The sequence below is a fragment of the Danio rerio genome, chromosome 5 (genome assembly GCF_049306965.1).
Source record: "Danio rerio strain Tuebingen ecotype United States chromosome 5, GRCz12tu, whole genome shotgun sequence".
Lineage (NCBI taxonomy): Eukaryota > Metazoa > Chordata > Actinopteri > Cypriniformes > Danionidae > Danio > Danio rerio.
This window is the reverse complement of record NC_133180.1, coordinates 18,479,000-18,547,500: the sequence shown is the minus strand read 5'-3', so window position 1 is coordinate 18,547,500 and position 68,501 is coordinate 18,479,000. Positions and strand designations below refer to the sequence as shown.

At 35.5% G+C, this 68,501-nt stretch overlaps 3 protein-coding genes across 59 annotated transcripts in view; 1 reads left to right on the top strand and 2 right to left on the bottom strand.

The window, feature by feature from the left end:
- Window positions 1-405, top strand: part of si:dkey-112e17.1 — a 54,468-nt gene extending 54,063 nt beyond the window's left edge. Inside the window, exon 7 of the mRNA XM_068221410.1 lies at window positions 1-405. This exon is cut by the window's left edge and continues 995 nt beyond it. The gene's annotated coding sequence lies outside the window, so the exon portion shown is untranslated.
- Window positions 406-8,157: 7,752 nt separating this feature from the next.
- chfr (checkpoint with forkhead and ring finger domains, E3 ubiquitin protein ligase) lies at window positions 8,158-41,102 on the bottom strand. Of its 8 annotated transcripts, none has more exons than XM_017356138.3 (19): window positions 40,977-41,055; window positions 39,199-39,331; window positions 35,337-35,436; window positions 32,737-32,846; window positions 32,581-32,640; window positions 23,590-23,757; window positions 22,801-22,959; window positions 19,862-20,018; window positions 19,575-19,729; window positions 17,703-17,865; window positions 17,158-17,300; window positions 16,612-16,731; window positions 16,449-16,532; window positions 13,161-13,231; window positions 12,312-12,399; window positions 11,754-11,861; window positions 11,138-11,210; window positions 8,803-8,880; window positions 8,158-8,271 (listed from the first exon to the last, which is right to left on the bottom strand). In XM_017356138.3, exons 2-18 carry the CDS (start codon window positions 39,308-39,310, stop codon window positions 8,838-8,840), a joined length of 1,914 nt encoding a protein of 637 aa, XP_017211627.1. In that variant the 5' UTR covers window positions 39,311-39,331; window positions 40,977-41,055; the 3' UTR covers window positions 8,158-8,271; window positions 8,803-8,837. The 8 variants fall into 8 exon arrangements, with proteins under 8 accessions (XP_017211627.1, XP_017211628.1, XP_073806792.1 ...); XM_017356139.3 differs by having other exon boundaries at window positions 16,612-16,728; XM_073950691.1 differs by having other exon boundaries at window positions 22,801-22,893.
- A 26,622-nt stretch (window positions 41,103-67,724) lies between these two features.
- Window positions 67,725-68,501, bottom strand: part of fbrsl1 (fibrosin-like 1) — a 584,485-nt gene continuing 583,708 nt past the window's right edge. For all 50 annotated transcript variants that reach the window (XM_073952014.1, XM_073952015.1, XM_073951998.1 and 47 more), the window contains one exon: window positions 67,725-68,501. This exon is cut by the window's right edge and continues 1,662 nt beyond it. The gene's annotated coding sequence lies outside the window, so the exon portion shown is untranslated.

The following is a 68,501-nucleotide window of genomic DNA, read 5'->3' as shown; positions in this document are numbered from 1 at the left end:
ACTTCCACACGTGTTTTGTTTCGTTTTTCACCATGGGTCCAATACATATGGTTTTATCAGAAAAAAAAAATAAAAAAAAAATTGTAACTACTTTTATTTCTCATGGTACTTCAGTTCATTTAGACTCTGTTCTACAAATAATTTCAATAAAGTTACTGTTATCACTTCCTCTGTGCCGTCTGTGGCGATCATTTATGCTGCTAAATATGCACTGATGCGATACCTGAAATGGTGTATACCATCATATTTTTATAACGCGTTCAATTCCATACATGCTGCAACTGTTTTCGTTATACTGTCGACTGTACTGATTTTGATGGATTTTAAAAGGGAACTGATCACTGTACAGACATTTCAAATGCAGTAACTAACATTTCATGTATAAATAAACCATTGTATAGTAAAGGTGTGTGTGTGTGAGTTTGTACAAGCGCACAAATGACCGAGTCAAATATAATGTAGTCTTTTATTAGTGCAGTAAATTAGACAATGATTTATTCCAAACATGAAGCACAGCAAGCTTTTTTTCCCCACCAGTACAACATTAACAGTGCTTTACTCTTAGCCTGATGAACACTAAATGTCTTTCTTCCCCATTTGTAGCCGCAGATTAAACTTGATGAGGTAGAATTAAACACCCCCTTAAAAAAAAAATCTCAAGCAAGTAAATATTTGCTGTAAATTCCATTTCAGCAAATGCAAAGCAGCCTCCAAAGCTTCTCACTCGAGTCCATTCCCAAATAAATCCCTCAACCCTTCCTGCAGATTTGAGTTGCTCATATGAGACCCGCTTTATAGAGCTTATATCATAATAACGCCATTCAGCTAACCTAAAATCACCTTGCAGATGTATTCTAGAGCTTAAAAGGAGACTCTTGTTGGATATTTTATAGCAAAAGGCATTAAAAACAAACGTGCATATAAGTAAATTATAATAATTAATAAATCTGATAAAAATACTTTATAAAATATGTGGAATAATAGTTTCTAAGCATCAAATCTACTGTGGCATAACTTTACATTTCTTTGCTTTTTTGAGCAAAAAACTAAACATAAGCACAATTTACAGAAGGCAGTAAAACACCATACAGTGTGTTTATTTTGTAACCAAAAACAATCAAAAAAAACATCTCGTCACCCCATGTCCAACAACACACCGCGACAAGATTCCAGCAACAAGCAATTTGGCTGTCTGCCAGACACCACTTCCAACCAAAAGGTAAAGGCTTTTAATCTAATAACTACATATGAATCCTCTTTAACATTATTAATAGGCTACTGCGTGGCTGATGTTGTGAGTTTGCGCTGTATCACAGTTATGACTTTCATTTTCAAACCCTCTGCTAGTTATTTTCAAGATCTGAGGTAAACTTCAACTAGAGGTAAATCTTTTGCTTTTAATAGTAGGGTCTGACAGGAAATGTCACATGAAATGATATTAAGGCCCAATCCTAATTCCACCCCTTAGCCCTTCCCTTTATCCCTACTCCTTGTTTGGGCGGTCCCTTGAAGGGGTAGCGATTCTCTTTAGCTTAAAGGCGTAGGGCTAAGGGAAAGGGGCTAGATACCCATTTGAACGGAGATTTTTCAGGACCACACTCGAAACCAAGGGGTAAGAAAATTTCCCAGAATACACCATCTCCAACGGCGAGATCACTGCACCCGGAAGTAATCCACAAATTAATATTCTTTTGTCATTATTATAAATTTTTACATCAATCAAGCATGTTTTTTTTTATTTATTCATAACCGCCTAAAACTCACATAGAGAGCACTTAACACTGAATAAAGCGCATAATCTTTACATGAGGTGATCTTTGTCATAGTTGTAGGCCTATTTGCTGTTGTTCTGTCCAGACAGATATTTCGCACGCTGCAGATGGCTAGGACAAAAATGATTTTTAACATGGAAGGATAGCTTTTATCGGGTGTGGTGGAGATGCGTCACGTGTTGTTAAGACAAGATGTCAGGCACAGGTCAAAGTAATTCATTTGTTGACATTAAAATACTGCAGTTTCAAAATACTGATTATTTAAATCTTTACGTTTTGCCACTATCCTTCAAAACAAGTTTAATCCATTTGTCAGCAAAATGCTTCAATCATTTATATTTAGAATGATCACTTTAGATATTTTGTCGAGTACAGGTCATAATGAATATGTTGTTTAGTTTTGCATAACCTGCTACACTAAGGTATGATGGAACGTAACCTTATTTATCCCTTTAACTGCCAGCTCTACCAAATGGTTGATTATATTTTGACTGTTTTAAACAATGACTTTTAAAGAATGACTGTTATAAAGAATGATTTACACACACAGCATTGTTGGTTTACAAGAAAAAAAAAATCCAACAAACATAATCCTGTTGCACTACTACACTTGAATATGGTTTTATTGTAAAAAAAAACAAAGAAACAAGAAATCATGATAAATGAGAACCTGAAATATTGTATGGCATACTTCAAAAATATAGATGATTTAGTTTTTTAAAATAAATGTTATGCTATATATCTTCTGATTTTCACAGTATATGTATTAATGATGGTACTTTTACCATAAACCGACGTATCAACTGTTTGGTAGAAGTTGTTATTTTAGAAATTATGAGATGTGAGATATGAGAAAAAAAAACATCGATTGTGTTAAATAGTGACATTAGGACTTAAGAAATCCAACTTAAAAAAATTTAAAATTGCTTTTTTACTATGTAAAGTTTTTTTTCTTCTTTCAGTTAAAGGGTTATTGCAGTTTTTCAATTTTTTCCACAAATATTTGTAAAAATTAGTAAACCCCCTTTCGTCCCACATACTGTGATTTAAGAGTAATTTTATAAAAAAAGGAGCATTTTGCATACCAGTTAATAAAATAATATCAATACATAATCGGTCAGAAGATTTAGAAGTGTTGTTAAAATAAGTCTACACTCCTGACTATTTTTACTTTAATACTATTGCTTTCTATTTACATATATTTTAAAATGTTATTTAGTCCTGTAATTTCAAAATTGAGTTTTAGCACCATTACTCCAGTCACGGTATTATTCAGATATCATCCTAATATTCTGATTTGCTCTTCAAAAAAACCACCATCATCATCATCATTTTTTTTAAAGTATTATTTTTCTGAATGTTTCCTCATATAAAATATCTTAATATTCTACACAACATTTGATTGAAATTAATACATTTATTTAAGAGTGCTTTAAAATGATCAAAAGTGGCAATAAAGACATGTATAATATTTAATTATTAATTCCATTAATTAAGTAAAAAAGCTGACAAAATAATTTTTAAGAAACAAGTTTGGTTGATTTGTAGTTTTCTAGGTTAATTTCTGAGGTTAATTTTGTTTCTTTTGAGGGGTTAGGTTGGAAAGTGGGTGCCATTTTGATTTGAACTGCTACTTTTCTGCTGTTTATGCCAGTAAAGGGAGTTATGGTAATGCATTTAGTTTTTTTTCAGATTTGGAACAGGTTATCTTCAAGCTCCATTTTGTTTGTTATTTTGGTCTTTGACTTACAATATTAATTAGAGTTATTAAACCCCCTTTGATTTTTTTCTTTTTCAAATATTTGCCAAATCTTCACAGTATGTCTGATGATAGCTTTTCTTCTGGAGAAAGTCTTATTTGTTTTATTTTGGCAAGAATTAAAGCAGTTTTTAATTTTTTTTTAGATCTTTTTAGATAGTCTACAGAACAAACCATCATTATACAATGACTTGCCTAATTACCTTAACCTGCCAATGAACAAATAAATGCAGGTTTGGTGAATAGAAGAGTCTTTTCAGAAAAATTCATCTAATTTTTGACCGGTAATCTATAAAAATAAAAAAAATAAATAAAGAAAATCATATTCAAAGCATCTATGAAAGCATCTACCAATTGCATAATGGAATATTGTGTTGCTAGCAATGAGCTAACCTTCACTGCAAAACACAAAATAATAATACAGGATGATGCAGTTGTCCTGCTACAAATATGCTCCAGCAGAAGTGTGCGCGTATGTGTGTGTGAGCTTGAGGAACTGAGCAGGATTGACCTGAGAGTTGTAGGAAGTTAATCTGAGCCTGTGAAGAATGCTGAGTGTGAGCAACAACACCCAAAACATGCAAAAAACAACAAATCAAACGGCCTTTACACTGCTTTCCTGACATTATTCGATGACCAATCTGAGGCTAAATGCTCCCTGCAAACAAAGAGTGCAGAAACCATGTGATGAATGTACTAACCTTACAGAAAAGTTATAAAAATATTTTTTTTTATTAAGAATTACTTGATTGAGAGTAATAACGTATCCATAACGAGGGAAAGAGAGAGAGAGTCAAGTCTTTTTTTTTTTTTAAATGAAAAGTTACATATGCATTAACAAAAGGTATATAAGCAGAGATTTGCAAATAAGAGTAACAACATATCCATTAAGTCTAGGCAGGAAACAGGTTAGTTTAAAAAAAAAAAAATATATCCAGAATCCTCAAGAAAGATCTTCATTTGAAGTATACCGGGGCATTTATTCTATGATAGCACAAGTACACACTACTGAAACGTCTATTTGATGTGTGCATTTACATCTGGAAGAGGTTTTCTTTCTTGATTTTGTTGTTTTTAGAGCATTTGCCAATCCACAATAAAGTTGTGTAATCTGTATAATATTCTGACAGGTCTTTGGGCATTTAGCTAAGATCTTTGATTCAAACTCTCTTTAAAATACGTCTTGCAGATGTTCGTGTGCAGCTTCTTATAAATCAACTACAGCACCCATATGAAAAGTGCTTGTGTGTGTTGCTTCATGAAAACTTCTAAAGTGTTTTTGACCAAAATAGCATCTAATCCACTTCATCGGCTTGAGCACACAAGCACTGCATGAAAAAGTCATATAGTCAAATAGTTATATGAAACAATTACTTGAGTAAGAGTACAAGGCCAGTTAAAAAAACAAAAACAAAAAAACACACTAATATTCCATTTTGAAAAAGAAATTCATGTAATTAATTGAGCGTAGTTGGTTACTCTAACCCCATTTTTTTTAGCCAACATTTTTTCATGAGCAAAAAAAAGAAAAAGAAAAAAAATCTGGTAATAGTTGGAAGCATTCACATACATACGCTGTGTCTAAAAACAACAACAACAACAAGCATCAATACGTGATACAAAAATAAGACTGCTTTATCGTAGTACAGGAATAAGAATGACTAAAGTTTGTAGAGGAATAACAGCGCAATGTGTGTATTAGAACAATCCTTTTATTTACTTTCCTTGGCGATAACGTAATGATGACATTTATTTTTAGCTCTGTTAGGCTTAAATAAAAACGGTGTTTTCAAATAAAGATAAGTGTTTGATCAAAGGTTTTACGAGAACTGAAAGGCTACAGTGCTTCACCACTTCTTTATGAATTTCCAACTAAAAACTGGACAACAGGTGGATTGGATTACTTTTTGGCGAAAATTGATAGCACTGGATCAGTATAGCAATCTTTCCACTGCACACGACAAGCGACAGATCGGAAGTCATTCTGGAAGCTGCGTGGAGTTTCGATCATCTCCGTATGCGAAAAATTCAGATTCGATTTGAGCTTAAAACTCCTGCAGCTACACCGTATGCGACCGGTTGACCGGATGTGATGTATTCCAGTGTTGTACAAGCAGGTCCGTGCGCACAAAATGAGAAATAGGATTTTTTTTTTCAGTATTTTTGGAATCAGAAAAGGTCTATATTAAAAAAAAACATTTCTATTCATAAATGAGTAATAAACAAATATACATTCTCTCCACAATTTTTAGCAGTCTATGAGTTTCTAGTATTCGTTCATTAAACCATGGTGAACGCACAGAGAATAAAGGCGCTTGCTTTTGCACTCCTTCATTCTCTCCTATGGTGGACGACAAAACTGAAAATTCTGTGCGACTGCCACAAGAGGGCAGTCATGTCAAATGTGTTGTGCAGTGGAAAGGCAGCTTATGTCGAGTGGCGGGGAGTAGCCATCCACGCACTGCACATGCTGTTGAAAATATCACCACTGTCATAGCATGGTACGGAACCAAGACCAAAAAACAAAACAATAAAACCAATAAAAAACACTACATACCCATTGCACTAATTGTCAGACTCCTCTGCAATGTCAGACAATGACTCTGATATGTAAACATTGCTTTTTTTCGGTGCGTGCTAATTTAGTTTACAAGTAATAAATTTAAAGCGTTCTGTTGATATTTGGGTTATTGTTGTTTTACAAGGTGGTATAAATCAGGTGAGGTGGAAAATGTATACATCTCATATAAATTTCATCTATTTGCCATCTGATTACAAGATAGATTAATGTTGGAGGTATTGTGACGAAATTCTGTCAGAATAATTTTGCTTGGATTTTTTTAGAGACATGGTGTACATGTCAATTTATTTATGATTTATTGCATTATACATTTTGAAGACCTAAGAATGAACAGATAGAATCACTATGTTTAGACTTTTAATGTAACTGTGGTTAGACTTTTAATGTGCAATACAAGGCATAAATAATTTAGTATTTTATTGAATGAATGTATGAATTATAACGGCCCATTCACATTTGGCTTCAGCATCAACGCTTGACTGAAGTTGGGGCTAATGTGATCATCATAGCAGCGTCAGCCAATGAAATTCAGTCAGCAATAGGCCACTGTCTAGCAGGAGTATTTGCATACAGCGATCTGATCGGCTGACGCTTCCGTCGGCGCTTAAGAAGTTGAGCTAGTACCAACTTCTGCAGCGTGCAACTCCTCTGAAGCGCCCCGGCAGATCCACAATGCCGTTCCGCAACGCCTGACGTCACCCATTCAAAGTGAATGGGAAGCGTTGACGCTGACATTAGCATTAACTAGCTCACATTAGCTATATTTCCATCCACCTATTTTTATGCACATTTTGGATATGCGCATAAAAACCGGTTGATGGAAACCCCAAGATGCGCATCAATTTTGAAAACGCACATAAAAAAACACATGCGCATAACTGAGGATAAACTTTTTATTCAATAAGAAAAGATGCGCATAAACTACGATGGAAACACTTTTACCGAACAAATTGAAGTATGCACAAAAAGAGATTTTGTTATAAGAGATCATTTAGAGATGAAAATGTGTATGAATGGACAAACCAGCAGGCTGAGCACACTGTAAAACATCTCAAATGTTGTTTTGGCCATTCTAAAACGCCTTAAACACCTTCTGAAGCGCAAATCATTTATTAAATGAAGAAAAGACGATTTTGTTCTCTTTGACTGGTTGGATGGAAACATAGCTAATGTTAGTCTTAACTTAATCGACTGAAAAACATTTGCTTTTGGCAATATTTAATTTAATTGAAAATATCTGATGATATCAAGTGATGGCTTGGGTGAAATATGCTTAGCCACGCCCCTCTAACCATTAGTTTGCTGCTAGTAAAAGACAAGGAGCGCAAAAATAAACCCCGCCCCCTACTTAATATTCCATTTTAGTGGAAAATACATTAACATACTGAACTAAAAGTCCAAAGCAATGTCTGGTTCACAAAGACTTCTTCAATACAGAAACTTTTAATTAAACAAAAAAGAAATATATATATATATTTGAAAAACATTTGCAAAGTCTATGATAAGTCTACTATTCTATAAGTCTATGGCTAAAACCAATGTGGTTTACGGAGTTTAACAACAATCAAGCCAAGTGTTAAAAATCCAAATGAAATCCAACTTCTTGAGGCTGACAAGAAAAAAAAAAAAAAACGGTAACACTATTTTGATGGTCCATTTGAATATTGTAGACTGTCTGCTTAATATCTGTTGATACTGCTCCTTCAACAGACATTTAACTGACTATAATAAACTTTGCAAGTACATGTCAACTTACACTAACCCTAACCCCAACATAAGAGTCTATATTCTAATGAGAATTTGTTGACCTGCAGATGCAATGTAACTTAAATTCAACAAATGGACCAAAAAAACTATACTTACTAGTCCAGAAAAACAGCTTTAGTCTAGTCAACAACCTTCTGTATCATCTATCTATAATCCCACCAAACTAAACTAAACCGTCTTAACTATGCAAGAAAAGACAGCGAAAATTATCATACACTGTTTAGCAAAAACTCAGCCCTCGAGCCAACAGCAAAAACGCCATTAATCAGAACCATACATGCGAAAGCATCGAAATCTTTATTAAACATCAGATTTGACTTGATTATCCCCTGCAGTGCGATAAAACCCTCAGTCTCCTCTTACAAAAGCATCTCTCACACTGTACGTCTGCCCTGCGAATCAGAACACATTCATACATTACTGGCCTAAAAAGCACATGTTTCAGCTACCGTTGCTAGTGTGAGAGTTTAGTGCACTTGATCGTAAATCACCTCTACAACAAGATCCCTTTTTTCTTTTATATATCATACATCAATTTTTGATGTTCTCAGTAGCATGGAATAACGATACCGTTACATTGAAAAGGAAGAACTAAGTGACATTTGCACAGAAAATGCATCCTTTTAGGCACTAAAGGTTAGTTATTGTGTATTTTGTATACATATATATTTTTAAAAGTGATTGCCAGCATTATTTTGTTTTACAATTACAAGCAGAGATGCAAAGCAAATGGACAAAGCAGTGAAATGAAGGGAAAATATGTCCATATAAGTGTAGATGCAGACCAAATGTTTCCGCTGATGGATGACTGCTTTATGATCATCTGATTGACTTTGCATGTGTAATGGGAGGTTTACCACCAGTCGTAGTTACTTATAAGCAACCGGATAATGAAGCTACTGAGATGAACAACCATCCCAAACCAGTGCTGTTTAAACAATGAGCCACTCCGTCAGCCTCAGTTCTTAAAACGGGTCTGCTCACATATGTGGTTGAACTTCCTGGAAGACAAAAAGTAAACAAACAAAATGTCGGATTAAGAGTGAATGTTATTAATGATTATGATCAGGTTTTTTTTTTTTTTGCAAATTTTTAGAAGACTTAATGTCCTAAAAAAAGGTATTTTTTTCTTATACTGAAGACAGACATTGGCATTGTTCATTTGCTGGCCTCTACTGGCGCATTTAAGTATTGCAGCAATTCAGAAGATGGACGAGAGAATATACATATACACACACATAAACATTCACACACATACATACATACATTATATATATATATATATATATATATATATATATATATATATATATATATATATATATATATATATATATATAAATATATATAATACACACACAAACACATATATATATATATATATATATATATATATATATATATATATATATATATATATATATATATATACATACATATATATATATATATATATATATATATATATATATATATATATATAYACACATACATATATATATATATATATATATATATATATATATATATATATATATATATATATATATATCTCCTCCACATACAGATAGATCGACAGACAGACAGACAGACAGACAGACAGACAGACAGACAGACAGACAGACAGATAGATAGATAAAGCAGGGGCCAGTTGGTATTTCTGTGTTGAGTTTGCATGTTCTCCCTGTGTTGGCGTGGGTTTCCTCCAGGTGCTCTGGTTTCCCCCACAGTTTAAAGACATGCACTATAGGTAAATTGAGTAAACTAAATTGTCTGTAGCGCATGTGTGTGAATGAGTGTGTATGGGTGTTTGCCAGTTGGGTTGCAGCTGGAAGGGCATCTGCTGTGTAAAACATATGCCGGCAAAGTTGGCAGTTCATTCCGCTGTGGCGACCCCTTTAGAATAAAGGGACTAAGCCGAAGGAAAATGAATGAATGAATAAATACAAGCAGATATTTGCAAACTGCTCAACAGATACGCTGATTTACACCTCGTTTGTAATTGATCATGGTCAAATCCTTTACCATTTTATACAAAAACATACTCTTCATTAATGCAAGGTTTTATTATATCTTTAAATATTAAAAAAGCATCAGACAGACAGACAGACAAAAAAAAGGGTTTTTATTATTGTTTTATTTATTCATTGATAAACTGTGGTTTCATTAGTGTTCATTTGTAATAGTAATAATAGTCATTTTTCACTAAACTATAACTGTGATTTCTGATCATATTTGATGTCGTTTAAAAAATTGTATTATTGCACTTTCATGATAAGCCCAGATTGGAATAAAAAAAGAAAAAAGTAAAAAGTTAACCCAAACTTGTGATTTATTTTACTCATCTACTTTCCTAATGCATTATCAGAGTCACTGGCTACATTTACACGGACATCAGTAATCATTTTGTGCGCTTTAATCTGAATAAGACAATAATATGATCAAGGCATTTACATGAGTTGCTTTTTTAATCTTCTTTTCATGTTTTCCATGTTAAAACACATAATTCGATTAACAGCTTTACGTCACCACGCGATCCACATTTCCTTGGGAGTTTCTTGTAATTTCAGCTGTTTCATTCTTGATTTGTCGACTTTAACTGCAGTTTGGTACTTTCACTTTCATTCGGGAACATTTCATGCATGCCCCCTTTGACAAATGAGATATTGGAAGAGACTATGAAATGCTGGAAGAGTGTAGTTTTAATGGAATTTGATATCGCACACTATATGGGAGAAAGAACTCCACATTTTGTGGTGTATGATTCTTTACTGACACGGTAGGTGCAGAGAATAGTGTCAAACAGCTGTGTGTGTAAAGACTATCCTGTCGCAAAAAAAGATGAAAAGTCCTACACGATGGTAATTCACTTCAATAATGCAACTAAAATCGGCACACTCCACGTCTAATTCCATTTCTGCTTAGTTCAATTATGACCTTAACCAGATTAAATTAATAAAAACATAATAATTTAATTAAAAAAAAATAAATAACTGTTTACATGGTGGACTCCTAATCAGAGTATTGTTTTCATCGCATTATAATAAGATTATTGGTGTGCATGTAAACATACTCACTGATGAAAATCTAAATGTAAATTCATAATAGATATTGTATTAAATTCACAGTAATACTGCACATTGGTTTGCAATAATATAGGAAACTAACATAAGTGAGTGTTTAGCATTGAAATTGCTCTTTGCTGTTGCTGTTGTTACAGCTTTTATTATTGAAATGGCATACTTCTTGTACACTTACAGTGCATGATGTGCTTTCACTTGAGTTCGACAGTTGCGTCCCCAGTAACAGTTCGGTCTGTTGGTCACAGCATCTGTGGGGGGATAAAAACACAACAATTTTCCCTCATTTCCCATTATGTTAGTAGTTCCTTAGATGTAGCTTAATGTCTACAGCAGAGGGATATCAATTATAAACACTTTAAGATTGAATCAAGAAGATATTATAACATAAAAACTATTAATATAATTACTGGTAATACTAGTTGTATCATTATAATAAAATATGATATTGAACTGTAAAGTTGTAAACTGTCTATTAGTTAATGTAGTTATTAACTTGAACAACAATTAGTAATAAATTCTGTTATTTATTCCTCTTTGTTAACATTATTCAAGTTAAATACTGTTAGCTCACTTTGCGTTAACTACTGTTAACATGCACAACATTTGGATTTTAATAATGCATTAGTAAATGTTAAACTATGATTAATAAGTGCTGCACAAGATTATTCATACTTAATGTTAGAGGATATATTAATTAACGGACCCTTGTTCAAAAGTGTCCAATAATATTTTTAAATGACATTATAATAATACAAATACAAAGTTGTTGATTTTAGGCCCCCGGGTCTCACCTGGAAGCTCTGATGGAGGAATACGCTCTCTGTATTTGTATGCGAGCTCTCGAAAAGTGCGAAGTCCACAGCAGTAGCACAGAAAAGAGTTGGCAGTGATTCTATAATCTGAAATACATGCAAACACAAACAACTGTGGATTACTTTTCCCGGAGATGCAGTCTCTTTCAGTCAAACCGTATTAGATGCTCAATTTTCTTGAACATAGGAATGAGTGAAATGACAAACCAATCTGTAATCTGATATAATATATACATACAGAGTTAAAGTCAGAATTATTAGCCTTCCTGTACATTTTTCCACAATTTCTGTGCAATGAAGAGAAGATTAACACATTTCTAAACATAATAATTTTAATAACTCATCTCTAATAACTAATTTATTTTATCTTTGCCATGATGACAGTAAATAATATTTGACTAGATATTTTTCAAGATGCTCACATTCAGCTTAAAGTGCACCTTAAATATATATTATGAGACGATTTTAATCCTTATATCACTGGGCCTTCCCTGAGCCTGTGTCTGATCCTGAACATCTGAAAGGATGTTTATTTACCAGAGAGATGGTAGAGCCCCTGCTGTAGAGCCTGCAGCGAGTCCTGCAGCAAATGCCTCCAGCTCATCCCTCGACAGCTCAGATAATTCTGACACACACAAACACGAGGAGACAGATCAACACAGAGAGCTTTAGGAATCAAATCATAACAAACACTGGAATTTAAAACTTGTGTTGAGGAGAATGTCCTCCCTCTGGAAATTACTAACAGTTCAGATAAAAGAAAAAAAAGGTAAAAATGTTGAAAAGTCCTTGTAAAGGCTTGGTGGGACAACAAAAAAGGGAGCTTATTTAAAATAAATTCTATTTAAAGGGATAGTTAGCCCAAAAGATGAAAAATCTGTTGTTTACTCACCCTTTAATCGTTTTAAACATTTATGCATTTCATTTTTCTGATAAACGCAACATAAGAAATTATTAAGAAAGCATGAAACCTGTAACCACTGACATCCATAGTAGGAAAAATAAACACTATGGAAGTCAATGGTTACAGGTTTTGTGCTTTCTTCTAAACATCTTTTTTGTGTTCAACGGAAAAAAGCTACGCATAAAAGTTTGAAACAAGTGTCATTTTGGGGTGAACTATGACTTTAAATAAGAAAATTACAATCAGACATCCAAAATACACTCATAAAAACTCTGTATAGTTATTTTATTCATAACCAATTTTCACACCGTTATATAGTAATAAATTCCACATATTCTGTTGCATTAATAAAAGTGATTTTACACAATGCATTATTTTTAACTGTAGCTTGAGATAAACACAGTTCATTATTATTTCACGTCTTAGTTAATTCTTGTCCTGTTTAAATAATGTGATCCCAAGTTTGAGGACACTGTACAAACCTGAAGGACCTCCGACTCGTATTGATTGCCATTAAAAACTCCATCCAGACATTTATCATTGAGGTTTAGTTCTGTAAAGAGGAAAATATATATCCATATTATAATACTGCATAATACCACTGGAAATTAGAAACATAACAATATAGAAATGCTGTCCCATTCCAGCTGATATTAACATGTTTTTTTTATCTGATCAACTGATTTGATGGAGACTCTTCTTTTTGCTCTACATCACTTTCTTTATTGAATGAATGACCATTTCTTGAACCCATGTCGCAGGGCTTACAAGTAACTGAATAAAGAACTAAATGAAAAGGATCAGGGTTTAATTATGATTTTGACAGGAATTTATTTGTTTGCAAGCAATGTGGTGAAATATTAACACCCTGCTTCAGTCACTTTCTCTCCACATGTACTATTACGGTCTCCGGCATCATCTGGTTATTATGGAGCCGTTTTGACAGGAGCAGTGATGTTTACGACGCGTCCAAGCATTTATATCTCAAGATTTATTTTATTTGTCTTACAAATGCTACAAACAAAACATGGACAAAAAAACTGTTTCCTGCCAGCTGATCACCCATCACCTGTGTGCCCTTACGTAAGCAGGTGAACTGAAGTGACATGTAGGTGGAGCCAATTCATATCACTAAACTGCTTAATCCGTGACACAGAATAATACTGCATAATATTATTCATTTTAACCAATTATGCAACAAATAAACAAATAAAATATAAATATACATAAATATCACAAATGACTCCAACATGTACTAAAGAGGTCAAAATGTGGAGAGTTCTTTCATACCAAGAAAACACTACGAAAGCAATCAGATCAAATGCGTTTTCAACTGCCTCTAGAAGTGGTTGGAAGCGGACAAGCTCAAAACAAATCAGAGCCGGCTTAAGCTTGTTTTTAGAATTATCCACTTGTGATTGGATTGACAAAAACATGTTTTAATTTCAGGTGTGAACATGGCCCATTATAGTTAAATATTAAACATATACCACATTATACACATACAAATCAGTGCCATATGCCAAATTTTGGCACCGTTGGTAAATGGGAGGGGGAAAATAAATGTGAATTTTTGTTTCGTTTTAATGTTTAATGTAAAAAATAAATATGGTAAGACTTTACAATAAGGTTGTATTAGTTGATGTTAGCTTTTGCATTTACTAACATGAACAAACAATGCATTTATTGCAGTATTTGTTCATGTTAGTTAACATTAGTTAATGAAAATACAGTTGTTCATGGATAGCTCATGTTAACTCACGGTGCATAAACTAATGTAAACAAACATAATGTGGATGTCAATGATGATGCATTAGTAAATGTTGAACTATCATTAACAAATGCTGTACAAGTATTGTTTATTATAATTAGTATAAAGGGTTTTTACGGGTTTCATCAAGTCAAATTTAAGACTTTAAGACCATTTTAAGACCACTATGAATGAAATTTCAGACTTAGACAAGGCTAAACGCTAAGGATTTTTTCTAATGGCCCAGTTAAAACTAAATTTTTTATTTTGTTTTTTTTTTTAAACAAATTAGTTCGTAAGAAAGATAATTAAATCATATTGGCAAATGGAGTTAATAAATTAACTTTTGTTAAAACTTTTATTTAGATGGAATGTTGGCGATTGGATGGGTGTTAGCCAGATTGGGTAGCTTTACATGGACACAGGAAAATTAAGAGCCATTTAAAATTATTTAAGACCTACAACACAATATTTCAATATTGCCTAAAATTTTGTTTTTGAAATTTAAGACATTCAGACTCTTTAAGTCCCTGCGGATACCCTGGTATTGTTCATGTTAGTAAATACATTGACAAACATTAACTAAAGAAACCTTATTATAAAGTGGGACCATAAATATATACATATTTTTGTATAGTACATATACATATTAATATACATATTTTTTTGTATAGTGCTTTTCACTATAATTATCATTCCAAAGCAGATTTACAAAAGCTGCACAATCAAAATCAATAATAATATACTTTTTATATATAATATACTAATATAATATACTAGGAACAGGAAATTGTTCAACCATGCATGTGCTCCTGTTTCATAGGGCTATATAAACATGCCACAACACACAGGCCATAGAATCATCAGAATGAGTAAAACCAAAAAACACAGCAGTGATTTGCAGCAAAGCTTTGTTGAGCTTCACAAAATGTGAAAATTTCACTAATCTAGAGATGTTCTAAATCAGTGGAAGAGGATGTGTGTCTATGTTTCCCATTACACTGTTAGAAAAATGGCTTAAGTGGCCAGAAAATCTCCAATAATCACAACTGCTTTTAAAACAGTCATGTCCCTGTCAGAGCTCCAATTCTTACATCTAACATTATCTTTTGGATATTCTTCAGCGATTAAATCATTAGTGAAGGTGAAATAGAGTATAACTGCCAGCTTTTAGATTGGATGTCGGTTTCTTTTACTTGGATTGATTTTTGCTGGTAGGGAAAATCTATTTGTTCACATTTGCTATTCATACTTTGACTTCATTTAAAATGACATACATTGTAATTTATATTTTAATTGCATTTCATCTGCAAATTAGAATAGAAACTGTATAAAAAGCAACAAATGCACTGACAGTTATACAGCAGGTACTACCATGTACTGTTTGGGCCAATGATTCTACCATTTGGCTGTGTTATCTCTGAAGGAATTCTGTAGAAGCACATCTCAGGTGTGTCTTCTCATTGGTTAGTAAACGCTAAACCTTATTGCACAACAATTAGCAAATTATTATTATTTTTGAATAAAAAAAAAGAAGAAATTAATTAGTATGCTGCTTTTTTCAAACCCTCCTGAATGAAGCAGTTACATGCTACAGTTATAATGCTCATTCTCGAGCACGATGAACATCGAAGGTGCCTGCTTTGAATGAGAGCTCACTTTCACTTTTACTTTCAAATTCCTATAAAGCACATGTTTTTGCATTTTGATTTTAAAGATGATCTGCCTGTGATGTCAAGTTTGCAGTTATAAATAAAATTCAGAATGTGTGTGTGAATTTGGAGCAGATCGACGTCTTGGGGGGCTTTCACACAAGCACTTTTGGTCCGCACCCATGTTTGTTTGACGACACAGTACAGTACGTTTAGCGTCTGAAAACTATCAATAAATATGCCTATATTCTCATCCAGAAAAACTCGGGTTTTGTTTTTATTCTTTTGCAAAAAGCTTTCTGTGCTCATATTTTTCAAGGGTGCCAATGTTAGTGAAGGCCACTGCATTTAAACAGTCAGAAACTTACCGCTGAAACGTGCTAAACAGCCATGACAGCCGATCCGCGGGCAGCCCCAGTACACGTGACAGAACGGTTTCTGGCACACCAAACCTGCTCAAAGAAACAAGAAATGGTGATACAGCTGCAGGAGGCCTGAGATCAGTGATGGACAAGCGTCAGGGTCACTCACAGTGCTGCGGGGACACCTGAGGGGGAAGGTGCTCGAAGCGGCGGTCCGGCATGGGCTGCAGACAGCAGGTGCAGATCAGGTGACTGGCCTGAGGAGGACATCTGAACTCCTGAGGAGCTGCTGGAGGAACACAGAGGAGGCAAAGACATGTGGAAAAATGTGCTTGTGTCTGCGTCACTCTGACATCTGGTGTCCAAAGTTATTATTTCTTTCAGATTTTATCAAATGGATATATTCAGGGGGGGAAATAAGTAATATTATTTAATATATGCAATATTAACAATGAATTAATATTTTTCTTCACTGGTAATACTGGCAAAATATTTAAAGAAAACATTATACATCCTTTTTTTTTTAAATTGTTATAGTTTGATGATTTAAATAATTAAGTCACAGTTTTTATTTGATTTGTTGTGTGTTTACTGCGCTCTAAGTTTACCCAACTGTGAAGACTTCTGCTATTGATAAACCCGGAAATGTGAAAAAAGTCCATTATGGAATCCACTGTGTGTTGGTTTGTGAGTGCATGCTGTGAGCATGATTTACCTGTGGTGGAATCAGAGGATGTAGAGGGACCGTCTCCAGCAGTTTTAGCCAGACTCTCTGATTGTGCCGACTCGCAGATCCACAGGGCCGAGCTGAGTTCCTTTCGATAACCCGGACACTGACGACACATCATGTAGGGTTGGCTGTGAATGAACATGTAGGTCAGGATAAGTTTCAAGAATCATTTAAATACTTAAATAGATATATACCAAGATAAAGCCAAGAAAATCAGGAGGGTGGATCTACAGTATTTTAGATTTAATTAGCTATTCAATATGTGAAACAAAATAACGTGTTTTACAGAAAAATAAGTCACACACTGAGACTTATGATGGAGATATTGAAGAAGCTTTGGAAGTCTAAAATTGTAAAATTGTATTTGATTAGATTTCATTTTTATTTTTATTTACAGTTCTGTTCTGTTCAGTTTATTTACATTCTGAAAAATTAAGTCACTTTAAAAAAAAAAAAAACAGTTCAAGTCAAAGTAAAATAATACGCCACCGACAGAATATGACAAAAGTATATGACTAAAAGTTGCTGACCTCATGTCAGAAATGTCGCTGTCATTGTCTGAGAGTTCAAACAGATAGTCTGAACTGGCCTCCTCGTCTGAGAACGATCGCTCGACCTTCGGCTGCAGCATGTCCTGTGTGATCTTGTTTCTGGCATCCATACTGCGCAAATCATCTTCAGTCCGACACTTCTCTGAAACACACCAAAAGAAGAGCCACAACAGATCAAAATGCCTTCTAAAGTCTGTGGTCAGTAAGTACTTTGGCAACAGTTTAGATGAGGGAACACATGTACCCTCACCTACAGTAGTCAAGATTTGAAGTGGATCATCACCTTTCATCAAAGTTGTCCTAAAACTATTCAACAACACCCATTCTTGTGCTAGGACAATTAAAAAAAAAAAAAAAAACATTTCTGATTCACTTCGAACGTTGACTACTGTAGTTGATTACTAGCATCCATATCACTTCCGTACTTTGCTTATTACTATTTTTAAACTATATATTCTCATGCATAAATTAGATTCTTATACATAAACACACCTATATAGAGCACTGAAAAAAGGATTCATTGGATTTACTACATTAAGGTAAGCGGTTGCAAACAATTTATATGAACTGAATTTAAACAAACAAATTAAATTTGTTCAACTTGATTTGTTTATTTAAATTCAGCCCATATAAATTGTTTGCGACCGCTTACTTTAAAAAAATTAATTAATTGGATTTACTAAATTTAAGTGTACAACAATTAGATTACTCACAATATACAAGCAATAACTAAGAGCTTATAAAGTTCCTTCATCTAAACTATTACTAATTTTTTTATTAATAAAAGCTAGAAAATTAATTAAATATTTAGTTAATTAAATTATACTATGCAAAAATATTATGCACATTTTTCAAAAGTGAGAAATGGATGGTGGGAGGAAACCGGAGAACCTGGGGAAACCCATGTGGACATGGGGAGAATATACAAACTTCGCACAGAAACACCCACCAGCCTGGCGAGGACCAGGGCAGTGTTTTTGCTGTGGGGCTAACAGTGCTAAGCACTGGGCCGCCGTGCCACCAAATCTATGAAAAAACAAGGACAATGGGGAGGAAGAGGGGGTTTCTTCCAGACGAATATAAATGTGGACTGAAGACTGTGGTTATTTATAGTAACGTAGGAATCATATGAGTGGGAGATCATGATTAGCTAATGCAAGACTGGCTGTGGTAAATCATAAGCATGTGATCCTCTCGAAATTAGTTTATGAATAAACTTCCCTTGTATTATATATTTTAAACCTTAAAAGAAATCTAAATTTTACACAAAAAAAAAGAAAAATCATAAGTCCAAGGCCCTCAAAAAGTAGGTGAGAAAGCCTTTATCGACTATGCTGTTGTTAAAAAACAAAACAAAAATAGCTCTATTGTGCATCGCACCTACGCATTTTCAGCAAAACTTGCTTTCAACAGGGTGACAATATTCAGATGCGTCTGGAGTTCATTCGAACACACATTCATTTGGACACATTCAAAAACCAGAACAATACAAAAAGTTATATATTAAGTCAACTGAACAGTCATTATCAATTATTATCAATCATTTCGGCGCATGCACCCAATCGAACTTGTGGAGTATAAGCCAGCCATAATGTGACGTAACATGAACAGCCCGAATAATCAATAACGCATCACTGACAACAAACTTAATAATCGATGATTATCAATTTGATCAATTAGTTGTTGCAGTCCAATAGTTTACTGAGAAAAACTGTCATAGTTAATGTGTTTTTAATAATGATAATTATATCTTAAAATAAAGTGTTACCCATAAAATAAATAAATATTATAGTAAAATAATAATATTAAAGTAGTAGTAGCGGTAGTGAGAATGAAGTTGTGTTACAGTACCCGGGTGCTGGAGAAGGTAAGCCTCCACCAGGTTGTTGAGGATGTGGTTTTTGCGGATCCTCTCCACAGGACATCGACAGGTGGGACAGAAAGAGGAACGCTCCATCCAGCCAGAATAACAGGCCGCACAAAACGTATGCATGCAAGGCTGAACACTGTGCACAAACACACACATTAACCAGCTCAAGATCAGACACCATTTTAACATTTTTTTACATAAAGCAAACAGAGATTAATGTTCAGTCAACGTGTCAATTCAGGCCTTGCTTGGTGCACGCTGAACTGACCTGATGCAGTCATATAGCAGGTCCTGACAGATGATGCATGTGAGGGATTCCTCCATCTTGTCTGTTGTGGCTCCTTCAGTTTTTTCTTTTCCACTTGCTCCTCTGAGGGGAATGTCAGCAGAAGCATCACTGTGAGCAGATCCAAACCCTGGATCATCTGCAGACAGTCAGACAGACACAGTTACAGAAACGCTGCTTAAGAAAATTTCTGAAGTGCATGCTCAAACCAGATATACACTACTACCATAAAAGAAAACTGAATACATTTGTTCAGCAAGGACGTATTAAATGTATTAAAAGGAACGGGTAAACATAATAAATACTACCTAAACATATTGATAACCCAAAAAAATTCAACATTGTATTATAAAAATCTTGACATAAGAAAAAAGCAACAGTTCAACACTGATAATATATATTTAAATGCTTCTCGAGCACCAAAAATTCCTCATGAGAGTGGAGTAATGATGCTGAAAAATTAGTTTTGCCACGACAAAATTACATTTCATTTTACATTCATATTTAGTCATTTTAAACTGAAATGATTAGGGATGCACAGAATATTCGACCACTAAAATATTTTGGCCAAAAATGGCATTTTTGGTTTTGAACAAAGATTTTTAGCACCAAAACAGTATGTTGTGATGACACAAACAGAAAAAAAACTCGTCTCTGTGCACTAAAAAGGTGCATGCAACCTCATTGTCTGATATGTTCAGTGAAATCCTGCAAAAATGTGCCTTAAATAATAATAGGGAGGCTATTCTGATCTGACTTATGCCTAGTTCAGACTGCATGATTTGAGCCCCGATTTTGACTCGCCGACAGGTTTTGAGAAATCGCAGACAAATGTCTGAAATCTCAGGCAAATCGGTGCTCGTGCATGTGAGTGACAATCACACAGTATGAACTATCAAAGATGCGATCTCAGAGAATCACAGATGAGTCGCCGATGCCTGTGAGATATTTGGCGTGCTAAATATTTGGAGCTGTCGGCGATTCAAATTATGTCATGTGAAATGAGTTTTGACTGAAAATAACATCGACGATCGCCTACAGCCAATGAGAGAGCAGCATTCACTTGTGCGTGTGTGTACCTGCTGGCCAGCAGAGGTTGGGGGAGAAGTCAAAAGTGTTCATTTTCAGTTTATTTGGACCCAAGAAATGGAGGAAACTAGTGGAGGTTTGACCAGAGCCCCCGTGTCTGTTTGACGTTTCAATCAGGAAGTTAAAAAAGAAAGTTGAGGAGAAATGGCTAATTCCCTTCAAACCCAGGTGAGCAAATATGTACATTTTCTACCCCATTAAAGGCTTCTTTCTCGTTATGAAGTTGATAAAAAAAGATATACTACATGTTTTTGGCTGTGAGATGTAGTTTGGACGAAGCTGTTGGCGATTCTTCCTATTGTAAAGTCATGCAATGTGAAAGCTCTTGTCACCGATCCATCTTGCAGCGTAAACAAAGCAGCGACAAAACGCTAGCCCAGATAGTCATGCAGTGTGAAAACATCTGTGACACGACTACTTTGAAAATCATCCAGTCTGAACTCGGCATTAGGCTACTATATATATGTTGATCAGATTGTAGCCATATTTCTGACAGATATTTTTTTTAATTTGACAAAAATGTTAATTCATTCACTGGCCCTATTTACATTAATTTACTCAAATCCTACTCAAATGTCAGTCAGACGACAAGCTCAACCACCCAAAAGCTAGATGGTTATCTGCCTGAAGTCCCCATCCCCAGAAGTGATAACCCATTGTTGCAATGTGCTAAATAAATATTTTCATACAGTAATTTGTAATTGATTTATTCTTTGAAACTTTAATGCCTTGATTCTAGTAAGGTTAGTACACAGTCATAGCCATAAATGCAATGGCACTAATAATCGTTATGATTTATTTCAGTGTTTCAGTTTCCGGCCTTTGTTTCCTTTTTTTTTTTTGGTTTCAGCAAAAAAATTTCATTTCAGTGAATCCATAGAAATCTCTAGAAATTTCAAAACATTTGTGTTTTTGATTAAATCAGTTATTAGGTATTGGTGAGCATAATGTACTTAGTTTAAAAATCTCATCACAATCCAAACTTTTAAATAGCAGGGCTGGTTCACTTGGCCGGCCCTGGCCCGGTTGAAAGAGGTGTGCCTGAGCGCGGTTCACTTGGGCTTTGGCCCGATATGCTCGTGTGTGAGTGCAAAACGCGCCCGAAACTGAAAGCAAGACATGACTTTTAAGGGACTGTTTCATATGGATTTATTCATCATTCTTACTGTTCAATGAACGCAAACTGTCGTAGTTTATTAAAGACACAAACCCCTCACTCCAGGACAGCTGCACCTTCAGCAAACCTCATAATTCCTGCAGCACGAGGGCTTTATGATTGTTTATGAGCGTCAAAAGTGGCAGATCTGTTCGGCGAAATATTTGACTGTGTGTCACTGCAAATCAAACGACTTAAACAATATAACTAGAGAAATCTCCTCTGTGCTGAGCGAGAGCACTTCTCTACTAAACAGCGCAGCATCGATGATGTAAGCGTGCCCAGGCCCGAATGTAATGTGAGTGCAGGCCGTCGGGGGGACAAGCGTGCTTTGGCCCGGTTCAAGGCAACTGTGCATAGCGTGAGTACACCCTTAATGGCAAACTGTGCTTATGTGTTATTGTGAAGTAAATGTCTTGTATCATGACAAAACTGTCATATTGTCCCCTGAGCTCATTCAGTAGTGTACTTTATGACAGTCTATCCCATTTCTAAATTTAATCTCCGATTTATTCCTCAACACTTTCAAAGTAGTCTGAAAAAGTTGTCAAGTTAACAACTATTATCTGCGTTTCACTGACATGTTGGAACACAGATGCTGAAAATAGACTGAAATCATGCATTATTTATGAAGTGCCATCTTTCATTTTTTTACTAAAACTGTGTATTCCTGCACCTCTGTCAGTTTTTCTTCTTTTCCTCTGCATTTCCTCCTCCGGCTCTCCATCAGTCCAGCAGGTCCACTTCAGCCGGGTTTGAGCGGGACTTCCTGATGAAGTAGAGTCTCCTTTACAAACAGCTGAAGAACTGACTGGATTCTTTCTTGCAGACACATCTGATAAATTAATGAAACAAACTTTTTAAAATCAAATAAATATACTAAATCAATAAATATACATATACAGTTGAAGTCAGAATTATTAGCCCTCCTGAATTATTAGCCCCCCTGTATATCCCACCTAGTTTGTTTAACAGAAAGATTTTTCAACACATTTCTAAACATAATATTTTAATAACTAATTTCTAATAACAGATTTATTTTATCTTTGCTATGATGACAGTAAATAATATTTTACTAGATATTTTTTTAAGATTAAAGATCAACTTAAAGGCTTAACTAGGTTAATTAGGCAAATTGTTGTGTAAAGATGGTTTGTTCTTTAGACAATCTAAAAAAAAGTCGCTTAAGGGGGTTAATAAAATTGACCTGAAAATGGTAAAAAAAAAAAATGGTTAAAAATTTATTCTAGGCAAAATTAAACAAATAAGACTTTCTTCAAAAGAAAACAATTATAGGAATTACTATAAAAAAAATTCCTTTCTCTGTTAAACATCATTTGGAAAAATTTGGAAAAAACAAAACAAAAAACATTTACTTCAACTGTACATGCATGCATAAAACATCCAAGTTCTGATTAAGGGGTCAATGAAGTCATTTAACTTATTAAAGCAGCGTGGTAATTACCAGAGCAGGTAGACAATGGCATGTTGTAGAAGTGTAAGGAAGAGCTGGAGGTAGATGGCTGAGGATCCTCATGTCCAGACTGAGGTAAAGGCTTCACGATAACAGGCTCTACTGGTGCTGGTTCACTCTCCGTTTCTGTCAGATCAGAATCTTCTTCTCTCCCTGCATCTGTAGAGAGCAAAGAGAGGGCTTCAATGGTTATAGGCCGGTCACGATATCTATTTTTTGTTGTACGATAAATAGCACCAAAACATATTGCAGTAAAAATATTATTGTAATTTTAAGACCTTTTTATGCCACTCATTATATAATGCCAGAATGACAATATAATATCATCACAAACAATGCAAGTACATTCTAACAAAGAACACATCATATTTGATTCTTAAGTATATTTAATTTATTTATAGTCATTTTTAAAAAAAATTTAACAAAAAAAATTGAGGTAAAAAGTAACAGAGGCTGATAAAGGTACTTCCTGCGGACTAATGTGATTGTCTTGTGTGTAACTGTAATGTTTTTTTTTCTGTAATCCTCCTCTCTTTTCTTTCTCTGTCCAGACTCTCATGCTTAGTCTATGTTAGCCTACCATTGTAAGATAGCACAGCATTATCCCTGATTGTATCACCCATTATTGTTGTCTATTTATTTTTTTATTCTTACTTTTATTTTATAAAATTTTGCAGTTTTATTCTATTGTTATTATTGTTATTTTGATATTTGTGATGTATATTGCATCACCAAAAATGATTGAGGTCATGTCTATGTGTTGTGCGATAAGCTGAAATATTGATTATTGTGACAGGCCTAACGGTTTACTCAAAAAAAAAAAAAAGAAGAAAAATCGATATAAATTGCTTGAGAATTTCTTAAATTGGTAATTTAAAGTGTAAATGGAAACTACATTAAATGGAATATACATATATAAAGTAGTGTGAATTTTGATTTGGCATGTTTGTCACAGATCATCAAACCAAAGACACAAGTAAACACACAATGCCATTTTGAAATGAATGTTTTTATTATTAAGAGAAAAGAAAATACAAAATTTCCCTGTGTGAAAACCTTCATTTAAAAATGGCATGATGCGTTTACTTGCGTTTACTAATTTTGGTCACACTTTATTTTGATGGTCCGTTTGTTGAATTTTAGTTACATTGCATCTACTTGCCAACTAATTCTCATTAGATTATAAGTTGACTGTTAGGTTGGGGTTAGGTCTAGGGTTAGTGTAAGTTGACATGTACTTGCAAAGTTTCTTATAGTCAGTTGGATGTCTGTTTAGCAGCAGTATCAACAGATATTAAGCAGACAGTCTACTAATACTCAAATGGAGCATCAAAATAAAGTGCTACCCTCATTTTTACATTTGTTTGATGATCTAAAAGATAAGCGTGGCTGTTACGAACCGCACAGTTTTGCTGCGTGTATGTTCTTTCTGTCTTTCTCTTTCTCTCTCTCTCTCTCTGTACCGGCCCTGTCATTTTCTCAGGTACCGCCTACTTTGGAGCACTATTGGCTGACAGGACTGCCAATCCTAATCAACCGTGTGATGATGACTTCTCTCTCTGCCAATCGCGTTCGTTGCAGAGCCCTTTAAAAACGGAAGCGGCAACGGGGAGAGATCAGCTGTTGTTGTTTTGGCGTGTTGTCTGTTTGGTGGTGTCCGTGTGCGTTGTCGCTGTTACTGATGTGTGCTTTGATTGAGATCTATTGATGTTGACTTTGAGTGAGTAACTGATGACTTTGAGTGAGATTTGTTTGAGAGTTCTGACGTGTGTTTCTACATCTATAGCCCGCTAATGCTCCATTCAAAACCTTCTGTGACTTGACAAGGGAGATCTGGAACAACATAGTAAGTCACGTGACATACATATTTGCACGCAGGATTATTGATGTATAGACACACTAGTTAGCGAAGTGCGCTAATTTTGTATTTTTATTTACTAGATAGAGTAAGTTCAGGGCGCTTTGCGCTGAAGACTTTTCTTTTCATATTGTTATTTTCTTATTTAGTGGATTGGGGAGGAGATTAAGGGAATGTTTTTGTTATATTTATTTCTTTGATTTCCATGCGCAAACTTCAGTTCCCTCTCCTATTTGTCTTGGTTCTTTTCAAATTTATCTTATGGTTTGTAAATATTGTAAATAATGTGGGAGCAATAAATCTTTTGCGGTGCTAATTTGTTGTTTGGTGTTTTCTTTTGCCATTTTTCAACATCAGTTTATACTTTGGTCATCTTTATGTTACTCCTTTTAATACCCTAGACAAATTGCCATCAAGGATTGTAACATGAAAGATGACCAAAGTATAAACTGATATAAACCCACTTCTGACACCATAAGGGAATGTTTTTGTTATATTTATTTCTTTGATTTCCATGCGCAAACTTCAGTTCCCTCTCCTATTTGTCTTGGTTCTTTTCAAATTTATCTTATGGTTTGTAAATATTGTAAATAATGTGGGAGCAATAAATCTTTTGCGGTGCTAATTTGTTGTTTGGTGTTTTCTTTTGCCATTTTTCAACATCAGTTTATACTTTGGTCATCTTTATGTTACTCCTTTTAATACCCTAGACAAATTGCCATCAAGGATTGTAACATGAAATGGGGCCTCATCCAGGATATTTATCTGAGACATTAAATAAGATCAATTAAGGTAAGATAAAATAAATCATCTGGAATAAATTGAATTCATCAAGAAATAAATTTTAAAAAGTAATTTTTGAAATTAATATTTCTTAAATTTATCAGATGGTAATCTTTGAGAAAAATGACCAAAGAAAAGCTGTGTTGATGGCAACAGAAATTGCTGTATAGTAGTTGACATTTAGGTAAGTTGCAGAAGTAGCAGTTTGCAGCACCTTTTGAGCACGCGACACTTTAATTTAAAATGTTCAGTTTAGAGGAATTTGTTAAGAGTCCTTCATTGGAGCTGCTTGACGTTTGTCGGAAACAAGACTTGTTTTTGATTGCTGATCATTTTAAATTGGTAGTTAACAGACAGGATCGTAAAGCTGAAATTAAGCAGAAGTTAACAGAGCAGTTGGTTGAGCTTAATGTTCTTATCACGCCAAATATTGAAATGGATGAGACGGCTGATCATGCAAGCCCTGGTGATGAGGTGGTGACTTCTTTAGATATGGGAGATCAGAACGTGTGTAGTGGCAGTACAGATGCAGAAGCAGGGGTGGAGGCCGCTGTTGATACTAATGTTGGTTTGCCACCGTTTGAACCGTTCTCCCCATTCTCCATAGGTTCACGAGATGATGCGCGACTGAAAGTTCGCATGGCACGTCTTTATTATGATGCGCAAGAGCACACCCGTCGGGCTGAAATTGACTTGCGTTTGCAGATACGCAGACTCGAAATCGAGGCTGATACGCAGGTGAGACTGCGCCAGCTCGAGTTGGACGCTTCAAAGAAGGCTGCGGAGGCTATTCAGCCAGTTCCAGCTTCTTCTTCTTCAAATGTATCTCCGGTGTCGACTTCATCCACTTCAAGTTTTGACGTGAGTAAGCACATTGCGCTTGTTCCACAATTCAGAGAATCTGAAGTTGATTCTTATTTTAATGCGTTTGAACGCATTGCGACTTCATTGCACTGGCCACCTGAGTTCTGGTCTTTGTTACTGCAATGTAAACTTGTAGGCAAAGCTTTGGAAGTTTATTCTACTTTATCACTTGAAGAGAGTTTAAAGTATGATTCAGTTAAATCAGCAATACTTCGTGCATACGAATTAGTTCCCGAAGCTTATAGACAGAAGTTTAGGACGCATAGGAAAACTTCTAATCAAACTTTTGTGGAGTTTGCTAGAGAAAAGGGCACGCTTTTTGATAAATGGTGTGTAGCTAGTGATGTGGCAGATTTTAAATCACTGCGTGAGCTTGTTCTTTTAGAGGAGTTCAAGAATTGTTTGCCTGAGAGAGTGGTAGTTTATCTTAACGAACAAAAGGTAAATTCATTGTCACATGCCGCTGTTCTCTCTGATGAATTCATTTTAACTCACAAGAACGTATTTGTTCACTCACGTGTGGAGAACGCACCTGCCGTTCCAATTTTATCTAACACACAGTTTGTGCGCTCGAAAAATAATGCACCAAGAGTTGGCGATGAACGTAACTGTTACTATTGCCATGTAAAAGGTCATGTAATAGTTGACTGCCCCCGACTTAAACGAAAACAACAATCACAAGCTAAACCTGTAGGTTTTGTAAAGACTTTTAATCAGAGTGTGGCTGAAATCTCAAAAGATAAGGTAGAGGAGACGTTCCGTCCTTTTATTCTTAAGGGGTTAATTTCTCTGACTGGTCATGATGAGGATCAAAAGGAAATCACAATGCTTCGTGATACAGGCTCGATGCAAAGTTTTATTGTTGAAAGTGCGATCAAATTTTCTGATGAGACGTCATGTCATTCTAGTGTAATTGTGCAAGGAATTGAAATGGGATGTGTAAAGAGACCTTTGCATAATCTGCATTTAAAAAGTGATCTTTGTTCTGGATTTGTCCGTGTTGCAGTTTGTTCTTCACTGCCTATGAAAGGGGTAGATTTTATCCTGGGCAATGATTTAGCCGGAGGAAAAGTCTTGCCGTTATTAGAAGTTCTGGATGAACCGACAGAATGCACGTCTGATGAGGTGGGTGAAGCCTATCCTCATGTTTTTCCTGTGTGCGCTGTCACTCGTGCGCAGTCGCGCAAAGAGATTGAATTGAATGACTCTTTCTTTCCTTCTGTTGTAAATGGAGAGGGAAATTTGAACTTTGAGAAAAAGAAACCAGAAAAGGTGAGGATTTTGCATGATGTAACTGACAAGAATTCATTGCATTTAAAGATCACACGAGAAAAATTGATCACTGCACAGAAAGAAGACAAAACATTGACTACACTTTTTAATGCTGCAATTTCACTTGATTTGGCCAAAACAAAACAAAGCGCTTACATTTTAGACAACAACTTGTTAATGCGTAAGTGGTGTTCGTCACCTGACAAGGCAGAATTGGATGCTTTTTATCAGATTGTTGTTCCTGCCCCATATCGCCCACATGTGTTATGCTTGGCACATGATCATCCACTTTCGGGTCATCTGGGTGTAAGGAAAACTTACAATCGGATTTTAAAACACTTTTTCTGGCCTGGATTAAAAAGTGATGTAACTCGTTATTGCCGTTCTTGCCATGTTTGTCAAATTGCGGGAAAACCAAATCAGGTTGTTCCACCAGCACCGTTAAAACCCATACCTGTTCTTGGCGATCCATTCGAACATGTCCTTATTGACTGTGTAGGTCCGTTTAAAAAGTCCAAAAGTGGTAATCAATTTCTGCTCACAGTGATGTGTTTAGCCACTCGATTTCCTGAAGCAATTCCTTTGAGAAAAGTCACTGCACCTGTTGTTGTTAAGGCATTAGTTAAGTTTTTCTCGACTTTTGGTTTGCCTAAAATAGTGCAAAGTGACCAGGGCACTAATTTCATGTCCAAGCTTTTCAAACAGGTCATGGAAAATTTAGGAATCACACATCGCACCTCCAGTGCTTACCATCCAGAAAGCCAAGGAGCTCTGGAGCGTTTTCACCAAACTTTGAAGTCGATGTTGAGGAAATATTGCATGCAGACTGGTAATGAGTGGGATGAAGGTATTCCAATGCTGATGTTCGCGATTAGAGAGAGTGTTCAGGAGTCACTCGGCTTTAGCCCAGCTGAGTTGGTCTATGGATACCAATTGCGCGGACCTTTGAAGGTTCTAAAAGATCAAATTCTGGAAACTGACAATTCAAAAACGAATGTTTTAGAGTACGTAACGAAGTTTCGAGCAAGGTTGCAGACCGCTTGTTCAATTGCTAGAGATTCACTTGCCCGTGCGCAAAAAGAAATGAAACGAACATTTGACAAAAAGGCAGTTGCGCGTTCTTTTAAGCCTGGTGACGCAGTTCTTGTTTTTATGCCTATACCTGGTTCTTCACTGTCAGCTAAATTTTTCGGACCGTACGAAGTGAAAGAAAAATTGAGCGAGACTAATTATGTGATCTGTACACCCGACCGAAGACGAAAAACACGCACTTGTCATGTGAATATGCTTAAACTTTATCATTCGAGGGCACAGGATGATGCTGAGAAAATGACGGATAATGCTGTTATTTCTGTTGTTGCTGTGACAGAAAATCCTGTTGATGCTGATGAAGATGGGCTTATGTTTCCAAGTATTTCTCAGTCTACCGTGAGTTTGTCTAATTCTGAGATTTTAAAAGATCTTGATTCACATTTTAAAAACTTGACTGTTGATCAGAAACGCGATCTTGTGACATTAATTTCTGAATTTAAGTGTCTGTTTAATGATGTGCCAACACTCACAAATGTCATTCAACATGACATTGATGTCAAAGATGCTCGTCCAGTCCGACAGCACGCTTACAGAGTAAATTCTGTAAAACGTTCAGTTATGCAACAAGAGGTTGACTATTTGCTGGATAATGGTCTTGCTAAGCCTAGTTCTAGTCCATGGAGTTCTCCATGTATTTTAGTGCCAAAATCTGATGGTTCTTTTAGATTCTGCACAGATTTTAGAAAAGTGAATGCACTAACGGTTCCTGACAACTATCCACTTCCTAGAATGGAGGATTGTGTTGACAATGTAGGATATGCCAACTTTGTGAGTAAATTAGACATGCTGAAAGGTTATTGGCAAATACCACTTTCGTCTAGAGCATCTGATATTGCTGCTTTTATCACTCCAGATGCGTTTGCACAATATACGGCCATGGCGTTCGGACTCCGAAACGCACCTGCTACCTTTCAGAGGTTAGTAAACACTGTTTTAGCTGGTATTCCTAATTGTAGCGCATATTTGGATGATGTTGTTGTTTATTCCAGAGATTGGAGTGAACATTTAAAGTCATTACGTGATGTATTTCAACATTTTGCAAGTGCTTCATTGACCCTTAACTTAGCAAAATGTGAGTTTGGTCAGGCGAAGGTGACTTATTTGGGAAAAGAAGTGGGACATGGTCAAGTTCGACCTGTGGAAGCGAAAGTTGAGGCTATATCTGAGTGCCCAGTTCCTACGACGCGGCGTGAACTCCGAAGATTTCTCGGAATCGCTGGTTATTATCGCAGCTTCTGTAGAAATTTCTCGTCTGTGGTTAGTCCATTAACTTCACTCTTAAGCCCTTCTAAATCGTTTGTGTGGAATGAAAAATGCCAATATGCATTTGAGAGTGTGAAAACACTGAGTAGTTCACCAGTTCTTGCAGCCCCTGATTTAAATCGTCCATTCAAACTTGAGGTTGATGCAAGTAATGTTGGCGCTGGTGCTGTGTTACTGCAAGATGATGAGCAGGGTATAGCTCACCCGGTGAGTTATTTTTCGAGGAAGTTTAACAAGAATCAGTTAAACTATTCTGTGATTGAAAAGGAGACACTTGCTTTAATTTTTGCATTGCAACACTTTGAAGTATATGTTGGATGTAGTGTACAGCCTTTGATAGTTTTTACGGATCATAGTCCACTGACATTTCTTTCAAAGTTGTATAATCACAATCAGAGATTGACACGGTGGTCACTCTTCTTGCAAAGTTACAACCTGGATATTAGGCACAAGAAGGGAGTTGAGAATATTCTAGCGGATGCACTGTCACGAGTATAAACTTTTTTTTGTTTGTTTTGAAAAAGAGTTTATTCTTAAGTGGGGGAGTGTTACGAACCGCACAGTTTTGCTGCGTGTATGTTCTTTCTGTCTTTCTCTTTCTCTCTCTCTCTCTCTGTACCGGCCCTGTCATTTTCTCAGGTACCGCCTACTTTGGAGCACTATTGGCTGACAGGACTGCCAATCCTAATCAACCGTGTGATGATGACTTCTCTCTCTGCCAATCGCGTTCGTTGCAGAGCCCTTTAAAAACGGAAGCGGCAACGGGGAGAGATCAGCTGTTGTTGTTTTGGCGTGTTGTCTGTTTGGTGGTGTCCGTGTGCGTTGTCGCTGTTACTGATGTGTGCTTTGATTGAGATCTATTGATGTTGACTTTGAGTGAGTAACTGATGACTTTGAGTGAGATTTGTTTGAGAGTTCTGACGTGTGTTTCTACATCTATAGCCCGCTAATGCTCCATTCAAAACCTTCTGTGACTTGACAAGGGAGATCTGGAACAACATAGTAAGTCACGTGACATACATATTTGCACGCAGGATTATTGATGTATAGACACACTAGTTAGCGAAGTGCGCTAATTTTGTATTTTTATTTACTAGATAGAGTAAGTTCAGGGCGCTTTGCGCTGAAGACTTTTCTTTTCATATTGTTATTTTCTTATTTAGTGGATTGGGGAGGAGATTAAGGGAATGTTTTTGTTATATTTATTTCTTTGATTTCCATGCGCAAACTTCAGTTCCCTCTCCTATTTGTCTTGGTTCTTTTCAAATTTATCTTATGGTTTGTAAATATTGTAAATAATGTGGGAGCAATAAATCTTTTGCGGTGCTAATTTGTTGTTTGGTGTTTTCTTTTGCCATTTTTCAACATCAGTTTATACTTTGGTCATCTTTATGTTACTCCTTTTAATACCCTAGACAAATTGCCATCAAGGATTGTAACAGTGGCAAACATCGAAAAAAAAAGAGAGAGATCAGTAAGGGGGCAAACACTTTTTCACACCACGTGCAAACACAAATATATAACTGAAATATAAAATATAAAAAATTGTATATAAAAATAATATATAAAAACTAAAACTAAAATAGCAAAATGACATTTAATAACACTCAAGTTTATATTGATATAAACACTCGATTTTGGGGAATTCCAGTTAAAATAACTTCTAATTAAAATATTTTCTTCCAAAGAACAATTATGCACTTTTAATAATCTCTATTCTAAAAGTAGCAACATGCCGTTCCTCTCATATAACCATTTCTGCTGATCTCACTTATCCTGCACATGAAACAGCAAAGCTGACATATGTACAAAACACATGTATACAAACATCATAATTAATATCTTTTTACCTTCAACATCATGTGAGGCACTTTCCTGTGGCGTGATGGACTGATAAACATAAGCAATGTCTGCAAAACAGAAACATAAATGAACAACATGGCTCATCTGTTTGGAAGCATCTGTGCTACCAAAACAGAAAATGCTTAATGAATGTGAACACTCACTTTGCTCTGGCTCGTTCTTCCTGTACACAAAGTAAATGACATCACCGTTCTGCAGTAAGTGCGTCTGTTTCTTCACTACTTTGGACATGTTGATCACAGTTCCGTTGGTGCTGATGCAAACAAACAATCAGAGCAGAAAGTTACTAATTAAAGGGTTTATTACTATCATGTAGGAAAAAACAATACTTCTACAGCATTTATTAATCATAGCTCGGCCCACATGAAATCTGCGTGCACAGAAATCTGCAGATTTCCGCACATATTTAGCCCATCGAGTCTATTTGCTTACTTGTGTAAATTTATATTATTTAAAAAATATTTTCAGTAATATTATTGACAACTATAAAAATGTTCATATGATTTATTTGCAATTCAGCTTGTTTTCTGTCTTTTAGTAGATCTATTATACGAGAGACTTGCTTTGTTTACCAAATAAGTTGATCTAACTGGATTTGCATTTTAAACATTAAATAAAGGTATTATTTTTATTTCATGTATAGTCATTAGTTATGATACTGCCAAAATCGTGCAGAAATAGCACAAAAAAAATCCACTGATTCTGTTTGCCCCTAATCATAACTCAACATTTACTAATGCATGGATAAATTTCAATTTGTTAGCATTAATCCACCTTGAGTTAAAATCATTAGCAATAAACAACTGCATTTTTATTAACTAACATTAACTAAATTAAATAAACACTTTATATATACAATATAATAAAGTATATAATAAATATTTTATTAAATGTATTGTTCATTGTTTATCGATTGTTAGAAAACAAATGACCTAAAATTAACTAATGCAGTGTTTCTCTACCACGTTCCTGGAAGCCCATCAACACTGCATGTTTTGGATGTCTCCTTTCTCTGCCACACCCATTACAGGTCTTTCAGTAACTGCTAATGAGCTGATGATCTTAATCAGGTGTGTTTAGTTAACATGTCATGGAAAATATGCAGAGCTGGTGGTCCTCCAGGAACGTGGTGGAGCTAAGAACAGTGAACCAATGGAACCTAAATGTGAAATGTTACCAAATTAAGGGAACCTATGGTCTTTTCGTTTGTTTGTTTCAGTTTAGAGGATGAACTTTGGATGAATTTTAATTTGACTGATGCCTGAGTGACATGTTATAGCATGTGCACTTAAATGAACACTATAATTTTGGAAATAAGTCACCTAGAGTTAAAAAGTTAAGCTTTACCATCTTTAATCCATTCTGCCGATCTCTGGGTTTGGCAGAAGCACTTTTAGCTTAGCTTAACATACATTATTAATTGGAATAGACCATTCGCTCAAAGGAACTTTGCTGCCATACCATGGCTGAAGCAGGAGCACTGATATTATGCAGTGCTGTCAGCTAGCTGGAGACTATTTTTGCTGGAGATCAGCTAAAATTTATTTAAAAATTGTAAAACTCAACTGTTTAACTTTAAGTCACTTGTAAAATGAGCCTATTTCCAAAAAAGTGGAGTGTTTTCTTAAAAACAAGGCCACATTTCTGCTGTACATTGTGTACCAGATATATTTGGAGCACAACTAAAATTTGAGAAAACATCGAAGAAATTCACACAGACCTATATGTTAGAAGAGAGCATCTCTCAGAAGACAAATTACCCATTTATCAATTTATCCAGGCAAAAATAAAATGCCTGGTAGGCCCAGTTAGACCTTATCCACCTAAATATTGACTCTTTCTTTCAGAAAAATAAATAAAGCTAGACTAAAGTGCTCAGTTAAAGCCTTGTTAAAAATGGCAAAGAGAAACTTGTACAAAAACATAGGATAACAAGGTAGCGAAGAAAGCTTGCCATTCAGAACACGCTGACTAAGCGACGTATAAAACATAGAGCATTTCGACTGTCTAGCAGACACGCTCACTTAATTACTGGATGGAAATGTACAGCAGCAGCAGCGTTGAGCTAACATACATTCTCATACATGAGATTAACTAGAGTATCTCCATCCACTGATTATTAACCAAATTACAATTAATTATTCACCAAAATGAAGATTAAAAGTCACGAGGGAATTGGATACAGTCTATATGTGCTGCAGGGCCAAGCATGTCATTAATTGAATTCACTCATAATGTAATTAGAAGTCACTCAGCATAATTTGCAAAAACTTAATAGAACTAAAAAAAATGAATGGCAACTGCTGCTACGTAAAGTCTGCGTGAACCAGAAGTTGCTGAGACTTTTATTTTATTATGCTGATGTACTTTCAACTGAAATGAGATATTAAGTAGGGGCAGGGCTTTCTTGTTAGGCATCATTTTCTAATAACAAACTAATGCTGAATCAGTCAAACTGATGTCAAATGATTCCATTGAAGATTACAAAAGAAACAATTTTATACAAGTAGTTTATCCTGGATTAATTGTTCACCTAAAGAATAAAAATGTGAGCTAGAAAAATAAACAATGCAAATTTAGATTTTTCACAGATTTTAGGTTTTAACTAGTAATCAATTTCAATTGACAAGATTACTTTGGTAAATCTACTCAATACTCCATTCTGTATTTTCTGTAATCCTTCTTCAAAATCTATACAAAATGATCTCCCTCTATATATATATATATATAAAAACATTCTCACCTCATGTCTTCCAGCCACACCTTTCCTGAGTTTTGATCATGAGTGATTTTGCAATGATTTCCTGAGACCAGTTTATTAGCTGGGAATGAGAGGTCACAATCTACAAACAAAATATGGTTGTTAGGTTTTGATAATAATAATAAAAAAAAGACAGTACAACAATAAATATTTCCATTCTATTATTTCTTTATCAGTATATTACATTCAAAACAAAGTCCCAAAAATAAATTGGATTCAAATAAATCAGTGAAAATGCAAGCTAGAGGTCAAACAAAAGCTGCAAAAACTGACAATTATTTGATTTTGCATGAAGAAAATAAAGCGTGATGCACAGATGTATCAGATGCCAATATTTATAAACTTGCTAATTTATATATCTGCAATAATTTGAGAAAGAACAATACCAATAGTTTAGAGTTTTTCTCAGAGCAAAAATCATTAAATATTGGGGAATAAATAAATAAATAAATAAAAAATATAAATGTATTAGGGGTGCATAATATTGGAAAATATAGGATATTGCGATACTATCTTCAATAAATAATGTGATATTATTACAATTTTAGAAGATGGTTTGAAAAGGTCTATCTAACAGTATTCAGATACAGAAATTGAATAATCACAATGCAAAAATGCTTTTGCTTTCTTTGTTTTGTCTTGTTTCTAGTCCAAATATCTAAAACTTCTTAGATCAAGTAAAGTACTGTTTTCACCTTCAGAAGAAATGAAGAGTTTTTCTTGGAAATGATTTGCCAATGGGGTAAATAAAATCTTATTTTTGCTTAGAAATTAGACAAATTCTAACAATTTGTCTTGCATAAATTGTTTAAGTATTTATATACAAGGAATCTTTGTTTCACCTTCAAACTTTATAATTTTTTGTGCCCAAATGTTTTAAACTCTCCTGAAATGCTTAGTCACAGGCCTTAAAAACACATGCAAATAATACACTTTTACTTTTACTTTGTTAAGGTTAAACTGTTACGGTTACAAATCACATGTGTCATGTTGCTCTTGGACAATTATGATTCAGAATCAACTTTACATTTCTTGCGATGTGATTATTGCGGTTGCACGCGTTACAATATTGATGCTGAAACTATATATTGTGCAGCCCTACCATGCATGCATGTACGCATGCCTGCATGTACACAATATTAGACCTGCATCTAACATGTACACTGGTTTGCACCATGCTCTAGCCTAGCCATAAAACCATTGATTAAGCTTCATTAAAAATAAATAATAAAAACCATTGATTTAAAATGATTAGTTTGGATTAAAACATCTTGGAGAACAACAAAAACTAACTGCACTTCAGAGTCCATATTAATAACATTATTATGGTATATTCTATGCCAAATAAATGTTACTGTAGTTAATAGAAACATTGAAATGGCAAAAATCACCTTAAAAAAAAATATATATATATATCTATATCTATATATATATATATATATATATATATATATATATATATATATATATATATATATATATATATATATATATATATATAGTACTTTTTTTCCCCTTAACTATAGAACTATAGAAAATTGGACATTTGAATATTAAATAGATCCTTGTTTATTAAAATTACGTAAAAAAAATAGCTAGTATAATACTATATGCAATTGGCTAATATAGGTATGGGCTGAAAGTTTTTCGATGCATCACTATTAAATATACAAATGCAATAGTTAACAATAACAGCTATAGCACAGTTCGGTGCGTCCTTTGATCCATGGTTCAGAATATACATTATTGACATTGGATTGGTGATAAAAACAACTGCAACAAAACTAAAAAGTTCCACCTTTGGGCTTCTGAATACCTTTCACATGCATTGCACATGTGAAGACCTGTCCAATCACCTCTTAGTTTGTAAATTTGTTGTTGACATCGTTTCCTCATGTGTCGGTGAGTGTGGAGGTTCTCAGAACGGCAGTCTCGCTCATGCAGGTGTTCTTCTGCACCCGATCGCTCTCACTATTTTTTCACTCTGTTTACCTGCTGTCTACTAAGAAAAGTTTACTTCTCGACTGACTGTACCCGCTGAATTAAGACGACAGGGAAGAGTCGAATGCTCTCTCTTTGCTTAAGTTTAATTTATGTTGCTATAAATGATAACGGAGCTCCCTGAAAAATTGGTAATAAAAATGCATTGTTGCCTTGGTAATGCAAGCATAATGTAAACAGAGCTTTATTGCCAGGTATTTTCACACATACAAGGAATTTATGTTTGTGACAGATCTTTTACATTGCAATAGAATTACAGAGACAAAACAAAAAAACAGACAATAAATATATTTTATTTGTCGTGTCAGTAGGTAAAAAAGGGGGAAATTTAAGCTTTTTCTCTTTATTTTTCTAAAGCATTTTAATTGAGCATACAATTTTTAAAATTCCCTTCATGTATTTAATTAACGAGAGAACATGCAAATCTACAGTCATATGAGTGAATCCTATTGCATTGCCGTGTGTTTGTTCCCCTTATAAATATGTATATTGTTCTTTGAATTTTTCTGTAGCCATTTTTTTATAAACATAGTACATACCGTACCGCACCCAAACTGTGACCCTAAAATCGTGATACATACCGAACTGTGAGTAGATTGAACCATTGCAGCCCTAGTAACAATCCAAAGTAATTCAAAATTTCTCTTTGCGAGTCGTTCTTTTTAAGAGATTGTCGCGGTTGTTGTAGCTACTAAATCATATTGACAAGAGCAGAAATGAATCGATTCGTCAGAAAGCTTGCAACCTTAAAGGGCTCCACAGACTATTAAAACAAAATGGCTTATTGTTGCACAAACTTCTGAGCATTTTTGTGACTTTTCCACATGCAACATTTTCTATTGTAGATGGAACTTTAATGACGATACTACCATTTACAAACTACAGCAGCACCACCATTATTATGGAGCCACAGTATCGTACCACTAAGATAGTACTGGTAAAACGTGCAACCCTATATTACAGTATTGCAAGTTGACAGCAATATCGTGGTCATACAATTGATTTTCAGGGAATGCATAAAATGATACATTAAGCATTTTTGTTAGTAAATTTATGAGCACACAGAGGTGAAATCATAATAACAAATTGGACACTATTATTTTATTTAACACCCTGCTTGCCTCAGTAATGTGACTGCTGAAGTAAAGCAGGTTGTGAACACATTTACGTCAGCTTCAATAAAGCATGTTCTTCTTTTCATCAAGCACCTTTTCTCATCCTGACCCAGCCCATTACTTTCTCTCCCAGACAAATTAGACATGCAATCTTAAATGAGGTATAGTGTGGCGTGATGTGATGCAAGGTTAAAAATGACACCATTACAGTAATGAAGCGTATCGGTTCTGATAATAAGCCGTGTCTGATGTTACTGGGAAGCACGCAGAAGCAAACAGACGCATGGATTAATATTAATTAAAGCGGGAAAACAGACAGTCTTCAAAACCAGACAGACACAGACAGAGTCAAAGGGATACAACCTTTCCCTGCACACCATCACAACACACACAAAAAAACTACTTAATATTCCAAGAGCATGTCCTCAATAGACGCCTTTGTCATTATTGGGGTGGGGGTTCGTTTGCCAAACTAAAGAGAGTATTGTGAAAGGCATGGGTTCACTGAATACATGCAGACACTGCTTCAGACTGATTATTTTGAGGGGGGAAGAGTAATAAGCAATGACATTCAAGAAGTAAAATTTGAAGTCATAAGTAAATCTGGAAAAAAAAATTTAAAAAAAAGAAAGTTTTCTGAGGGAATAAAAGTGAATACCCTACTAAAAAGAAACAATATTGCACATAAGACAAAGCAATTAAGGCAAACAAACTCTTTTTAAGCATACCTTTCTTTCTCCCAACGGTGCATTCACTATTTATAAGCACTATCTCCGAACCTGGAGATGCGTCCACTTTCACCAGTTTCCCCCAGGCTTGATCGCTGTCCTGATTTGTCATTTCTCCTCGTCCTTATTTCACCTGCCAAATCACATCACATACAAATGAAGCAAAGATAACAAATACATCATAAAGGCAAATAAATACAAAGGAATACACACACAATGCTGATAATTGTGCAATAAGAGTTGAAAAACGTAGTGCTAATGACTACATTTGCCATTACTGGTAAGGTAAACAGTGCAGAAGGAGTTTAGGAAGTGTGGTAATTAGGCATGGGACCATAGCTGTTTTCAAGGTATACCATGGTTTGGAAAAGTCAAGGTTTTAAAGCCGTTAGAATTTTCTGCTATACCATTCCTAAGATAAGTGTACGATTTTTTTATTTACGTTTTTTTTTTTTTTTTTTTTTTTGAACAACAGCATCTCCAGCAGAAATGGTATCCAAAGATGCTGTTTTAAATTGCAAAGAGATCTGTGTTTTTGAAATAAATGAAGACAGCAGAAGTCAATGATTCATTTGAATTATTTAGCCTGACATGTTTACTGCTCCAAAACACTTAAAAATGTTTCTCAAAATAAAATATATTGTGTTTAAAGGGGAAGGAAAGTTGTTGTTTTTTTTTACCCGGATATTAAAAAATAACATATTTCAAAGCAGTAATCACAATACTGTGGAACCGCGATTTTTTTTTTCCAGGGTTATCATACCATCAGAATCTTATACAGGTCCATACAGTAATATGATATGATTTTATTTGAACCAAGAGTTCAACCAATTAGAAAAGAGCAACAATGTGAAATCACAATCACTATCATGCTGCACTAGCACCACCTTTATAATGTTATAAAACAATTGAGGTAAAGTTGGTTTTATATTCTATGATATAAAGTATATCTTTATATTCTATTCTTAATTATATTATAAGAAAAGTTTTCTTTGCGAATTCTAAATACTGAAGTAATTTTAGCAGCAGTGACTATCAAAATACAACACTGTTCACAGTCGATTAAATAGTGCTAATGTTGTTTTGAAGTCATGCTAACATGCAGTTTCAGACTGATTTCAGACCTTGCCACAAGTTGTCAATGAATGAATGTGCAAATATAAAACTAACTTTACCTTCAAAATCCAAATAGCTTCTTTATGAACTGTAACTTACATTAAAATTGACACGTTACTTTTCTAGGAAGTTCTAATGAATAAAGTTGTGTATACTCCCTTCATTCCATTTCTATTACTGTTGCAGTAGATCTGCTGAAGTAGTGTAACACTTTAAAAACTGTACGTTTTACTACTTTAATACATGTATAAACATTAAATGAATGTTTGAGATGAACGTATTAGTTACAAGTTAAATATTAACGTTACTGGCTTTAAAAACAGAATTCTAACTTAGCTAAAAACATTATCTTCAGTTGTTTGGTCGTAACGCAAAAGGCGGTGTGCTAATGAGCTAACTGAAGCTGCCAAGTTCTATATAAACCCAAAACGACCGGTACATTAAATTATACTGCTTGAAAATGTACACGCTTTAATATGGTTAGACTATTTTCAAGCGGAGTTTTGTTTTTGGGAAGCTAAACGACAACAACGTGACGAAACGCACTGTTTACACGAAGGGGTGCTAACTAACTATTCGCTAGCGCACAGTCACATCTGACACAGTTTAAAAATAACAGAATTAATCTGTGAAATCAATATGTAAGTGTTGAGTGTACTAACCAAACCAGCGTCCGTGAACGTCGGGAGCATTACAGCATGTTGACTTAGATCCTCAGTGTGGTTTCGTTTTTATTTTCTTGAGCACTTCCTGGCCAGCAGTGGCATTTTCAGGCATCAGCTGATAGTGGAGGAGGAGGGAAAGTGAGAGAGGGGGAGAGAGAGGCTATGGGAATGAAGTTAGCAGGGGGTCTCCATGCTTCTGTCTGTCCATGTGAAAAGCCCTGAACAAAAACCTGTCTGGAAGGATGTCTAGACGAGAGTTGGTTTCATATATTGATAAAAACCAATTTTGACGAAACATTGAATGAGTGATTTTTTAGATTATACATACCCAGGTAATCATGATTATTTAGAAATAAAGAATTAAGTATGTTTGTGTGTGTGTGTGTGTGTGTGTGTGTGTGTGTGTGTGTGTGTGTGTGTGTGTGTGTGTGTGTGTGTGTGTGTGTATGTGTGTTGTTGATTGTTTAAAAGTACTACAGTTCATTACTGTTAATCTGTTTTTCCAGTTCACAACAAAACAACCACAACAACAACAACAACAACAAAAATAATAATAATAATAATAATAATAATAATAATAATAATAATAATAATAATAATAATAATAATGGGGCAGCATGGTGGCGCAGTGGGTACAATCACCTCACAGCAAGAAGGTGTGTGGTTAAATTGTATTATGCAGAATGTGACAACATCTAATTTTTCTTCTAATGTTCCAAGTTTCTGCAATCTATTATTAACTGATATTGAAACCAATAAAAAAATAATAATAATAAAAAAGAAGGTGTGTGCAAGAGTGTGTGGGTGCTGGGTTGTGGCATATCCTGGATAAGTTGGCGGTTCATTCCGCTGTGGCGACCCCTGATTAATAAAGGCACTGTAAGCTGAAAAGGAAATGAATGAATGAATGAATAATAATAATAAAAAATGTCCTGTCACAGGCCTGTAGCTAGGGGGGTTCAGGTAGTTTTTTTATTTTAAAGCAAATTTTAATAAAAAAATTGCAGGAAATATTTTTTTTTATATCACAAAGTGTACTTATCACCTTCCGACACCACTGATCACCTTCCGACAAGCTAATCCAGCAAAGCTTAGTGCTTAAAATATCACTAAAGTGCAGCATTTAAACCTCATAATTTTATAGAAAATGAGGTGAATTACTGCCAAAAATATCCACTTTTTGAGAAAAAGAAACCACCCCTTTCAATAGGCTGTCTACGGGCCTCTGTTTGGCTGAAGGATGATGAAACATTATTTCACTCATATTGACATTGTATTTTTAGAAAAGATATTTGAATTTACAAACTTTGCATGCATTTAATATATGTACTGTTTAAAGAAACAGTGGGTAGCGCTGTCGCCTCACAGCAAAAAGGTCGCTGATGCTAGCCTTAGCTATTGGTATTTCTGTGTGGAGTTTGCATGTTCTCACCATGTTGGCGTGGGTTTCCTCTGAGTGCTCCGGTTTCCCCCACAAGTCCAAAGACATGCACAATAAATGAATTGGGTAGGCTAAATTGTCCGTAGTGTATGTTTGTGAATGAAAGTGTAGAACATGCTGCGTAGAACATATGCTGGATAAGTTGGCAGTTCATTCCGGTGTGGTGACCCCTGATTAATAAAGAGACTAAGCCGAAAATAAAATGAATAAATTAATGTAATTAATATTAAGTGTAATGAAAATATAATTATTTATGAAATAATAATCATACATTTATTACTTTTTTTTATATGGGCAAAATGGAAGTAATATAAATGTAATTAGCATAAGATATAGAACTATTAACTGTTTTTGTGTGTTTTTCAGTTTAACATTGTATAATTTGACTCATAGTGGAAACTTTTTTCTAAGAGTGTACTTGTTTTAAATATAAAAAGATCATTTTTGGATGCATCAAAAACCACCAAAACCAGATGTCTGAATGATAATTGCCATAACAAACACCCAACAGGCAAGCGAACCCCCCAAACAAACACTCAAAGTGCACTCGAACTGAATAAAAGACTGTACTCTCTCAATTTTCAGTTTTCTCTCAGTCCAGAGTTTGAGAAACAGTCTAAATAATGATAAGCTCAATGCATTTACCTAATGATATGAATTCACTAATTGTGTGAGTGAAGCACGAGTACAGCACTAACAAATGTATTCAGATCTCCTCAAAGACAGGGTCCTATAAGAATTTGTAACAGAGGGGGACGCAGACATTCAGGCAGGGTCTTTGAAGAGTGAAAGAGCGAGAAAGAGAGAGAGAGAGAGTGTTAGCAGCTCAGTTTGTACACTCCTGCCGTCTGAGGAATCCACAATGATCCGCTCCACTGTCTCCAACACACAACTGGAACTCTTTACTTGTGGACTTACTGTTGATATTAGTGTCATCACTTTTATCCTGTTTCACAAATTACCATTAATCTATTTTTATTTTTATAAATCTTTTTAGTTTTACTGATATATTGTTATTTTTATTAATCTATTTTTATTTTTTTTACATTTTTTTTCTTTATTTCTATATTATATTTTATGTTCATATTTGTTTGCACTACTGCCCTTTTTGTCTTGTCTGTACGAAGCGACGCTGCACTGCTTTGGCAATACGAATGTACAGTTATTTGTCATGCCAATAAAGCACCTAAAATGTAAAATGTGAAAATGAGAGAGGGAGAGAGAGAGAGATTGCTGATAACATGCTCTGTGGCTGTGAGAAACTGTCACAGTGTGTGCAAGGTGCAAGACTGTGGTCATTTGCTTTGGCAGCAGTTCTTTGGCCAGCTTTCACTTAGCTTCTCATAGCCTCTCTTAGATTGAATAGAGTGTCTCGGAGGGCTTGAAAGGTGTCTGTGCAGTCTGGCTCTGATAAGCAGTCAGGCAGTTTTATGTCAGAGCCTGTCGGTTCACATTCAATCTGTGCCAACTCTTCAAGCCCTGCAGTTTATTACACTGTCTGGAAAGGGAAAGTTCAACCTGACAGGTTCACTCATCTCAAGCAGATTCAGCTTGATAAATAATTTTTTTATCTTATGAACTGTTAATAAAGCTGACTATGATTGCTGTTTTGCTCGCTTTGGTCTTTTATTAGACTGTCAGTTATTTATATACAAATTCATTATGCTATATGGTCTGAAATCAATATAATTTGCGGGTATATGCCACTAATGTTATTTTATGTTTCATTTAAACCTTTATCTAAACTTTTTAAATGATCATGAATGTATGCACGCTTTCTGAAATCATGTTAGGAACATTTGAACATCTATACTTTTAAAATGCATTGTTCACATGGCTGGTATGATGAATTTAAAATGTCTTAGCATTAAAGCAAATATGAACACATGCATTATTTAATAAGTTTACATATAAGTTTATGTAGTATTTTTTTAATCTACTAAAATATACAACAGTAGATAATTTTAAAAGATTAATATACAGTTGAAATCAGAATTGTTAAACACCCTGAATGATTAGCCCTCTGTTTATTTTGCTCCCCAATTTCTTTTTACAGAAAGATTTTTTCAACACATTTCTAAACACAAAAATTTTAATAACCCATCTCTATTAACTAATTTATTTTATCTTGCCATGATGACAGTAAAAAATATTTTACAAAATATTTTTCAAGACACTTCTATTCAGCTTTAAGACAGACATTTAAAGGCTTAACCAGGCTAATTAGGTTAACTAGGCAGGTTAGTGTAATTAGGCAAGTTATTATATAATAATGGTTTGTTCTGTAGACTATCAAAAAAAGATCTTAATGGGGCTAATAATTCTGACTTCAACAATTCTGACTTCAACTGTATGTATTGTATTTTTTTTAATCTACTAAAATATATAACAGTAGACATCATTTTTTTTAAAGATACATAAATTCTAATTATATCATAATGATATCTAGTAATGAAAAGTTAGTGCGGAGGAAATTACATTAATAATATTAAAAAAAAAAAAATCATAGTTACTTAAGACAAGGTGAAGCAATCAAATGTCTACACATTTAAAATATATTAAGTACATGCTCATAGCAAAAAATGTGGCTTGGTAAAAGAAACTTTAGAATTTTATTGTGACCTTCATATTTAAACGATTTTCAAATTGTTTTTTTTTTCCCAAAAATTCCCTTTAATTCAATTTCACTGAAGAATTTTTGTGTTGTGTATACATTTTTAAACTAACTTTTTAATGTAGTATAATATTATAGTATTATATAAACAATTAAAGTCAGAATTATTAGCCCCCCCTGAATTATTCGACCGCTTGTTTATTTTTTCCCCAATTTCTGTTTAACGGAGAGAAGATTTTTTTAAACATACTTCTAAACATAATAGTTTTAATAACTCATTTCTAATAACTGATTTATTTTATCTTTGCCATGATGACAGTAAATAGTATTTCACTAGATATTTTTAAAGACACTTCTAAACAGCTTAAAGTGACATTTAAAGGCATAACTAGGTTAATTAGGTTAACTAGGCAGGTTAGGGTAATTAGGCAAGTTATTGTATAATGATGGTTTGTTCTGTAGACTATCAAGAAAAAATATAGCTTAAAGGGGCTAATAATTTTGTCCCTAAAATAGTGTTTAAAAAAAAAAAAAACACTTTTATTCTAGCCGTATACCTATATATATTCTAGCCGTACCTATATATATATATATATATATATATATATATATATATATATATATATATATATATATATATGTACATTAGAGCAAAACTGATTTTTTAAAGAGATCTATTAAAATAATATTTTAGTCACAGGACATCGAACTGGAAAGATAATACATTTAAATTCATGCAAAATATTACACAAAAATTACTGCAAAAATTATATATATTTTTTGTTTCTCTTGGTTTTTGTCATTTTTGAAGATTTTATTTATTATGTATCCCAAACATATACAGTTAGGTTAATAATTTTTTGGGATTTTGGTTTAGACTAATTAAAAAAATTTGACTTTAGTACTGACTAAACTAATGTATATGCAAAAATATTGTAAAGAATCCTATAGAAAAAAAAATATTTAAATGAGAGATTTGTGGAGGGTGTTCTCATATATGTTGACCACTGGATGTTTAATTTGCATGCCTATTTTGTTAATATGTATTTTATATGTATTTTCTTATATACATTAAACCTTATTGGCATTCAGTGTGGACAGCAAAGGAATGGTTTCATTGATCCTGTTCCTTACTGTGCATATGACAATAAACACTTGAATATTCGAAAATTTGCAAGCATTGGATGCATCTGTAGTGTACAAGTCCTCCAGCAGGGGTAGCTGTTGGTCTATCAGAAAATAATAATTCTAGCGCCCTGTCCTTCAGGGTACAGTTCCTGAACATTTTTTTTTGTACATTTACGCATATTCACTTATTTCCCAGTAATTTTTAACAATAAAACATTCCATGTCATTTGTCACAAAACCGATTACCACATTATTCATAAACTCATGCGTTCCCACTATTAAACATGATTTGCATTCGCTGAAGGCGCGTGCGAAGAATGCAGGCATGAGGCACAAATGTCAGGTCAAAATTACATTCTCACGTGTTTGTTGTATATAGATATTTTGCAGAAGCAGAGTTTTATATTATATTACAGGAGATATTTCCCTCCCGCCTGCTTCTCCACAGGTCGTTTCTATGGAAAACAGTTTTTTGCATAATCTCATTGGCATTTGTTTGTAAATTGGTGCGCTCGGTGGGCTTTGCGCATGCGTGGTGGCAGAATCGACCTCGCTCAGAATTTCATCTTGTTCAGTTCATCTTCACTCTCAGCAGAAGTAACTGAATTGGTGAAAGGACCCGCTGGACAGACCAGGTTAGACCAGAATGAGTTCCCAGCATGGTTTATGCTTGTTAGTGAAAGTTTGGTACTGTATGCCTTATATAAAAGCTAGCTCTTTTTCGAAATATCATCTTGCTGCAGGGGCAGGCCTTCCTTCCTTAAGCATGTTGTTAGTCAGTTTCCTTGGTTTTACTCTGCGTCAGAATAGGGTTAAAACTTTAAAGGACAATAAAACAATTTTAATTCGAAAACACATTGATTTTCAAACTCAATATAGGCTTACCAAACTATATTTCAAAATCAGAGTAAAAAACAAAAACAAAACATAGGCTATTACAACCTTAAAATAGAATGGTGGATGGAGCCATTTTAACCCTTTGACTGCCCGCTCTACCAAATGGTTGACCATGTTCTCACTGTTTTAAAAAATGACTGTTAAAGTAATTTAAAGAATGACTGTTTTAAATGTGGGTTCACACATACAGTATTGTTGGTTTCCAAAAAACTTATTTACATAACTCTTTTGCATTTCTACACTTAAAATAGTTTTTTTTTTTGTAAAAACACAAAACAATGCATGTTAAATGAGAATCTGAAATATTTTTATGGCATATTTAAAAAAAATTAAGGTGATTTAGTGTTCAAAAAGGTTTTATTTGAATTACACTTCATATTTTTACATTTTTCATAGTATACGCAGTTTCCTCAAAGCTTTTTTCCAGCTGTGGCGGCAGGCCTTTTACACAGATCTACCAACTATGGCGTTATTTCAACGACAAATGTCATGAGCGTAGTATTTCAAGTGGAGATTGGATTTATGTAAAATCCAATGTAAGCATTCAAATCTCTTTGCTTGCGTGCCGATTTCCTCTGTTCGTGCACAAAACTTCTTGCACGTCCTCTAATTTATGTTGCTCAAGCACAGATTTTCTTGTGTGCTCTCAAATAAACACTGCTGAAGTACGATTTAGTGTGTTTTTGTAACAAGTATGTCTCCTACGTATATTAGATTTGCTAGGAATATTTATGAATGTCTCCCATAGACCAACAAAACAGCATTGATGCATCCTACAGTAAAGTGCAGCGGCTATAAACTCCAGCAAGATAAAGTCATTGTATGCAGAACCATGGACCTTTATCTATAAAGTATAATTATGGAAACTGTTAATCTTAACTGAAAGCTGCGTCATGTTTGCTAGTGTAACGGAGGCCAGCTAGTGTGTGCTGTGCAGGTAATCCTCACTCCTCTGACCTCTAAAGGTGCTCTAGCGACACATGCTAGAGGCCATGTTCTTTAGCCTCCTTGTTAGAGCAACTGACTCCCATGCGGAAGGTTGCCGATTCGAAACCAGCTCGGAGCGGGTCGGGTGGCGTTGGACTGGCGGGGTTACACTAACCTCACGAATAACGCATCTGTCAGACAGTCAAAAGAATGAATGTAGCAGAAACCATAATATGTATTAATTCTGGTACTTTTACCATAAATTGGCATATCTACCATTTGGTAGAGGTTGATAATTTAGAAATTATGGGATGTGTTGAAAAAATGCATTGAGTGTTAACTAGCAACATTAGGAGTTAGGAAATGCAATCCAGAGGTTTTTTCTTAGTGGGTAAGTTAAAGAATAAAAAAGATTCAGATATATTTTTTCTGTAGGTATAGACCATTTTGAAGGATGTAAACAAAAACAACGGTTCCAACGTATTTCCTGTTTTACATTTTTAATTTCTATAGCTTCCGAGAGTCCAAAAAGAGCCACATATTAATAAATAATGTTATGATTGCTGTTTAAACATTCAGTTAAGATTTAATTGCCTCTTGTATGATTGAATTACTCAAACAGGAAATGTTCATGGCCAAATGACATCACCTCATTGAAATGGTCTATATGGCTCGATTGAGATATTTTCAATTTAGAGAATTTAGACATTTCCCAGAAAAGAATTTTGGCCAAATAATGGAAAATGATCCAATAAATAGCCCATATAGGATATGTGATATGATCCATATGCTGCACGACATTGCCATTACGCTGGCACTGCATTTCATTCATTCAGCACACATATTCATACTGTATAGAAATTATTTTAAGTCCCCGGGTTGGATTTAAACCAAATGCATTGTAGTATCTTCCATTACAGTATGAAATGTCATTATTTTTGACTTGCCAGAGAGCCAGTGAAAGGCTAACAAATCCCTCATGCTTCTCCAACAGTCTCACCACGCCACTGCAAATCAAAGACATGGAGAACCGAGACCAGTTTCATTTAGAAACGAGTCACCATTCAAAGCCCGCTTGCCCTTCTTTCAAAAGCCTTATTAGACTTGGTGAAGGGAGATTACAAGCAAATAAAATTACTTTAATTGTAATATTGGATTTCATAATAGCCTCAGATATGTAATTATGCCCCTCTTAAACTTTTCATTAAAAAACCATTTGGCAACAACAAAGGACATTATGCCAGGGCGTGCGGCATTTGTGATGGCGCACAGCTTGTAGGTATTAGACATACTTCTCTGGGAAAGAAAATAATGAGCTACCCGAATAAAGCACAGAAGGACGAGAAACTGATATCAGGTGAAAGAGCAGCGTTAATTAATGGGAGATTCGGCGCACAAGCAGAAGAACACAACGGGAACAGGGCACATAGCGCATGGCATTTTTATGCATGATGGACATTTTATCTCTAACAAACAGCCTCGGAGAGAAGAGATTTATGCCTGCATGTGTCAACTTGTAATCCGTGTTTGATTATTATGGCCATTTCCTGTGAAAAATTCAGAGATGTATCAAAATTCTGGACGCAGAAGATAATGGAGGTATGATTTGTATTTTTGCATGCGGTGTCTTTACCTCATTAGTCTTGCTTTGGTGATTCAATAGCAAAACTGGAAAAATTGCTCAACCAAGAATGTATTGTAAATTAAACTAATTTGATTACATACATTACATACCTAAAAATGAAATGTAATATAAGAAATATACACACATATATATACACTACAATTCTGTCTGGTTGATGAATCTGATTGGCTGATAGCCGTGCGCTATTCTGCAAATAACAGCACTCGTCCAGTCTCCTCACCCTTGTGTATTACTCCACCCACATGCAGGGGACACTTTACAGTTTGACAAATATTGCTGCTGTTGGTAAACAAGATGTACTTTTGAGTCTTTCAGTCGAGAATGTAATTGTTTAGACTGCAACTATGCAGTTTATTTATAAGGATAGTGCCTATTTTAAAATATTTATAATTTCAGAGCCTCGGGTTCAGTACTTCGACCACCATCAGCATGTCTGAGCAGACCAAAGAAAGTGACAGTTGACATACTGCCATAAGACAGACAGACTCAGACTCAACTTTATCATCCCGTTTATGGAAATTAAAATTGCAGCAAGGTGCTATAAGACAGGCTAAGTTCCATGTATATATTAACAAAATATTAACACACAACATACAATACATCATTTTATAGGTGCATCTCCCTCCCCTCTGGACACATAATGACCTAATGGCCACCATTATAAAATAATATTTTAGTTCTATTAGTCCTGCAAATAGGAACTCTAAAGTGACGTCCTTATGGCAGCAGTTGAAACACAGAGTACGGGGTACATAGGATACCCTGAGCTCTCTTTAAAACATAATTTTGGTAAATTACCATTAGGCATGGGCCAGTAAAAGATTGTTACGGTATGATAATCTTGGATATAAATATCACGGTTTCACGGTTTCACTGTATCACGGTTTTGTGATTACTGCTCCAAAATATATTCTTTTAAAATGTCAGGGTAAAAAACAAAAACTTTTCCCCCTTTGTACATAATATATTTTAGTTAGGGAAACATTTCATATATTTTGGAACAGTAAACATGTCAGGCTAAATAAATCGAATCAATTATTGACTCCTGCTATCTTCATTTTTTCAAAAACACAGATTTACTTAAATTGGTATATTTGAATATCTTCTCTGCTGTAGATACTGTTGTCCTAAAAAAAAAAAAAAAACCTTTAAAAAATGTAAATAAAAAAATCTTACTCATACCTTAGGAACTGTATAGCAGATAATGTTGATGGTTTTAAAACCTTGTTTTTTCCAAACCGCAGTATACGTTAAAAACGGTTATTGTCCAATGCCTAATTACCATAAGACCACTGTAAGCTTATTTTTTATTATCCTTGTGTTGGTGATAATTAGCAAAAAAGTTGGTGAACCAAGAATGTTCTACTGATTAATAATAAAAAATAAAAAAATGAACAAAATTAAAAAAAGAATAAATAAATAAATAAACAGCAACAACACTGTACATTCAGTGCAAAACTAAATTATAAGGCATACATTTGATTAATATATTTATTTAATATCCCATTGGCAGGATTGTTTTTCTATTAACATATTTTAGGACTTCTTAAAAATAATAGCCAATATAATCAAGAAAAATATGTATTTATATATGTATATAATTTGTATGTATGTATGTATGTATGTATGTATGTATGTATGTATGTATGTATGTATGTGTACTATGTACACTACCTGAAAAAAAGTCTTGTCGTAGATCCTAGTTGTAAGAGCAACAAATAATAACTAGACTTCTAGTTGATTATTTGGAAAAGTGGCAGAAAGTAGATTTTTCAAATGAATCATCTGTTGAACTGCATCCCAATCATCACGAATACAGCAAAAGACCTACTGGAACTTACATGGACCCAAGATTTTTATAGATATCAGTCAAGTTTGGTGAAGAAAAAATCATGGTTTGGGGTTACATTCAGTATGGGGGCATGCAAGAGATCTGCAGAGTGGATGGCAACATCAACAGCCTGAGGTATCAAGACATTACATTACAAACCACAGAAGAGGGCAAATTCAGCAGGATAGCGCTCCTCCTCATACTTCAGCCTTCACATCAAAGCTCCTGAAGGCAAAGAAGGTCGAGGTGCTCCAAGATTGGCCACCCCAGTCACCAGAAACGAACATTATTGAGCATGTCTGAGGTAAGATGAATGAGGCATTGAATATGAATCCAAAGAATCTTGATGAACTCTGGGAGTCCTGCAAGAATGCCTACTTTGCCATTCCAGATGACTTTATTAATAAGTTATTTGAGTCATTGCAGAGATGTATGGATGCAGTCATCCTAGCTAATGATAGTCATACAAAATATAAATTATTTTTCCACAGCACCATGACTTTATATTCTATACTGTACATTATTTCTAAGTGACAAGACTTATGTCTAAGCAAAGTCAGACCTTACTGTCCTAATTAAATAATTAAAAATCAAGACATGATCAAATTTTATTCAAATAATGATAATCTAGAGGCCTTTGCCTTTCATATAGACTTGATACTAAATTATCAACTAGAAGTTAAGTTATTATTTGCTGACTTGGACAGGCGATAAGTCATTTGTCAGCTTGTGTGTCTGTGTGTGTGTGTTTGCATTGTTGAAAGTATATATTTCCATAGGTACAAATTTCCATAAAATCGCTTCAATGGAAACCAACTTTTTTTGCATAAACCCATCGCTATTTGTTTATAAGTTGGCCAACTTCTCCTTTGACCTTTCCACGGTGGCTACAATGAGCCTCGGGAAAAAGAAAGGGAGTGTCAGCAGCACATGCCGTGTGACTAAAACCAAGCCGAAAGCAGAAAGATAAGAAGCATTCTTGGGCGACACAGTAACCCGTCCTGGAGAGGCTGGCCTTGATAGCAGCACTTGTTGTTTTGATGTGTTAAATAGCCGGTTGTCAACAGAAGCAGAGCGCTGATGGTTGAGCCACTGTGTAATGGCGGGTTCAGGTTGATAGTCGGATGTCTACAGCCAGGGGTGGTTAGCCAGCGTATCTAAACGGGGCTGTTTTGGCTTCTTTTTACATGCATATGAACACTCTGAGAGCAAGCTTTGATGGTCTGGTGCCAGAGAGAGATATGCCGTCTTTTCATGTGAAATGCAGTTCTATGGAAATTCAAATATTTGAAATTATAAACATGCTCCGGTCAATGCACTTTGCTGACTAGCCAGGCGTTTGCACTGTACAAAGGCTTATGTCGGTTGTAGCCCTGCAACCACTACAGAACCTGCCCTTAAGCTATATGACATTAGCGAACAGGGAGAGATAAGATATGGGGATTGTTATGTGTTCGTGTGGTGATAACAGATAAGTGAGGGATTTTTTTTTTTTTTTTCAAAGCAGCCTGCCAGACAGTATAGGCAAGAGCAGAGCTGGTCTAATGTCTTTTCGACAGGGGAGGAATGCGGAGCTTTTGAGCTGGAGCCAGGCATCTGCAATCATTTAGCCAAGGGTGTGCATACAGCGCCCTCCCATCTCCCCCCTCCGGCAATCATATTGCTCTGAATACTGTACAAAGCCAGCTTAAAAAACACAGGGTCAAGTGCAGGGCAGTTGTCAGATGTTTGTTGTTAGTCATATGTCAGAAGTGAAAGCCCACAGATTAAGAGATTTTTCTTTTTTTCATGGACATCTAAAAGCACACATTTGCATCTCGGGCCATGACCACATGCACCCTACATATAACCAAATAAGTGTCAGAAGAGTAGGAAAACAATGTGGAGAATATGTGGTTACTAGCATTGGAATAAAATACACTGCTATAGTGCAAGGCTAGGACAACTACCATTATAAATTAGGGATGAGCGATGTGGCCTAAAATCAAGATTTCAATTAATTGAACATTTTAACTTGATTACGGTTAATGAACGATTATTTCATTTATTTATTTTATTTTGTTGCCCTCATAGTTCACTGATACGTTTCGAACAGTGAATATGCTAACATATTTCAAGTGAGAGATTTTTTAATGAAGGGTGCATTACATGATTTTAAAACAATTTAAGGAAACATACACTATCTATAATATTTAATTGAACATCAACGTTGACCAACTGAAAATAAAACACACATTGCCAACAGTCACTTTTTTTCTTTTAAAAAAGTCAAAATAAATCACTTATTTAAGTTTTTCATATTAAAGTATGTATCTCTTCTAAATACATATTTTAATAATTCTTTAATATCTTCTGTAAACAATCATTTTCATGTAAATTCTAATTTTATTGTAGTAGAAAATATGCCGTCTCAAGGCACAGCTTCCAATCATCTTCATTATATGGCGTAAAGGCTGCACCGTACCATACCCATGCGTTTAATGCAGAAGTATAAATCAGCCTTAGCAAAGCGGGGTCATGTGACTCCGGTAGGGAAAATAATTAAAACAATTGACCTGCAAAAATTAGATCGATTATAATTTCTGAATGTCAATTTCGATTACTTTTCAATTAATCGCTCAGCCTTATCATAAATGTAATACTTTGTTTCAGCCTAAATTTGAGTAAAATATGAACCACGATTTTGGTTTCAATTTTAAAATATATTTTTTAACCCCGAATTTAACTTTTTGAGTTTGATATTTTTTACCCAAAATTTAGTAAAAAAGTGCATTTAAAAATAGTGTATTTAATTTAACGTACGTGTGTTAAAAATAGCATATGTATAGCTTGGATTTTTACACTATAACACTAGATGCGGATTAAGGTGCGGATGAAGCGGCAAGCGTGAGCGATTTACTTATTATGTCAATTCAAAGATACGAATAAACATCTTGTGGCGCGATTCACAAGAATGAAGTGGCGCGAGTTGAGCATTTTGCACATTTGATGCGCTTACATGCGAATCGCTTCAGCGTACAATCACGCCGCGTTAACCAATCAGGAGCCTGCTCTTGTAGGGGCCTGATTATGATGTAGGCCTGTGTTGAGGGGCAACCCTCCTGCCGACACTGGACAACAGCTTATCAAACTGGGCTTGGCCTATGGCAGGGGTGTCCACACTCGGTCCTGGAGGGCCGGTGTCCTGGAGAGTTTAGCTCCAACCCTAATCAAACACACCTGATCCTAATCAAGCTTTTTCAGCAGGACACCGGCCCTCCAGGAACGAGTTTGGACATCTCTGGCCTATGGGCTTGGCTCAGTCTGAAGCACCACTGAAAGCCTCCATCATCCAGGTAGTTTCTAGAGGAGTTGATGAACACAGAGCTGGGTGCAACTCTGAAAGGATCTAGTGGACTCTAGTAAAATCCACGGTAGCCATTTAGGAACAAAACTAGAGTCACCGGGCAGACAGAAGACTTGCCCATGACTTGAATCTGCATCTATTGTGAAGTGAATTTTATGCGCAAACGAAGCGAGTAAACTCCAAATGTTCATGCGTCTATTTACGCGCGAATAGCACAATTTATTCACACATGCCACATCTGATGTGTACACAGCATAACACTTCACAATTTGCTGTAGAGTAAATTCTCAGATCACGTCTGTCTAAAGTATCGGGCGTATTTAACATACGTAACCACACCCCTCCAACTGTCAGTTTTGATACCGCTATGACAACAAACAGAAATGGTGAGGAGGTGTCTGTAAGGTTGTAATAACTTTACAAAAACACTTTTTCTGATCTTTCTAAATGCAATGCCTACATTACTACATCCAATCAACTCACAGTAGAAAAAAACAAAGCCACGCCCACTGTTTTCTCATTTGATATTCTGTTTCTCTAGGTCCTCACAATACTAAAAAACAAACAACACAAAAACAGCTTCCACTTCATGGGGACTTTAAGAAAACAAATAATAAATAATGAATATATTATGATATTTCTCTAATGTAAAGCAATAATAATTCATCATCTGATTAATAATCAACTATCAGCTCTGTGAGCAAAATGTCAAAATTTTTAGTAAATGGTTTGTTAATATGATATGCAATAACTTTCCAAATACTCTGAAAAAAATAAATATTGGATTTATAAAAATTTTTAAGCCATGTGGTTGCAAACAATTTATATGGGCTGAATTAAAACAAATTAAATAAAGTAATGTTCAACTTAATTTGTTTGTTTAAAATCAACTTATATAATTTTTTTGTAACAATTTGGAATGGACCATCTTTTTCAGTGTATGTTGTAGGCTATTTGTTAAGTATAGTATTTAGCAATTTATTAAGTTTCTTAATGACAAGTGTTTTTTTTAATACCGTGGAGTAATGCATGAAATTAATTTAACAAACTGTATTTCTAAAAATAAAAGTCTAGCACAAAAAAAGGAAAAAAAAGAAAAAAAAAGGTCAACCCAAAACAAAACCAACCAACCACATGCATACACACTCACCAGCCACTTTACTAGGAGCATCTTTCTTTGTCGCTGGCACTTCCATGATGCAAATCTCCTGTCCACCACATCCCAAAGGTGCTCTATTGGATTGTGATCTGGTGACTGTGGAGGCCATTTGAGTACAGTGAACTCATTGTCATGTTCAAGGAACCAGTCTGAGATGATCTGAGCTTTATGACATGGCGTGCTATCCAGCTCGAAGTAGCCACGGTGTACACGGAGTACACAATGGTCACAAAGGGATGGACATGGTCAGCAACAATAGTCAGGTAGGCTGTGGCATTGACACGATACTCAATTGGTACTAATGCCCAATTATTAGTTTAGAGATGCTCTTCTGCACACCTCTGTTGTAACAAGTGGTTATTTCAGTTACTTTTTATCAGCTCGAACCAGTCTAGCCATTCTCCTCTGACCTCAGGCATCAACAAGGCATTTACGCCCACAGAACTGCTGCTCACTGGATATTTTCTCTTTTTCAGAACATTCTCTGTAAACCCTAGAGATTGTTGTGCGTGAAAATCCCAGTAGACCAGCGGTTTCTGAAACGCTCAGACCAGCCCACCTGGCACCAACAACCATGTCACTTAAGTCACTTAAATCACCTTTCTTCCCCATATTGCAGCAGATTGTTTGACCATGTCTACATGCCCAAATGCATGTTGCTGCTATGTGATTGGCTGATTAGAAATTTACATTGACAAGCAGTTGGACATGTGTACCTAAAAAAGTGACTGGTGAGCGTACATGCATAACAATACTAATATCTGTGGCTTTGGCTCCTGACAATACATCAAGGTTTGATAAAGCCAAACAATCATTCTGCATGAAACCAAACATTATTAAAGGAATACTTCACAAAGAAATGAAAATGGACTCTCTATTTACTCCCCTTCAAGTGTTTCAAAACCTGTATGCATTTCTTTTTTCTGTAGAACACAAAAGAAGATATTTCGAAGCGAGCTAAAAGCCTGTAAACATTGATTTCCATAGTAGAAAAAACAGTTACCTTTAATCTACAGCTTTACAAAGGATCCTGAGCATGTTAATGATGATCTAGAGCTTGAGATTTCTTTCTTTGGATCATAGAATTATTATAATTCACGGAATGTGACTGCAGACCTAGAATGACCCAATCCATGTGAAGGCCGTCTAATATGCCATGGCCAAGCAGACATCCATATATTTGTTCAAACAGGTCAGTGTTTATGGCTTTCACATGCTGCTTGAAGGAATAAATCAAAGTTTCACTGTTTGATGTGAGAAGTCACGCTCCTCAATGGAGAGGCCAAACAATCTTCAACCATTTATAGGAACCATTGGATCAGCCTTTTTTAAAAAACAAAACTTGTCACACCTCAAAGAATTCAAAGGATAGTTCAGCCAAAAAACAAGAAGATAATTTATACTCCCTCTTCTGGTTTTAAACCTTTATGAATTTCTTTCTTCTTTAATAGATATTTTGAAGACTTCTGGCTGCTAGAACCCATTTACTGCCATAGTAGGAAAACAAAATATTAGGGACATCATTATTTACCAGTTTTAAACATTCTTCAAAGTATCTTCTTTTGTGTTCAATAGAGTGAACACAACTAGTATAGTTTTAACTATTATAGTTAGTATAGTATAGTAGTATAGTATAGTATTAAGTGTATATATTCATACATATATTATTTGTGTTGATATCGTCAGACATTTAGAGTATTAGTAACTTAAAAATTTTAGGTTCAAATTCTTTGCGCTCAGTCCAAAAAACTATATAGCTACTCAAATGGCTTGGTAATAGCATTAGAGTTAACACAAAAAAATATTATAATTTCATACATAACTCATGAGGTTTGAGTTCTGCCTAATATAATTAGTTTATGAGTCACCAAAACTAACTACGTTAAAGTAACTTTTTTTAAATTGTAAGTTAAACTTTTTTATTTAGTGATTTTCACTGTTAGGTTTTACTGTGTGCTGCTTCTTGATGACAGAACACACGTCGTAGATGTCAAGTTATGACTGATCACAAAGTGTAGTTTGGGCTATTTCATAGCCACGATACATCAAGATTGTATCTAGACCACAAAAATCACAAAATCTGACACAGCGACTGCCGTAGCTGACCAATAAAAATCGTGCAATCTGAACTGGGCTTTAGTTGTAGGAACTTGAAGTATTTAATTTTCCCTTATTTGCAGTGCAGTTTATCTGAATGCAGCTACTTATACACTAAAAGAAATTATTGCTGCTGCTTTAAACTTCTTATTTAAAAGAGACTGAAGCAACATGATTCTGGAGTTTGTTTTGAAACAACTTATTTGTTTTACGTTCAATTCACTTAAATTTGTAAAACTATTAAATTAACTTAATCTATTTGTGTTGAGACAACTTGAAGGAATTGTGTGAAATCCAACATTTTTCTTAGCATAAAAACACATTCAAGGCAGCACGGTGGCTCAAGCCTGGTTTATACTCAACGTGTCTGCTAGTTCGTTTAAGTGCGTGGTGAATGTGACATCATCGATGTGTTTGCGGAGGTTCACTTTGAGTGCGCGCGACATGATTTCGGCTGGCGGAGTGCATGATTTTTTTGAATAGTCCGCATGGTGGTGTGTTTGATTTGAGTTGAATATGAAACACTTTGAAGAGATTTTGTATGAAACAGTACCAATGTACAGACACCTTTATGATCCGTGATCATAGAGATAACCAGATTATCGATAATTTCTGGCTAGAAATTGCAACAGGAGGAACGTTTTTGTTAAAAAGCTTGGAAAAACCTAAGGGATAAGTTTGTTAACGCCAAAAGAGGCCATGGCAAAAGTGGAGACCCAGGTACACAATTACTGAAAATGTTTTTTGTTTCATAGATATTTACACTGATGTATACGTTACAATTATTAATTTAAATAATAAAAATTTATAAATAAAAAAAAAATTATTTATTAAAAAAGTTACAAAACTGTAATTAAGGAACAAATAATTTCTTTGATAACTTAAAAGGAATATTTGAACCTATTGGTTTACAGTATACTGATGCCCAGTTTCTCTAGGCTTTATTTGTGATTATGGTCAGGAATGTTGAAGTATAGGACAGAAACTAGCCACACTGTATGTGTAAATTGTAGAGCGGGCTAAATCTAAAAACAAAATAAAATAAAATCTTTATTTTTTTAGAAAGTTACTTTTTTTTTTTTTTGCTTTTATTCTTGCCATAATTATAAAAAAATCTTTATGTTCTGTTGTCATTATAATTTTTATAAACTTTAAAAGGTAAAACTGTCCAAGTATGAACATATGCAAGTGATGCATCAAAGTTTGAGTAAAAAAAATCTTTAATGGTTATAAAAGTCTTTATAATCATTAAAATAATTTATAAAAAATAATTAGTTTAGAAATCTTGAATGATAATAATGATATTATGTAGTTCCGGAAACTTTCTACTTCTCTGTATATCTGTCTGACTTTAAGGTCAGTTTCTTTTGACTGCCCCCTGTTGTTCTAAAGAATATCACAACTGCGAACGCGGCAAATATAGAAACCTCGTCCATTTCGTGAGGTGTGCGCGCAGTCAGCGGAAGTGTAAAAATTAAGCTTCAGTGGTTAGCGCTGTCGCCTCTCAGCAAGAAGATCACTGGTTCAAGTCCAGGCTGGGCAAGTTGGCATTTCTGTGTGGAGTTTACATGTACTGGGTTACAGCTGGAAGGGTGTAAAACATGCCGGAATAGTTGGCGGTTCATTCTGCTGTGGTGACCTCTGAAATAGAGACTAAGCCGAAGGAAAATGAGTGAAATGAATGATAAACACATTCAATAGAGAAAGATGAGTTTGATCTACGGAGCGTGGAGTTACATCATCTACCAACAGGGGCTAACAGGGGCGTGCTAAACAGTCAAACCTTTACCCCCACAGAGCAGACACATTTTTAAAAAGCCTGACATTACATCTGAACAAATAGAAATGTCAGTGTATAAAAAAAGCCTCTATTGAGCCTTGCATCTGTCTCCACCAATCTAGTCTTAGCCCCCACTCTGCACTGGCAGCGCAGATTGCAGGTCGTCTGAATATCATGCCAGCTTCTCTCCACTATAACCTCCATCTCTGCCAGATGAACCCAGCTGCATAAATTCTCATAGGCTTTTACGGTTTGTATACACAATGATCCCTGTGTATGGGAGTGTGAGGAGTCAGGCAACGAGCTTTCACTGAGGCATGAAGAAAGAGGAAAAAAAAAAATCGTTTCAAAAATGAATGAAAGTGGAAAAATGATTTTGGCTGCTGGGGCTCAGTTGGTCTGTCTGGAATTCTCCTTCGCTCTCTCTCTCTCTCTCCGCTTTTCTCTATTCTCAGTCTACTTTACATCTTTACACCCACTATTTCTCATTTTATCCTTCCGTGTCATCATATCTCAGCAGCTTGCTTGTTTTTAGAATGAGCGATTATTTGTTTCCATTGCGTATGTTCTTGTTTGCAGTGGATGCGCTCTTTCCAGCAGCTCTCAGACGGCATTTCTGGAGTGCAGAAGCTGTGGAGGTGTGGAGAGACTTAGATGTTATTCTGTCACTTCAGTCTGAAATTTACTTGGTCTGAGGTCAGGGCTTCACTATTTTATATGGTCTGGAATGGGTTTAGTCAATATACAGTAGTGTGGTTGTGAGTAAATTATATATATTGTCTTGCTACAATAATATTATCATCTAGTAATACTAATATATGGGAATGTTTTAAGGTGTAGATGAATATAGCCAAGACCAAAATTATTCATACCACTGTGCTTGACTTCGGGCTTGACTGTGCACAGTTTATATATATATATATATATATATATATATATATATATATATATATATATATATATATATATATATATATATTTGAGTGTGCGTGTCAATGCATCAATGCAAAGTTATTTATTCATATTTGATTGTATAAAACTTGTATAAATTGTTATTCGGATAGATGTATAACTGTCAATTTTCAAATAATTAAAATGTAGACTCACCGGCCACTTTATTAGGCACACTTACTAGTACTAAGTTGGACCCTCCTTTGCTCTCAGAACTGCCTTCATCCTTTGTGGCATTCAACAAGGTCCTGGAAATATTCCTCAGAGATATTGGTCCATATTGACATGATTGCCTTGTGCCATTGCTGTAGATTTGTGGGCTGCACATCTCCTTTTTCACCACACCCCAAAGGTGCTGTATTGGGTTGAGTTCCGGTGACTGTGGAGGCCATGTAAGTGCATTGAACTCATTTTCATGTTCAAGAAACCAGTCTGAGGTGATTCACGCTTTTTGACATGCTGGGTTAGTCTGCTGGAAGTATCCATCAGAAGAAGGGTACACTGTGATCATAAAGGGATGGACATGGTCAGCAACAATACTCAGGTAGGCTGTGGCATTGACACAATGCTCAATTGGTACTAATAGGGACAAAGTGTGCCAAGAAAATATCTCCTACGCCATTACACCACCATCACCAGCCTGAACTGTTGACACAAGACAGGATGGATGTCAGATTCTGACCCTAACATCCGAATATTGTAGCAGAAATTGTGACTCCTCAGTCCAGGCAATGCTTTTCTAATGTTCTATTGTCCAATTTTGGTGAGCCTGTGCAAATTGTAGCCTCAGTTTCCTGTTCTTAGCTGACAGGAGTGGCGCCCGGTGTGGTCTTCTGCTGCTGTAGCTCATCTGCCTCAAGGTTTGCAGTATTGTACATTCAGAGATTCTCTTCTGCATACCTCAGTTGGAATGAGTAATTACTTCACTTACTGTTGCCTTTCTATCAGCTCGAACCAGTCTGGCCATTTTCCTTTGACCTCTGGCATCAGTAAGGCATTTGTGCGCACAGAACTGTCGCTCACTGGATATTTTCTCTTTTTCAGACCATTCTCTGTAAACCTTAGAGATGATTGTGCATAAAAATTCCAGTAGATCAGCAGTTTCTGAAATACTCAGACCAGCCCGTCTGGCACCAACAACCACTCACCATCAGCTTTCTTCTCCATTCTGATGCTCTGTTTGAACTGCAGCAGATCGTCTTGACCATGTCTACATACCTTAATGCATTGAGTTGCTGCCATGTGATTGGCTAATTAAAAAGATTGTGCTAACGAGCAGTTGGACAGGTGTACGTAATAAAGTGGCTGGTAAGTGTATGACGTTTTTTGTCATCCAGGGTCACATCATTTATTTAAGTAATTAATTTTGCCAAACCTGTATTTGGTCTGCATTTCTTAATCCTAAAAAATAACTACTTAGGGGGAACAAAATTATATATGTACAAAAAAATCGCCAACTGTATGAACAGTGAATAATATAATATAATTTCATATATTTTTAGATTAGAAATAATTAAAAAAAAGGGCTGCATGACATGATAATATTTGAAAATTATAGGCTGAGAATGTTAAATGTTAAATGTTAAATGCGTCCTGCCTTATTTTATACTCAGATAATTGGCCACCATGCCGGTATGAAAGATAAGTCAAGTGTGTAATTTCTGCTCCACTACACAGGCTGCCAAAATAATGACTACTTTCCAAATAAAAACATTCATGGAGAGAACTGACCATTAACTCCGCAATGGTGCTAACGAATAATGTTTGAATAAGGAGCTATTTTTAAAATCAGGCTGCTTTACAGCCAGATGACCAGTTGCCAGACAGACGGATAGACGGATGGATGGATAGACAGACAGATAGACAGATAGGCAGACTGATAGATAGATAGACAGATAGATATATAGATAGGCAGACTGATAGGTATACAGACTGATAGATGGACAAAGACGGACGGATGGACGGACAGATAGATAGGTAGGCAGATAGATAGACAGACAGATTGATAGATATATAGATAGGTAGACTAATAGATAGATAGATATACAGACAGACAGACAGACAGACAGACAGACAGACAGACAGACAGACAGACAGACAGACAGACAGACAGACAGATAGATAGATAGATAGATAGATAGATAGATAGATAGATAGATAGATAGATAGATAGATAGATAGATAGACAGGCAGACTGATAGGTATACAGACTGATAGATGGACAAAGACAGACGGATGGACAGACAGATAGATAGGAAGGTAGATAGATAGATAGACAGACAGATTGATAGATATATAGATAGGTAGACTAATAGATAGATAGATATACAGACAGACAGATAGATAGACAGACAGACTGACTGACTGACTGACTGACTGACTGACTGACTGACAGACAGACAGACAGACAGACAGATAGGCAGACTGATAGGTATAAAGACTGATAGATGGACTAAGACGGACGGATGGATGGACAGATAGATAGACAGACAGATTGATAAATATATAGATATTGTAGGTAGACTAATAGATAGACAGACAGACAGACCAACCGATAGATAGGCAGACTGATAGGTATACAGACTGATAGATGGACAAAGACGGATGGACAAATAGATAGACAGACAGATTGATAAATATATAGATATTGTAGGTAGACTAATAGATAGACAGACAGACAGACCAACCGATAGATAGGCAGACTGATAGGTATACAGACTGATAGATGGACAAAGACGGATGGACAAATAGATAGACAGACAGATTGATAGATATATAGATAGGTAGACTAATAGACAGACAGACAGACAGACAGACAGACAGACAGACAGACAGACAGACAGACATACAGACAGATAGATAGATAGATAGATAGATAGATAGATAGATAGATAGATAGATAGATAGATAGATAGACAGACACAAATTGAAAAGACAGGAAAAAAAACGTAGTAAAATGTAGACGTGAAGATTTGACATGTAGTTTCTGTGTAAGGTCTGGGTCTGGTTAGTGCTAACTAGCTGATTAGAGGGAGACAGCAGAGGGCCAGGGAGGCACAGATGCTCAGTGTCTATGGAATAACCCTCTCAATTACAGCATGGCCAAATTGAAACGGATCCCGATTTAACTCTCTTTCCAATACACCTCACGGCAGCTTTCCCAGTCCGTCTATCTCTCTCTCTCTCCAGCGACGGAGCTCTCTGAAGCAGCATGTCCAGATAGGCTGCCAGACGCAGCGGGGAGACCATCGATTCTCAATAACATCACTAATGACTGCACACTGCCTGACGCACGCTGCCATTACTTGAGGTGAGGGCCGGGACCGAGGGCAGGCCGAGCGTGGCATGCCAGATGGAGCCAGTTAAGGATGGTTATGAGGATGAATTGTTTGTCAGTTGGGGAGAAGAAAGACAGAGAGAGCAGGAGAATGAAATCACAAGTCACAAAGACGGACACAGATAGAGGGACTTGGTCAATACTAGAGGGACAGTAAAGCTCAGGTCATCTTATTTGCTGGACAGACAACCTGTGGTCTCCGCTTTTTCACTTTCGTTTACTTCTTCCTTGCCTTCTTGATCCATGCCTCATTAGCAGGCGTCACTCCCATTAATGAGTCCAGACCGCAGGTCAATACGGCACTAGCCTCAGAGTCAATACCAGTTACCTGCAACACAAACACTCAAAAGCTGCACTTGCAGAAAATCAATACAGTGTTGCAGACTTGTCCCATCACCGCTCTCAGCCTACTCTGTACAGCACAGCTGACATAAACATTCTCTAATGTGAAAATATCGGAAATAGTGGCTGTGGAGAATGAGTTCAGCCTGTTAATGCAGTGACAATATCATTTGCATGTCCTATCTTGTCTCCATCGGTTGACAACAAATCAACTCCCAATAATTAATCATTTACTTTCTTTTTAGGTTGTTGTAAAAAGCGATTTGGGACTTTAACTTAAAGAGTCCACTGAGTGGTACAGTATGGTACGGTACGGGTCGGTCCGAGTCACCTTTATCAGGCTTAAGTTTGATACGCAACCCGACAGAAAGTTTCTGTCATTTTCATTCTTGATCGAGAACATGTCAATGTAAAGCTGTTTGGGTCGTTCACATGTCATATGAGAAGCCCTTCTCACAAAACAGATGCTTTATACACATAAATAATTGCGTATAAATGTTTATTACTAACCTTTCTATGAACATGATTTGATTATAACTGCAGATCAATGAATGTGCAAAATAGCCTACTGTAACGTCTGCAATAATATATATATATATATATATATATATATATATATATGAGCAATATCACACGAGTAACAGTGCGATATGGCTGTATATCGGCACTGGTGGGAGGCATGCGTTAGTGCCCCCACCAGTGCCGATATACAGCCATATTGCACTAGTACGAGTGTTGTGATATTGCGTTTATACAACAGTTTGACGGCATAATTGTGTATATAAAAACAAAATCAAACATGGAGAGTCTCAAAAACCCTTTTGTACGAGGAACAACTTTCTTTCGGATTCAAATCATAAGCTGGCAGTTAAACAGTTGAGCAAGCATCTTTTAAAATTTAGATCTGTAGTGTCTGCTTTTTGCTGGCTGTAGGTGGGCGGAGTAATACACAAAGGTTAAAGAGGCTGTAGGAGTTCTGATATTGCAGAATATCGCACGGCTATCAGCCAATCAGATTTGAGAACCAGACCGAACTGTTGTATAAATATATCCATGCTGGTAGCGCATTTATATATATATATATATATATATATATATATATATATATATATATATATATATATATATATATATATATATATATATGCGCTACCAGCATGGACCATGCCACACTTTGAGCTAGACTTGTGTGCTTGACTGTTTTAGAGACTTAAGCAGGTCGCACACCAGAAGCACCACTCGGCCGCGCGCCGCGCAGCGCCATGTATTTTAGAATTCTAAACATAGGTTTCTATCAGGATACACACACCGGCACCGCAAGTCGGCGGCTGTCGGCGGCGCCCGGCGACGGCTCAGGACGCAGTTCATTTTTCAGCCGCGCCACAGAGCGCCATCTGATTAGTTTCATGTTAAATATCATTCGAATGTGCGCGTCTGGTGTGCGATACTTTAATCTGTCATGTACGCGCCGTGTCGCGGCGCCGAGCAGCGCTTCTGGTGTGCGACCTGCTTTAGGGATGAAAGGGATGGTAAGGGAACAGTGGGATGAAGGGGAAGGGAAGTAAGAGGATGAACAGTGAGCAGGTAGGTATGTTGATCGGGCATATTACAATGTTGCCCAGAGACTCACAGTGGGGGTACCATCTCTGTAATATTTTGGTAGAGTGTTTGACCCCCCCTAATCAACCTTGGAGTAAAGAGAGGGTTATAGGATTGTTAATGGGAAGCAAGGAAATAGAGGGAGGGAGGGTGGGTTTGAGAGAAAGAGAAGAAAAGTGCTAGAAGGCTGGTCTGCCTTAAATAATTATTCAGGTAGTAGGTGATTGGTTAAGAAGACAAAGTGAGGTGTGGTTCCGCTGTCGAACTTTGTTTAACAAGTTAGCTCGATACTACAAAAACTGCACACAGCATAGATTAGTCCTTATTTGAGTTGAAAAACAACACACAGCATATAGCCTATAGTCAGTGCAAACTCCTCATCTGCATCTTTAATCTTTACCAGCACAAGTAACCTCTTATTAGAAAGTAATTCTCTCATTCAGAGTTTATAATAGTCCAAAATGTGATTTTTTTACCTGTCACTCTTGCTTTCGTCTGTTTCTGAAAGGATCGAATGTCAGAAGCACTTCCATAATCATGCGCACGTTATCAGCTCAAGATGTTCGTTATTTCAAATATAGACGCGCACAAGAGCTCTCTTGAAAAAGTGAAACTGCTCACGCATTAGACGGCCTTGTTAACATCTTTGGGGCACAAGGTAGATTCTGCTGTTCTCCTTGGCTTTGTTCCTGTTTATCAAGATGACAACAAGGTTTGTTTAAGCTCGGGTCATCCAAGGCTCATTTTTATATGTATATATTATTACAGTGTAATGTCTCGGCTGTGTCTTTAAAAATAGCGATTCCTTTGTTTTTATTCTACTGTCTTTTGCATGAGCAAGTGACTCATCTCTGTAAACCAATCGTGTTCAGCTGCACATCTGGCTCCGCCATTTGTTATCATTTAGAAAGGGTACAGTGCAGCTCGCTTTTATGTACCTTTTGACAGTGGAAACGACCATAAAAGCGTAGCGTACCACTCAGTGGAAATGGGCAATAAAACCCCTTTTCTCACTAATATTATTTATCATTAATATGAATTAATAATATATTCATGCAGAGCACTGTACATTTTATAAAAAGGGGAATATAAGGGAAATGTTCGCACAGCATTATGTTCTGATGCTATCTCGAAAATGACACTCAAAATAGCTTCTGCTCATCTTGTTGGACAAGGTAACCCTGCCCTCAGCCCTTGACACAAGCAGTTCTAACCCAGCAATGTTTTGCTGCTACTTAAGAAACACTTTTCCTGGTTCAAAGCCAGTGATTTGGGTGTCAAAAGAAAATAACCGATTTGGTACTAATGTCGAGGTTATCGCCAGAGACTATGGCGTTCTCACGGGACCAGTCAAATCTCGTGTGGCGAGATCTCGTAGCACGAGATCTGATGTGCCTCCCAAGTATTAGTTAACAATAAAATGAATAATAGAATTTATTTAAAAATAATTCATTGTGTCCAGACAGCATTATATCTGTTACTGTTTTCTAGTAATGAGAATAAAAATTATTTTCCAACAATGTGCCATCATGTTACAAAAATGTATGCAATATTTGTTTCTTTTTCGCTCACATTTCTTGGTGAGAATCACCCATTCTTACACTGTTCAGTAAGTCAATACTGTAGACCAGAATTAAGCAGCAAACAGGTATGCAGATATAAGGTCCAACCTTTATTCCATACATTTTTTAAACCATGAATGTTCATTTTTTTCACGCCTAAAGCTCTACTCGTTTTGTATACAAGAGTCTAAGAAAAACAACTGCACAACACCACAAGGTCGACAGAAAGAGTCTATTGCCACCCAAACCATTCCAATACGTTTGTCAGATGTCCAGGTTTTTGTGGCTGGAGAACTGTTTACTGCTAAAGCAGTTCCTTTATGACCCGGAAGTTAATAGCGGTTTGTTTCATTGGCTCTTCATTGGACAAATGAATAACAGTTATCCAGGTTCTCCTTTTAGAACTCCATTTTGATAACCATCCATTCAGAACTCTCTTAATCCTCTTTGCATAGATTGCATCACCATGACCACACCCGCAACTGAGTCTTCTCCTCTGATTGGACAGTTCCGTCACCATGGTTTTCAACCTGGAAGTGGTTCTGTTTCATTTCAATGTTTTTTAGAAACATTTAAAAAGCCTAACAAATGTACAATGTCATTTCGCTCCAAGTAATATCAACAAGATATTTACAATATCTTTAAACTTTACATAAAACAAACAAGAACATTGTAATACATATTTGTCTGCATATCTCAAAATAAATCAAGCAAAAAAAAAAAAAAAAAAAATGTAACTTTGTACATGGTCAGCACTGAATATTTCCAGGTACCATAGAGCAAATCAGCTGTCAAACAGTGAGATCATACCAATTCAGATATGTACTGTAGACATCCATATCCAGCAGCTCACTAGGATAAATACA

Bases quoted from the DNA above. Each gene is read 5' to 3' on its own strand.
- chfr (NM_001100015.1), bottom strand. From the start codon at position 39,310: ATGACAAATCAGGACAGCGATCAAGCCTGGGGGAAACTGGTGAAAGTG. The intron at 23,758-32,580 runs GTAAAAAGATAT...TGCTCTCTACAG, and splicing joins TGCCTCACATGATGTTGAAG to ATGCAGGGAGAGAAGAAGAT. The intron at 13,232-16,448 runs GTAAGTTTCTGA...TCCTCTTTACAG, and splicing joins CTGTTTAGCACGTTTCAGCG to AACTAAACCTCAATGATAAA.